Source organism: Carcharodon carcharias, chromosome 3 (assembly GCF_017639515.1).
Source record: "Carcharodon carcharias isolate sCarCar2 chromosome 3, sCarCar2.pri, whole genome shotgun sequence".
Taxonomy (NCBI): Eukaryota; Metazoa; Chordata; class Chondrichthyes; order Lamniformes; family Lamnidae; genus Carcharodon; species Carcharodon carcharias.
The window spans coordinates 132,097,239-132,169,327 of NC_054469.1; the positions used below are offsets into that span (position 1 = coordinate 132,097,239).

The 72,089-nt window shown below is 47.4% G+C and overlaps 1 protein-coding gene across 2 annotated transcripts; it reads right to left on the minus strand.

The window, feature by feature from the left end:
• Positions 1–10,872: 10,872 nt before the first annotated feature.
• Positions 10,873–40,423, minus strand: polr1f (RNA polymerase I subunit F). Of its 2 annotated transcripts, XM_041183091.1 has the most exons (5): positions 40,142–40,423; positions 31,092–31,169; positions 30,559–30,700; positions 28,761–28,963; positions 10,873–13,182 (listed from the first exon to the last, which is right to left on the minus strand). In XM_041183091.1, exons 1-5 carry the CDS (start codon positions 40,372–40,374, stop codon positions 12,789–12,791), a joined length of 1,050 nt encoding a protein of 349 aa, XP_041039025.1. In that variant the 5' UTR covers positions 40,375–40,423; the 3' UTR covers positions 10,873–12,788. The 2 variants fall into 2 exon arrangements, with proteins under 2 accessions (XP_041039025.1, XP_041039027.1); XM_041183093.1 differs by lacking the exon at positions 31,092–31,169 and having other exon boundaries at positions 40,142–40,422.
• Positions 40,424–72,089: the final 31,666 nt, after the last annotated feature.

A 72,089-nucleotide genomic window follows, 5' to 3' on the forward strand; every position in this document is an offset into this window, starting at 1 on the left:
GAGTGCACTTGCTTTTCCTGGATCGACATAAATATTAAAAAATTCCAATTACCTTTCAGCTGTTGTCTAGACTGGTCAAAATCCAGAAAACCTGAGGAGACCGATGCCTGTCATGGTAGTCCAAGTTGACAGAATGGCCCTTAACCAATCATTTGGCCTGTGTTAGCATATGCGAGGAGACTGAAACCTGTTTTAGCTGCACCCCTGATCCAGAAAAGTGATATTTTTTTTTCAGAAGTGTCCTTGGGTCCTGGCTATAAAATGGGCACAGCAAGGTTTGATTTCTAACCCCCCAGCTGAAAGGTGGCAGGCAACATTCACACCACTTAAGATCTTGAACAACAGGAGACCCAGCCACTTCTCTTTGACCACTCTCACCAACTCCACCACCATCAACATTTTGAGGCAAGCTGGGGGTGGGTGGAGCTGGGGGTTGTCGCCATTAAGCAGAAGTTTCACTGGGTCAGCCATATCAACACCATGGCTACTAGAGCAGGACAGGGACTGAGTATGCTGTGAAGAGTTGTTCACTACCTGACCCTCCAAAGCCTCTCCAACATCTATTTTCTCTACAAAGTAACTGAAAACGCCAGCAGATTTTCTATCTGAACCAATGCTCCATCTTGTGGCAGAAGTTAGAAATTATTTTAATATTAATTTATTTTCTTTTTAGGTTCCCATGAGAAAGGCAAAATAAGTAAGCCGTTTATCATAGAGTACCCAGTCTCTACTCTGCTCTTATAGCTATGATGACGTTCTGGTAGGTTCAGATCAGTTTCTGGTCAATGATTCTTTTTTTCACTCTTTCATATGATATGGGCATCTTGGGATGACTAGCATTTGTTGCCCATCCCAAGTTATCCTTGAGAGGGTTGTGGCAAGCCACTTTCTTGAACCGCTGCAGGCCATTTTGTAGAAATTTTGTACAACTGAGTGGCATGCTAGGCCATTTCTGAGGGCAGTTAAGAGTGAACAACATTGCTGTGGGTCTGGAGTCACATGTAGGCCAGATGAGTTAAGGACGGCAGATTTCCTTCCCTAAAGGACATTACTGAACTAGATGGGTTTTGATGAGTTCCAGGATGGTTATAAAGACAATAAATTCCAGAAATACTCAGCAGGTCAGGCAGCATCTGAGGTAAGGGAAAGAAACAGAGTTCGTGTTTCAGGCTGGTGGCCTTTGATGAAAGGCCATCTGTTTCTTTCTCCATGGATGTCTCTCTATGGTTGTCAATTACCTATTCGTTGTGGACCTGCTTAGTTCTGTTTGTAGCCTGCTAATTTTGATGATTGCAATGCAGGTAGCCCTGTATTGTGGTTTCATTAGATTTGTACGTTTTTCTAAGGTAGGCTTGCAGGTGTTGCTTTTGTAATGCTTTCTACTATAGTTAACAATTAATTCCCAAACCATTATTTTCAGCGTTCTGCCAAAGATGAAGTGCTGAAAGGCAAATGATAAAAGCAGAAAAGAAAAATCTTGTCAAAGTTTGCAAATGGTAGTTGAAGTTAGATGGAGGAAAAACTCATTCTGCATGAAACCAGAAAGGTAAATGCACTGTTAGCAGGATCTAGTGCTAAATTTTGGAAAGGATGTCAAACTATCCAAGTATCAGTTGATCACTGACAGAAGCAGTGTACTGGCTTAGATGTTATGCTGATAATTAGCTGGCTGGCAATTCAGAACCATTTCTGTTCTCAGACCTGATCCTTGCTCTCAGAGTTATTCCCACTGTAACACATGACTGACATCATCATTCACAACATTCTCCCAATTTCATACTCAAGCTGGCCCTTCACAGCTGTCACTGAACATGAGATGTTGTTACATGCATTCATAGAAATGCAAACATTCACAATTTACATTGTATAGTATTCTTGTCAAACACGTGCAGGATAGAATCACATTGTAAATAAGCCTGTCAGACAAATTGGCTGCATCCACACTCTAATGCAAAGATATTTGGGTAGATCTTGACTCTGTGCACTGGGATAAAATAGATTACAGCGAATTGACAGCCCGTTTTACATTTCTTCCATTTTTTAATTTCCATTGGAGTCAAGTATGCCAACATTTTAATGAGATTGTTACTTTGATGATTAATCTGTTTTGTTTGGTATGGACTAACCAGATCCCTATAAGAACACAAGAGACAACTTAATCATATTTCCTTTCATTTTTGGCTTTCTATTTTAATGCTCTCCATGTTTATTTTTCTTTTTACCTGCCTAACCATCTGTTAACCCATTCCTTCAATTTCTCTGATCTGTCCTATCTAAATTCTTCCTTGTCCATGAAAAATACTACAGGACATCAATTTGGATATTAGAATCCTCAATGAAATTATTATTGGTTTGCATCAAGGAATCCTAGTGAAACTGGAGTCAATAGGAATCAGGGGGAAAACTCTCCACTGGTTGGAGTCATACTTAGCACAAAGGAAGATGGTTGTGGTTGTTGGAGGTCAGTCAATCTCAGCTCCACGACATCACTGCAGGAATTCCTCAGGATAGTATTCTAGGCCCAACCCTCTTCAGCTGTTCATCTGGTTCATCAATGATCATCATTCCATCATAAGGTCAGAAGTGGGAAGTTTGCTGATGATTGCACAATGTTCAGCACCATTCACAGCTCCTTAGATACTGAAGCAATCTGTGTCCATGTGCAGCAAATCCTGGACAACATTCAGGATAGGGCTGATAAGTGGCAAGCAACATTTGTACCATACAAGTGCCAGGCAATCATCATCTCCAACAAGAGACATTCCAACCGTCTTCCATTGACATTCAATGGCATTACCATTGCTGAATCCCCCACTATCAACATCCTGGAGGGTTACCATTGAACAGAAACTGAACTAGACCAGCCATATAAATGCTATGGCTACAACAGCAGGTCAGGGGCTGGGAATTCTGCAGAGAGTAACTCACCTTCTGACTCCCCAAAGCCTGTCTAACATCTACAAGGCACAAGTCAGGAGTGTGATGGAACTTTCTACTTGCCTGCATGAGTGCAGCTCCAACAACACTCAAGAAGCTCGACACCATCCACGTCTCACCAGCTATGGCAGAAATTGGATAGGCTAGGGTTGTTTTCCTTGGAACAGAGGAGGCTAAAAGGTGACTTAATTGAGGGGCTTAGATAGGGTAGACAGGAAAGACTTGTTTCCCCTAGCTGAGGGCTCAATTACCAGGTGGCATGGATTTAAAGTGATTGGTCAAAGGATTAGAGGGGGCATGAGGAAAAACTTTTTCACCCAGAAGGTGGTGGGCTTCTGGAATTCACTGCCTAAATTGGTGGTTGAGGCTGAAATTCTTAACTCATTTAAAAGGTACCTGGATCTGCATCTGAAGTGCTATAAGCTGCAAGGCTACAGATCAGGTGCTGGAAAGTGGGATTAAAATGAGTAGCTAGTTTCTTTTTTCTCTTTTTGGCCAGCGCAGACATGATGGGCTGAATGGCCTCTTTCTGCACCGTAACTTTTCCATGGTTCTATGGTTCTAAAAGATAGTCGTTTGGGGGTACAGAACTTGAGTGTTGTTGAGAAAAGACATTTTGTTGAAGCTTTTCCTCTTGCACTCATCAGGACAATCGCAAGAATAACAAAATCAGAGGAAGCAACAACTTTATAGTATGAGAAGAGAGTGCTGATTGGTTGACAAGTGGATTCTGATTGGTAGAGGCATGGCATGGAGAAGGGCAAGGTATCTCAAAAATTTGAGCAACAGGTGAAGCTAGCTGTTCCATGCTGCTATTATGCAATAGCAACATGAGTGGTATTCACCACTAACTTGATGCTGCCATCAAGCCAAAAAGACATTTGGCCTACCTTACAAATGAGTAATGTGGTATATGAATTTCAGTGCCAGTGTGATGTTAGGTATGTAGCCCAAACGTCCAAAAGATTGGCAGATTGTTTCAAACAGCATGTCCCTTCCGGTGTTCGCAATGAGCAAGGTACAGACATTACCCAACCAGCATGTGCTTGCAAACTGCAAAACGCAGTATCCAACATTAGCTGTGATTGGACAACATTTGCTAAATAACCCTCAGTGTACTAAAAATTACAATGACAACCGATTTAGGATTGTCAGTCAGGCTCGCAATGCAGTGTATTTGTGTGTACTGGAGGCTACATATATTAATACACAGGCCCTGCTCTTTGCAGACAGGAAGAATATGTACAGAAATTGCACTTGTTGCAGCTAAACAGAATAAGTGCTAGCCACTCGCTGGTTCATTCCTCAGGCAATGCCTTGATCAATTAGAGTCAAGCTGCCTGGTTTAAATTTCAAACAATGCTTGGCAGTTAACTGTCAATCACAATTAACTGGTGCATTCTCCATGGCAATGCCTCTACCAATCAGAAACCATTTACCAACCAATCAGCACTCTCTTTTCATACAGTATAAAGTTGTTGCTTCCCCTGACATTGGTATTCTTGCAATTGTCCTGATGAGTGCAAGACAAAAAGCTTTGCCAAAATGTCCTTTTTCAGGAATACTAAAAGATAACAAAAAGGCAGAAAGCAGAGTATGAGAAAAGTGAGCTAATAATATAAAAACAGACAGTAAGAATTTCTACAAGTATTTGAAGAGGTAAAGAGTAACTAAAGCTAGTGTTGGTCCTCTAGAGAGTGGGGCTGGACAATTGAAAATGGAAAACAAAGAAATATCAGAAGCATTGAACAGATATTTTGTGTCTGTCTTCACGGTGGAAGACTTAGGAAACTCCCAAAGATTAATGAAAATCAAGAGTGATAAAGAGGGATGAATTTAAAACAATCACCATCAACAGGGAAAAGGTGCTAGGAAAACTATTAGAGCTAAAGGCCGACAAGTCCCTAGGACTGGATGGCCTGCATCCTAGGGTCTTAAAGAAAGAGTTAGCACAGATGGTAGATGTATTGGCTATAATGTTCCAAAATTCCTTAGATTCTGGAAGGGTCTCAGTGGACTGGAAAATAGTTAATATAATACCTTTATTCAAGAAAGGAGGGAGGCAGAAAGCAGGAAACTATAGGTCAGGTAACCTAACACCTGTCGCAGGGAAAGTGCTAGAATCCATTATTAAGGGGGTTATACCAGGATAATTAGAAAATCATAATGTGATCAGGCAGAACGACATGGCTTTTTGAAAGGAAAATTGTGTTTAATAGAGTTTTTTGATGGAGTAACATTCAACATAGGTAAAGGGGAACTGGTAGATGTGGTGTACTTGGATTTCTAAAAGGCATTTGATAAGGTGCCACATCAAAGATTACTACACAAGATAAGAGCACATGGTGTAGAGGATTAACATATTAGCATGGATAAAGAATTGATTAGTTAACAGGAGGTAGAGAGTAGGGATAAATGGATCTTTTTCAGATTGGCAAGCTGTAACTAGTAGATTGCCACAGGGATCAATGCTGGGTCCTCAACTTTTTACAATCCATAACAACTACTTGGATGAAGGCGCCTAATGAATGGTATTTATATTTTCTGATGACAACAAAGTAAGTAGGAAAGTAAGTTGTCAAGAAGAGACAGAAAGCCTGCAAAGGGAATGTAAAAAAGGAAATTTTACTGCAGCTGTACAGGGCCTTGGTGAGACCACATCTGGAGTAGTGTAGTTTTGGCCTCCTTATTTGAAAAAAAATATTTGCTTTAGAAGCAGTTCAGAAAAGGTTCATACAACTCATACCTGGGACCAAGGGCTTATTTTACAAAGGAAGGTTGAACAGATTAGGCCTGTACCCATTGAGGTTTAGAAGGTGACTTTATTGAAACACGTAAGATCTTGAGGGGACTGATAGGGTGGGTACCCAGAGGATGTTTCCTCTCATGAGAGAAATTAGAACTCGTGGACATAGTTTAAGAATAAGGTCTTTTAAAACGGAGATGAGAAGATTTTTTTTTCTCTCTCAGAGGGTCATTACGGTGTGGAATTCTATTGCCCAGCAGATAGTGCAGGCTGGGTCTTTAAATTTATTCAAGGCTGAGTTAGATAGATTTTTTAGACAAAGGAGTCAAGGGTTATCAGGGACAGATAGGAAAATGGAGCTGAGACCATAACCAGATCAGCCATGATCTTATTAAATGGTGGAGTAGGCTAAAAGGGCTGAATGGCCCACTCCAGCTCCTAAGTACCCCAAAATCTAATGCTATGACACTCACACTTGAGGAAAGTAAAGTTGAAGAGAATAGTACACGTTTACAAGCTACAAACAAAAGGAATAGTTCATAATTCATGTGATTGTCCTGTTCTGGAAAACATGAGCTGCAGGCTTGATGGAAAAGGCATCTTCACTCCTGAAGTGCCATTTAGTTAGGTTCAACAGCTGGAGTCATGTGCCAAAGTTATTTTCAGGGTTCTCTTGAAGGGATGTACTTTCTGCAGGTCACAAAATTAGTTGCTTGTAGTCACATCACCAGGAGGTCAGTTTGCTGTATTGGTGCGCCTGAAAAGGAACGAGCATGGTGACCTTGCAATATTAGTCTCTGGTTCTTAGGGCATAGATGTTATGGCTCTTACTACTCCCGTGTTTTTCTGCAGGCAGCACTTAAAAGTTTAAAAGGGAGACCAACATGACTGCCCTACCATATAGCTTCGCACAGTCCCCTTTTCCAAATATTGTGTTGGTCTTAGATTGGTTAACCACAAACTGGTTTATTATTTAAAGACTTCCATGATGAGGGGGATTGAGACAATCACTGTCTTTGTTTCAGGAAAACCCATTCAACTCAGGGATGTCTTTTGGATGGCGTCAGGGTATGGGTGGTTGACACCTCTTAGTTTGGAATGCATCCTTTTGTCCTTGTGAGATGGGGTATCAGTTTTTGAATTCACAGATCAGGTCAGATGACCATCTGTGGCCATCTTTTGTTGACATATTGTCCATTTTAAAAGAAAAGCTCATTCCAAAAGATTCCACACTGAGTAAAGTTCATGTTTTAAGAATTATGAATGTGACACGTCTTTACTGGGCATGACAACACAGATCATTAACATTAGAAATAGTGCACCAGAACACAGGCCTGTTTCAAAGCCTGTTAGCATTATTGGAAGAAATAATGACCATAAATCATCTATGTGCTGACTTAACACTAGAAGACCGCTTCACCTTCAGGAATTAACTTCACCACATGCAGAACATTGGAAATAGAATGTTATTTTATGCTAGGTTGATCCCAGCTAATTCCATGTTGTTATAATGCAAAAAGCATTGTTCTTGTTGCGCTTATAATTTAGGTTCTTTTGATTTATACTAGTGTACTACTTCATGCTATTTCAAAATTCATGATGGTACTAACTATAGTATACTAGAGCCAATTCAACACTGCATGTGTTAAAAGCACATCCCATGTTAGTCCTGGATGTATAAGATAAGCTAAGACACTTCTGACTATTGTCCTGCATTCTTACTGATTGACATAGTAGTTGGGACTTTACAATGTGTATTGCTTTCCAAAATGTATCATTGAGTCAAATTAGCCATCATATATAAAGCCTTTTGATGGAAGCAAACATCCTGATTTATTTGATGAAAACAAAATATTGCAGATATTGGAAACGCAGTTCCACAAGAAGTCATATTCAACTCGAAACGTTAACTCTGCTTCTCTTTCCACAGATGCTACCTGATCCGCTAAGTATTTCCAGCACTTTGTTTTTACCCTGATTTAGTTCTTTTATAAGCTATTAACTGCCATTCAATGAGTCCCAAATCTGGTATAGAAAGGTTTGAATATGTCAGCAGTTTTAGTAAATGCACCAGTAATTCATCTTGATTTAGAAAGGCATCTGACCTTGTTAATAGATAGAGTCAGAGTTATATAGCACAGAAACAGGCCATTTGGCCCATCGTGTCTTTGCCGGCCATCAAGTACCTATCTACTCTAATCCCATTTTTCAGCACATGGCCCATAGCCCTGTATGCTATAATGTTTCAAGTGCTCATCTAAATACTTCATAAATGTTGAGGGCTCCTGCCTCTATGATCCCCCTCAAGCAGTATGTTCCAGATTCCAACCACCCAGGTGTAGGAATACAAGATACCCTACCAAGAAATAGGGGACAATTGTGAAGGCAGATTTTTAGTCTGCTGTGGTGGTTGGATCCACTGAATCAAGCAGAAACCCCACCATACCTATCAAAGGATCCTTATGGATCCAAAAAACCATGTCCATATGAGCTTTACAGAAATATTTATTCATAAATATCAATTGATCTGTGTAGATTGGTGGAAAGATTCCCAATAGTCACTTGGAGAAAAGATATCCAAACAGTTATGGGCCAAATGCTTATGCATCATGGAGCTGCAGTGAAAGATCTGGGAAGCTTAAATCCATGGGCTGAATTTTACAGGCCAATCATGGGCAGAAAAATAGGCAGTTGGACCTGTAAATTAGGATGCTATGCCATCAGTGGCATACCCATGGCTAGTATACCCTCCTTGCCATGATTTTACAGGTGGCTGGGGAGGCATTGGGTGGTTGCTGATTTGTGGCCCAATTGAGGCACTAAGTGTGCAATTAATGCCCAATTAAGGGCCTCATCCCACCTCTGTTCTGATGTAATAGGCAGCAGAAGCGTATGCTTCTTTAACTTTGCAGGTTGCTGGCCAGCGAAAGGTGGGAGGGGGTGCCTGAGAGGTGAATTGGAGGCCCCCTCCCAATTTTGCATCCCCACATCCACCTGGCCCCTTGCCCTGTCCAAAATCCAACCATCTCTCCATGGGCCCAACGTCTTAGACTTACCTGGTTGCCTGGATCTATCACTGAATGCCACCTCCTTGACCTGCCTGTAGCACCAGCAGTGGCCACTGCTCCTGCTTAGCGCTGCAGCCTCCAATTGCCTGACAGCTCAATCAGGTGGGGCACCCTCTTGCAGATGAACAGAAGTCCTGCCTCATACTCATCAAAGGGCTGTCGCCTGAAAAATTAAAGCTGGGCGAGCCAGCTAAACGGAGGAGGCTCATTCCCAAAATTTATGCTGGTGTGCAGGGAGCCCACAGTGTAAAATCGAGCCCCATGTTTTTGTTAATCTTTAGATATCTCAAATTGCTTATATTAACTGCTCTAAATGTTTCCAACCCTTGAGTACAAATACAACAAACAGATCATGTGCAACTAGAATTCAGTTGTCCGGCCTTCAAAGGACAAATTATCGACATGCAAGGGCTGCACATAGCCCTAGTTACAGGATGGGATATCCTGATTTAAAGAATGTGTCAATGTTAAGCAATGACAAAGGTATATTTGATTTTTAAATAAGCACTCAAAATTGAATCTATGGTCATAAGTCAAAAGCATCACATTATTCAAGTAACTGAAGAGTAATGGGACTATATACCAGATGTGTGATTATAAGACACCTACCCTGGAAGACTTCCCACAAAATTACATTTATCAGCCAGACTTTTTCTCATTCTTACATTTTACAACACTCCCTCTCCATACAGCTACTCAAGCTTACATCCGAAAATCAATAATTATTTTTACACAAGATTGAAGCCACGAGAAGGATCTGTAGTTGCTCATTCTGCTTAGTTTTCTTCTTGAAATAGAGGCAAAATATTTTCCTCTTAACAATGATCCACTCCTAACATAAAAACAGAAAATGCTGGAAATACTCAGTAGGTCAGACATGATCTATGGAAAAAGAAAGTTAACATTTCAGGGATGACGACCTATCACCAGAACTGGAAAGAGATAAAGATGCTTCAGGCTTTTGCAAGCACAGAAACAGGGAAGTGGGTGGGGATTAGAACAAAATGGAAAGTCTGGCATTGAATGGAAAGCAGGAGAGATAAAATTGCAAGAGTTCTCAAGGAGGTCAAAAGGTACCAACAGAACAAGGAAAGAAACAAGAGGATCTAGACAAGGTGTAAATAGGAAAAGCAAAATCACCAGCAGCTCATGTCCAGAAAACATGGCGCAGAGGTTATGATCTGTAATTTGTTGAATTCAGTGACATGTCCAGAAGATTATAAAGTGCCTAATTGAAAGACGAGGTGCTACTCCTCAAGCTTATTTTGTGTTTTATTGGAATAGTGTAGAGGTCCGAGGGTGGAGGTAAGAGTGGGAGTAGGTTGGAGAACTTAATTAAATACATTGTTTTATCCCCTTATTTCATCCTTTTTCCCCCACCCCCAAAAGGCCATCTGTTACTTGTTCTATGTTATTCTTTCAGAGTGCTTACCCTTGTTCTATTAACACATTCTGCTTTCTTACATTGATGTCACTATCAGCACCTCCTTTAGTCTATACCACTACCATTAACACTCCCTTTGTCATTTCATCCATGACATCTTTATCAATCTCTCCTTAGCCCCCACCTATTGCTGGCCTTCTTTCTAGTTTCACCTGCTCCACCCCCTTAAACAGTATAAATTTCATCACATTTCTACCTCTCTTTAGCTTTGAAGGGTCACAGACTCAAAATGTTAACTGTTTTTCTCCCTGCAGATGCTGTCAGACTTGAGATTTTCCAGTATTTTGTTTTTATTTCAGATTTCTAGGATCCGCAGTATTTTGCTTTTACAGAGAATTTAATTGATGGGCAACCAAGTAGCTCAAAGTCACACTTGGGACTGCACAGATGTGTTCCACAAAGTGGTCACCCAATCTGCATTTGGTATCCCCAATGTAACGCAGCCTAAGTTGTGAACAACGAACTAAGATGTTATAGTAAATTGAAAGAAGTATTAATAAATTGCTGTTTCAACTGGAAGGAATGTTTTGAGACCTGGATCATGGGATATAAAAGGGCAAACATTCCATCTGCAGCACTGGCCGGTGTGTATAGCTTAACAATGGAAATTATGGGAGTTTCAGCAATGCACACATACTGATTACTGCCATTTCTCACAATTGAAAAGAAAATTACACTACAGATCAACAAAACTTTATTTAAGGTACATAGTACAATTTTCTTTTGTGGTCACTTGTCTCTTACAGCATGAGAAACAAAAGTTACAACTAAACTTTCTGCCTCAAGTACACTGGTAATTGCATTAAAATTTTTTGCAAACTTGAGATAGTTAGCATGTACATGTTTACACTGTATCCACATGCACTCTGATACCACACTATTATTGGTTATTTCCCCTTCCAAACTTCAGTTGTGTTTCAAACTTTTTGAGTACTATAAGAATTGGGTGAGGTAATGGTTATGGAGATGAAAGAATTTTTTTCTCAGAGGGTCATGAATCTTTGGAACACTTTCCCTGGAGAGCAGTGGAGACAAATTTTAAGGCAGAGGTAGATAGATTATTGACTAACAAGGGAGTCAAAGGTTATCGGGGATAGATGGAATATGGAGTTGAGGCCACAATCAGATCTTGTTGAATGGTGGAGCAGACTCAAAAGGCCGAATGGCCTACTCCTGTTCCTAATTTATATGTTTTTATGTTTGTCAGTGGTGGTGATGGGAGGCAATTTGGGACAAATTAAAAGAACCACAACACATTTAATACCATATAAAAATATACTGGCTACAATATAATTTTTCCTATAGCACATTAATTCCAATATGCTGGTACACACTGCAAATGCTTCTTGGTTTTGTTTTTGAGTAAAGAAAACTGCTTTACCTATGTACCTCATCCAAGTGTAATCAGATAGGAAATGACCATTCATTACATTTTCAAAATTAAAATCATCTTAGAAATATAAAAAGCTTGGAAAAATACACAATGTATGTAATTCTCCGATATGGTCCCATTGTAGATAATTTGTTTGTGGAAGGAACTCAGTAAAGAGCATTTTGTCAATGTAAGAGCAGACAAAAAATTACTAACTAAAATCTTAAAGCTTTAAGAGTAGGCAGAGAAAGAATACCAGTGTAAAAGGGGTCTCCAGTAGGCACATCATTTACAGGGAACACTGGTAATTCATTTTTCTATTACAAGTTAACTCAAAATACTGTGCTAACCTGGAAAGCACTGTGCCAGTTTTCCAAAATATTCAGATATTTTAAACATTGATAAAATGCTTTGTGAAATGTTATATAGTTGGCTCAGAATGACTGGATGGAACGACTGGGTAATAACTTTCTAGAAAACAGAAGCAACCTTAGAGACAATTTTCAAAGATGAAACTGTAAAGTATGGATAATTAACTACTTAAATGCTGTAAAATGCTAACCACAAATTTGCAATATTTAGAATATATAAATAGTGCAATTTGAAGAAGCACAAGGAGGTACATGCAGCTGCTTTTTAATAATTTTTCTTCAGTCAAAAACCAATAACTATAAAAATCACATCACTAGTTTATTTCCTTAACATCTGACCCCATCCTTGGAGCAGGAGCCAAATGCCCCTTTCCTTGAAATGCAAACATCACCAAAGCAAAAACATTCAATATTTTTTTGTAGAACAGTTAATACTTGTTTCAGCACATGTCCAACCTAGTGCAAGAGACTGATACAATGAGTGAATCTCAAAATAAAAATGCAGGGTTTGGGAATGTTCTGCAAGGCAATATTCAGTTTTCCAATTAAGCTCTCAACAGCCTTTGGTTCCCATATTTTGGTTTTTCGTGTTTGAAACATTGATAGTAGTAAGCAGGTGCATGGTATAAATGCTTCATATTAGGCCACTATAACTTGTAACATCGGTAGTAAGATGGTTCTGCAGCTGGAAATGTAATAAAAAGTTTTAATTTATCCAAGTACAATAATGAACAGCATTCCAGAGAGTCTGTTATCAGAATGAAATGGTCTTCCTTTTCTCACTCCAAGGAGGTGCTAAGGCATCCCTGCAGTAGTCTGATGAAGCAGTTTTTAAGTATATATTTTTAAATCACTTTATTTTTTTTAGTTTTGGTTCTTGTGCATAATCAGTGGGTTCTGAACCACCCTCAGACAATTTTCTTTTCTTTTTTTTAATTGCTTTGTCACTGTGGTAATCACTGTCTTCCCTCCCATGGATTTCAGAGTCTGCATTTAATTCCACAGTACTCCGCTTTCTCTTTTTGGATTTCTTACTGTCTAAAATTATTTCAGCATTTCCCATTCCATCTTTATGATGACTCTCGTCTGAAATCTCATAGCTCTCAGCCTCTTCAGCTGTCCCTTCTCCAATACATTTTTCAGCTTTCTGCTTTTTCTTTCTCTTCTTTCTTACGATATCATCTTGTTCTTCACTATTCTTTTCCAGCGGTTCTTCAGAATCCACACCATATGTTGCCTGCAAACTGGAATTTAATGCAACAAATCATTTCAGTATACACCAAATAAATCAATAAGAGAACATTTTTAGTTTTTGATCATAACTCAGTCACATGACAATAAGTAAACTTATCCATGTTTTTGAGCTCTCATTGGCTTTGTTCCATGGCTAGCCTGGGGCCCAGGCATGTGTTCAATATTCTAGAATTAAATAGCAGGCCTGGATACATCAACAATAATAGTTTCCATATGGTTAAACTGGTAACCAAATGAGCCAATAACAAACTCTATAGCATAATAGATTGAGTCTATTTTTAATCTTGGGTTATGAACTTGCTAGCATTCTGTTAAGAATCTTTTCTGCTCAGTTTATAACTTGCATTGTCCATATCCAAATCCTTCAGAATGCAACTTTTTCCACTGGCAATGAAATACATAAATTTGTTTCTTATTAAATTCATTCTCTGGAGGCATGACGTGCATTTATTGCCCCTCCTGATATGTACTGAGAAAGTAGGGGAGGTGGCATTGCTTCTCAAACGACTGAGTTAATAGCTCAGTGGTGGGAAAGCTTTTAGAAATAATAATTTGGGATAAAATTATCATTTGGAAAAGGGTGGACTGATTAAGGAAATCCAACATGGATTTGTTACAAGCAAAAATCATGTTTAACTAATTTGATTGAGTTTTTCTGATGAGGTAACAGAGGGTTGATGAGGGTAATGCGCTTGATGTGCTGTGCATGGACTTCCAAAAGGCATTTGATAAAGTGCCACAAAGAGCCTTGTCAGTTTATAGTTGAGTTAATAGTTGGTATAATTTCAGAGGGCAGTTAAGAGTCAACAACACAGGTGTGGATCATTAGTAAATCAATTGGGCTTTTATAACTACAACAGCTTCATGGTCACTGTTACTGATACGCTTTCAAAACAAAAGAACCAAATCACAACTGAATTAAAATTCTCAAACTATGATGGGATTTGAATTGGTGCTTCCTAATTAATAGTCCAGTGGTATAACCAATATAATAGCACAACCAACACCCTACCACCCACCCCCCTGCTTATCAGTGTACCTCAGAGCCATTAACGGTGCAATTTATACTTAACTTCAATTTCTATATTAATAACTTGAATGAAGGGACAGAGTGAAGCCAAATTAGCTGATGGTATAAAGATTGGTGGGAAAGCAATGTGTGGAAGATACAGTCTGCGAAAGGTTACAGGTAGGTTAAGCAAGTAGGCAAAAATTTGGCAGATGGAGTATCATGTGGGAAGTGAGGTTCTACATTCTGGTAGGAAGGCCAAAAAAGCAAAGTATCATATAAACGGAGAGAGACTACAGAATGCGGCAGCACAGAGGATGTGGATGTCCTTGTACACAAAATCCAAAAGGTTGGCTCTTTAAAGAGTAGATACTTCAGGTGTAGACATTCCCACGAGTGGGGGGGAAGGTAGGAGAAACAAGCCAGAGCTCCCTGGATGACAAAAGAGAAAAAGAATAAGATAGAGCAGAAAAGGGGTGCGTATGGCTCATGTCAGGTTGATAACACAAGTGAAAACCAAGCTAAATATAGAAAGTTAAAGAGTAAGTGGAAAAAAAATCAAGACTAACAAATAGAGACTGGCAGCAAACGTAAAAGGGAATCCAAAAGTCTTCTGTAGGCTTATAAACTAGTAAATGGGCGGTAAAAGCATGGCTGATTAGGGATCAAAAAGGGGACTTACACATGGAGGCAGAGGGGCATGGTTGAGGTACTAAATCAGTACTTTGCATCTACCTATACCAAGGAAGAAGTTGCTTCCCAGGTCATAGTGAAAGAGGAGGTAGTTCAAACACTGGATGAGCTAAAAGTTAATGAAGAGGCGATATTAGAAATGGTGGCTGTATTTAAAAATTAATAAGCCATCAGGACCAGATCGGATGTATCGGAGGATACGGAGGGAAGCAAGGATGAAAATTTTGCAGGCACTGGCCAAAATTTTCCAATCTTCCTCAGATATAGGGATGGTTCCAGAGGGCTGATGAATTGCAAGCATTATACCCTTTCTTGAACAAGGGTATAAAGTTAAACCCAGCAACTATAGGTCAGTCAGTTTAAGCTCAGTGGTGGGAAAGCTTTTAGAAATAATAATTTGGGATAAAATTATCATTTGGAAAAGGGTGGATTAAGGAAATCCAACATGGATTTGTTACGAGCAAAAATCATGTTTAACTAATTTGATTGAGTTTTTCTGATGAGGTAACAGAGGGTTGATATGGGTAACGCGCTTGATGTGCTGTGCATGGACTTCCAAAAGGCATTTGATAAAGTGCCACAAAGAGACTTGTCAGCAAAGTTGAAGCCCTTGGAATAAAAGAGACAGTGCAGTATGGATATGAAGTTGGCTGAGTGACAGGAAAAGGAATAGTGGTGAATGTTGTTTTTTCAACTGGTGGAAGATAATATAGTGAGGTTTCCAAGCGGTTGGCATTAGGACCCTGCTTTTCTTGATCTGTATCAATATCCTAGACTTGGATGTGTAGGACACAAACCTTGGAAGTATTGTGAATTGTAAGGAGGATAGTGATAAACTTCATGAGGACATAGACCAGTTGGTGGAATGGGCGGAAACTTGACAAATGAATAGTTTGCTCATTAGAACATGGAGAGAGAATATAAAATAAAGGGCAGAAGCAGAGAGACCTGAGGGTATATGTGCACAAGCATTAAAGATGGCAGGACAAGTTGAGAAAGCAGTTAATATAGAAAATGGAATTCTGGTCTTTATAAATAGTGGCATAGAATATAAAAACAAGGAAGTTTGGGTGAACCATGAAAAATTCTGGTTTGGCCTCAACTGGAGTACTGTGTCCAATTCTGGGCACTGGGCAGCTCACTTTAGGAAGGATGTGACAGTATTTGAGACAGTGAAGAACAGATTTACAAGGATGAAGTCTCTCATCCCCAGAACCAGTTAAATTGATACATTGGTGAAGCTGGAGCTGTTCCTCCTTATCGAAGAGAAGGTTGTGGGGAGATTAGATAGAGGGGTTCAAAATCATTAGTGGTCGGGATAGAGTAGATAAGGGGAAACAGTTCCCATTGGGAAGGTTCAAGAACCAGAGGATACTGTTACAAGATGACTGACAAAAGAGCCAGAGTTGACAGAAGGAAAAAAGGTTTTATGCGGCAAGTGATCAGGATCTGGAATGCACTGCCCGAGTGTGTGACGGTGGCAGATTCAATATTGGCTTTCAAAAGAAAATTGGATAATTGTTTGCAGTGAGAAAAATTGCAGAGCTATGGAGAAAAGGCTGAGAGTGGGACTAGCTGAGCTACTCTTACAGAGAACTGACAAGACACAACAGGCTGAATGACCTCTTTCCGTGATGTACTATTCTATGATTCTAGGCACAGCAAGTAATTAGGAAGGCAAATGGAATGTTAGCCTTTATTGCAAGGGGATGTGTTAAAAGTAGGGATGCCTTGCTCCAACTGTACAAGGCATTTGTGAAAAACACCTGAAGTACCATGCACACTTTTGGTCTCCTTACTTAATGAGAGATAACTTGCACTGGAGGCAGTACAAGGAAGGCTCATGAAATTGAATCCTGGGATGAAGAGGTTGTTTGATAAATTGAGCAGGTTAAGCCTATTCTCATTGGAGTTTAGAAGAATGAAAGGTGATCTTATTGATTTGGTACATAAGCTTCTGACGGGGCTTGACCGGACACATGCAGAGTGGACGTTTCCTCTCACAGGGGAATCTAGAACTTGGGACATAATTTCAGAACAAGGCATCGCTGATCTGAGGAAGAGATGAGGTGGAATTCCTTCGCCGAGGGTCATGAATCTTCGGAATTTTCTTTCCTAGAGAACTGTGGAGGCTGTGTCACTGAATATACTAAAAGTTGAGACAGACAGGAAGGGAGTCCATGGTTATGGGGAACAGGCAGGAAAATGAAGATGAAGCCAAGATCATTGACTATAATTTTATTGAATGGCAGAGCAGTTTTGAGGGACTGTACGGCTTACTCAACAACCTATATAATGTAGTGCCTTTTATATAACAAAACATCCCAAGGCACTTCTTAGAAGTATTATTAACAACATATGACAATAAGCCACATAAGGAGAAATTAGGTAAGATGACTAAATGCTTGGTCAAAGAGGTATGTTTTAAGAAGTGTCCTAAAGGAGGAATGCAAGATAGAGGGGCGTAGACTGGGAATTCTGGAGCTTGCGATCCAGGCAACTGAAGACGCAGCCGCCAAAGGTGGGGAAATTATGATTGGGAATGCACAAGAGGCCAAAATTAGAGGGGTGCAGGTATCTCAAAGAATTATGGGATTGGAGGAGATTACAGATCGAGGCAGAGTGAGGCAATGGGGGAATTTGAAAACAATGACGAGAATTTTAAAATCAAGACACTACTTAGTTGGGAGCCAATGTAGACCAGCGAGCAGAGAGGTGATAAGGGAACAGGGCTTGCCGCGAGTTAAGACAGAGGCAAGGTTTTGGATGACATCAAGATTATGGAGGGCAGAATGTGGGAGACTAAGCAGAAATGCATTGGGTTAGTCGAGTCTACTCCTGTCCCTGTTTATGTTCTTACTCTTGTCATATGATTTTTAATGGGCAAGAAATTCAGACTACGAGAACAAAATATCACCTAACATACTATTTCAATACAATTGTGATCAGGTAATGTCAAAGATAGCCCTCTTTTTCAAGAGCAGTAAACATAGAAACTAGGAGGAGTAGGCCATTCGACCCTTCGAGCCTGCTCTGCCATTCATTATGATCATGACTGATCATTCAACTCAATAGCCTGTTCCCGCTTTCTCCCCATATCCTTTGATTCCATTCGCCCCAAGAGGTATATCTAATTCCTTCTCAAAAACATCCAATGTTTTGGCCTCAATTACTTTCTATGGTAGCGAATTCCACAGGCTCACCACTCTCTGGGTGAAGAAATTTTCTCCTCATCTCAGTCCTAAATGGTCTATCCTATATCCTCAGACTGTGACCCCTGGTTCTGGACTCCCCACCATTGGGAACATCCTTCCTGCATCTACCCTGTCTAGTCCTGTTAGAACTTTATAGGTTTCTATGTGATCCCCCCCTCATTCTTCTGAACTCCAGCGAATATAATCTTAACCGACTCAACCTCTCCTCATTTGTCAATCCCGCCATCCCAGGAATCAGTTGGGTAAACCTTCACTGCACTGCCTCTATAGCAAGAACATCCCTCCTCAGATAAGGAGACGAAAACCGCACACAATATTCCAGGTGTGGTCTCACCAAGGCCTTGTATAATTGCAGCAAGACATCCCTGCTCTTGTACTCTAATCCTCTGGCTATGAAGGCCAACATATCATTTGCCTTCGTTACCGCCTGCTGCACCTGCATGCTTACATTCAGCGACTGGTGTACGAGGACATCCAGGTCTCGTTGTACATTCTCCTCTCTCAATTTATAGCCATTCAGATAATAATCTGCCTTCCTGTTTTGGCTACCAAAGTGAGTAACCTCACATTTATCCACATTATACTGCATCTGCCATGCATTTGCCCACTCACTCAGCTTGTCCACACTGAAGCATATCTGTATCCTCGTCACAGCTCACCCTCCTACCCAGCTTTGTGTCATCTGCAAATTTGGAGATATTACATTTCGCTCCCTCATCTAAATCATTAATATATATTGTGAATAGCTGGGGTCCCAGCACCGATCCCTGCGGTACCCCACTGGTCACTGCCTGCCATTCAGAAAAAGACCCGTTTATTCCTACTCTTTGTTCCGGTCTGCCAATCAGTTTTCTATCCATCTCAATATACTACCCCCAATCCCAAGAGCTTTAATTTTACACGCTAATTTCTTATGCGGGACTTTGTCGAAAGCCTTCCGAAAGTCCAAATAAGCCACATCCATTGTGAGCCCCCTCATCAACACTACTAGTTACATCCTCAAAAAATTCCAGTAAATTTGTCAAGCATGATTTCCGTTTTGTAAATCCATGTTGACTCTGTCCGATTCTGCCACTTTTTCCCAAATGCTCAGCTATTAAATCCATTATAATGGACTCTAGAATTTTCCCCACTACCGACATCAGGCTGACTGGTCTATAATTCCAAGATAAAAACAAAAAACTGATGCTGGAAATCCAAAACAAAAACAGAATTACCTGGAAAACTCAGCAGGTCTGGCAGCATCGGCGGAGAAGAACTCCGCCAATGCTGCCAGACCTGCTGAGTTTTTCCAGGTAATTCTGTTTTGGTCTATAATTCCGTTTTCTCTCTACCTCCCTTTTTAAATAGTGGGGTTACATTAGCTACCCTCCAATCTGTAGGAATAGCTCCAGAGTCTATAGAATCTCAGAAGATAACCACCAATGCAAATCCATTATTTCTAGGGCCACTTCCTTAAGTACTCTGGGATGTAGATTATCAGGCCCTGGGGATTTATCAGCCTTCAATCCCATCAATTTCCCTACTACTACTGATTTCTTTCAATTCATCCATCTCATTAAACCGTGTTCCCCAACATTTCTGGTATGTTATTTTGTCCTCCTTTGTGAAGAACCAAAGTGTGCCATTTCTTTGTCCCCCAGTATAACTTCCCCTGTTTCTGATTGTAAGGGACCTACATTTGTCTTCATCAACCTTTTTCTCTTCGCATACTTATATAAAATTTTAGTCAGTTTTTATGTTCCCCGCAAGCTTACTCTCGTACTCCATTTTCCCCTTCTTAATCAATCCCTTAGTCCTCCTTTGCTGAATTCTAAACTGCTCCCAGTCCTCACATCTGTTGTTTTTTTAGGTCAATTTGTATGCCTCTTCCTTGGATCTAATACTATCTCTAATTTCCCTTGTAAGCCATGCTTTGGCCACCTTTCCTGTTTTACTTTTGCGCCAGACAGGAATAAACATTGTTGCAGTTCACCCATAAACTCTTTGAATGTTTGCCATTGCCTATCCACTGTCATCCCTTTAAGTAACGTTTCCCAATCCATCATAGCCAACTCGCGCCTCATGCCATCATAGTTTCCTTTATTAAGATTCAGGACCTTAGTCTCAGAATCAACTACGTCACTCTCCAGCTTGATGAAGAATTCTATCATATTATGGTTGCTCATCCCCAAGGGGCCTCGCACAACTAAATTGCCAATTATTCCTTTCTCATTATGGCCTGTTCTCTAGTTGGTTCTTCAATGTATTGGTCCAGAAAACCATCCCGTATACACTCCAGGAATCCCTCCTCTACGGTATTGTTACTAATTTGATTTGCCCAATCTACATGCAGATTAAAGTCACCCATAATTGCAGATGTTTCTTTACTGCATGCCTCTCTAATTTCCTGTTTAATGCCATTCCCAACATCACCGCTACAGTTTGGGGGTCTATATACAACCCCACTAATGTTTTTTGCCCCTTAGTGTTTCTCAGCTCTACCAATACAGATTCCATATCGTCGGAGCTAATATCTTTCCTCACTCTGCAACTCCACGGCCTTTTCCTTTTTGTCTGTCCTTCCTAAATATGGAATACCCCTGGATGTTCAGTTCCCATCCATGGTCACCCTGCAGCCATATCTCCGTAATCCCGAATATAACATTCCTGTTTACATCTATTTGTGCGGTTAATTCATCTGCTTTATTGAGAATGCTCCTCGCGTTAAGGCACAAAGCCTTAAGGCTTGTCTTTTTAACATTACTTGTAATGTTTCCACTATTTTTCAGGAAGGCCCTGTTTGATTCTTGCCCTTGATTTCTCTGCCTATCACTTTTCTTATTCCCCTTTCTGTCTTTTGTTCTTGTCCTTGATTCCCCCACTCTGACTCCTTGCATAGGTTCCCACCCCCCTGCCATTTTAGTTTAAACCTTCCCCAACCACTCTAGAAAATATCCCCCCTAGGACATTAGTCCTAGTCCTGCACAGGTGTAACCTGTCCAGTTTGTAGTGGTCCCACCTCCCCCTGGACCGGTCCCTAATATTTATCATCCTTTGTTAAATTGGTAACAGATGGGTGTATGGAGGGAAAAAAAAGCTTGTTCAGTATAATATCAAAATTATTTTGGAAGGGTATCATTCCATATCATCTGAGGTGTACTGACAAATCACTTCATGATAAACAGCATATCACTTAGTCTTACACCTACAGAATGGTAATTTCAAAATGAATCAAGATACTAGCAACTGAACTGCATACTGTAAAAAAAAAAGGAAGACAGAAATTGATCTTTAAAAGCTTATATAGAATATACAATGAAGATTAATTTAACTGAATGGTCAATCATTCAATGTCATCTTGGTCTAATTCTCAGCTTTTTGGAAAAACTTATAGGTTATTACAGAACTACCTGTTTTTTTTTGCAACAATCCCTAGTCCTAGTGTACAATATTAACCAATAAAAGTAAAAATTTTCTAACGTAACCTTCTCTGATTAGTTATATGTGGTGGACATTGTGGCTAACTATAAACTCATCAAGATGACTGCAATATTATAACACAGCTGACATAAATGATCCCATGAGTTCTTCCCACAGTCCTGGTCAATATTATCTGTCGACCAAAATCACTTAAAACGGATCTCATTGCACTTTGAGAGATCTTGCAAGTTGGTTGCCTCCATTTCATACAATGCAAAAGTGCCTACACTTTAAAAGCACTTCATTGACTGTGAAGCACTTTGGGACATCTTATGGCCATGAAAGACCCTATCTAAATGCAGCATCTTTTATTTCATGCCACAGTCATTCTATTCACCTTAACAAGCTAAAACTGATCAAGGTGTCAACCTGTCAAAATTCTTCCATTATTACTATGTCAGATTATCTTCTGGTGTAGATGGGCAATAAATGTGGGCCTAGCCAGTGATGCCTACATTCCATAAATAATTCTTAAAAAGCCGACAGCTAAATCATCTACATATCCCTATAGTATCCAAGCTAACAAAGTGCTTTAAAAACAGAAAACGATAGAAATACTTTGTAGATCGGGGACCATTTGCTGGAGCGAAATAGTAAATAACAATTGAAAAGAAATACCTTCACCAGACCCATCTTTTATAAGTTGAACTGGCAGAATCATTACCAACACCTCTGGAAAAAATAGGGTCAGAGGTAATGATTTGAAATTGTTGAACTTAATGTTGAGCCCAAAAAGCTGCAAAGTGCCTATTAGGAAGACAAGTGCCATTCTTTGAAGTTAGGTTAACTTTTATTGGAACAGTGTAGGAGGCAGAGAATAGAGAGATAGATTCGAATTTTCAACCTTCCTATGGTCCATCGCCGACTGTTCCCTTCCTCTCCTCAGCTTCTGTCTCCATTTCTGGAGATAAACTATCAACTAATATAGTAATCCACAATAAGCCCAGGAATCCTGAGCAGAATTATGTATGCCCACTAGCAGCAGGCATGATGGGTGGAGTGAGCGGACAATATGGCGTGATCAGTTTCACAATGGTGAGAAGGCAGGTCACAATTGTCCACTCAGCCCGCCAACAGCGGGCCGGGTTTCCTGCCATCGGTCGTCAGGAAACTCATTGTAAAACATCAGCACATTAATCGGGCCACCCCTCCAGGATCTTCCACCCCAACTGGATCGTCCGTCCACGTCTGCAGGAAGGTATGCCAACATGTTTCACAACAGAGGCGACGTGCACTTTGGATGAACTGCAGGTGAGTGCACAGCAATGTTCTGCAGAGCTCGCCAGGGTGGCCCGCTGCTTTGCAGGCTTCGGGGGTGGGGGGGGGGGGGGGGGTGTTGGAATTAAGTGCCGCCCTGCCTCGGAGGCGACTTGTGAGGGCGAGGGGGAGGCAAGTGCAGCCTTGCTGTTGAGGTGACAGGTGGGGGGGATGGTGGGCAAGGGCAGCCCTGCCGTTGAATATAGCGCACAAGCATTCGGGTGGGAGCGGTAGGGTGGGTGCGGGAAGTAGCCACGCATCCAGGACAAATCTCTGGCCATCCATGTGGTGACCAGCACTTTCCAGGAAGCATTAAGGGGCCATCGCACTTAACCAGGGCAGGTTCTTACTACACCTATGCCAACCATGTGTTTCTCTCATCCTACAGGAGGACGACATGAGGATCATGGAGCCTGGTGAACTAGCTATATGCCTACTGGCCTACAGCGTACAAAGACAATGGAGGAGAGAGCAACTGAGGTTCCTGGCTGCGCAGAGGCAGGAACAGCAACCTCAAGAAGGGGTGGCTGGGGCTCCCACGCACGCTACCCAACAGCCACAGTGAGCCATCGCTGGTCGATGCCTAGTGACACCCAGGGTCTACAGGTGCTGCCTGTTATTGTTACAGATGACTGAGAACCGGTGTTGTCAAAGACTGCGAATGTCTAGGGAACTGATTGCTCACATCTGCCAGTTACTGCAGGATTGGCGCCACGGGGACATGGAGGGCATCCACTGCCAGTGGTTGTGAAAGTGACCGTCATGCTCAATTTATATGCCAGTGGCACCTTTCAGGGCCCCACAGGTGACCTCTGTGGGATCGCTCAAGCCTCCACCCACAAATGCATCCATGAGGTCATGGCTGACATCTTTGTGAGGGCACACAGGTTTGTGCATTTCTCCCGGGACCAGGACAGCCAGGGTACAAGAGCAACTGGATTCGCCCAGATCTCAGGTTTCCCACAGGTGCAGGGTGCGATTGACTGCACTCATGTGGTGCTCAGATCTCCATCACAACACACAGTGGTCTACATCAACCAGAAGGGATCCATTCACTGTATGTGCTGCAGGTGCAAGGAGTGTGTGTGATGTCTATATCCTCAATCGATCACAGATCCCTGGAGTCTTCCAGGGTTCACAGAAGCTGCAGGGATGGCTCCTCGGGGACAAGGGCTACCTGCAAAGGCAGTGGCTGATGACACCCATGCGACAGCCTCAGACTGTAGCAGAGCATCTGTATAATGAGGCTCATGCTGCAGCTCGCAACTTGGTGAAGCAGACCATCGGAATGTTGAAGATGAGGTTCCGGTGCCTGGACCGGTCTGGTGGGGCCCTGCAATACAGTCCGCAGAGGGTATCACGCATCGTCGACATCTGTTGCACCCATTACAACCTGGCGCTCCAACGGGGAGACGAGCTGGCTGAAGAGGAGCTGCATGTCTCCTCCAATGAGGACACCGCCAATGGGGATGAGGCTCAGGAGTCCTTGGAGGCGATGACAATAGGAATGAGGCCTTCACACTGGCCAGACGAGGCAGGGGCGCTCAGAAGGCTCCCATCGCTGCTAGATTTGTGGAGGATGATGACGACATGCAGTGAGGTGACCCCATAGTTCCTCACATCGCATTTGTGAATGTTTGACTCCAGTCTGAGAACGCTCCTGTCATGGAGATGCAGTGGAGGCCCTAATAGTCACTTGATTGCAGGAGGACGACGACGACATTCATTTAGGACACTCCATAAATCTTCTCTCAGCCTCTGAGAATATCTGAATCCTGTCATGCTGAGGGCAGCTCACTTGTGCTCCGAGATCAGGGTCATATCATAGAGATGGAATCATTAAACTTTAGAAGCATCCGATGCTTTGTCCACCTTCAGCAGCTTAGCCTTTCAGGAGCAGCATCAGTGGCAACAGATAGTTGGAGCCAGACCCACCTTAAAAGGTACTGAGAGCACATTGAGAGAATGAGAACACTCTGTGGCGCCTGCCCACTACATTCTGGCAGCAATAACTAGCACCGCCGAGATGCAGGCATCAGTATTGTTTCCAGGGAGGCCGGACCATCACTCTGGTGTGAAGGCTGCACAGAGCACAGGGAAGAGGCCCTGGAATGAGACAACTGCCTTTACCTTGCGCAGAAAGGTTTCATATCAGAGTGAAAGAACACTGCTTATCAGAACAAGGAGCCATAGGCAGGGAGACATTCTTGGCAGTTTATTGCCAATAGTGAACAGTATGTATAAGTGATCAACACCCGTGTCCAGGCTGTGTAACTAATTCTTCTTAACTGTCCTAACCCTGCGCTACGTCTTGGTGCTCCCCAAACACCAACAGCAGAGGTGGAGGCAGCCTGCTGACTGTGAGGCCGTGTGTGTGTTGACTTTGGCAGGCGTCTTCTGGAGGGCTGAGACTTGGAGGGCTCCAGCCTACCCCTAGGGTCCTGCTGTGTGGCAGTGGCACCCTCCTCGGCCTGTGGAGCTAGAGCTGCTGAGGTCACAGGAAGAGGGGGGTGGGATGGGCCGGACACTCTTGGAGTCACCTGGATGGATGGGCCCGGAGTGTGCATCTGCAGATCCACCTCCTTATGGGTGCCCAGGGGCTCCCAAGCTGACACCTTGAGGAGCAGGGGTAGATGGAGTGAGATCAACTGCCCGGCCCCCATCTTGCGTACATACTATTGGGGGCCAACTATGGCATCAATGATGGAGTTAAGCCAGCGCAGCAGTGCAGGAGCGAAATCCTGGACCAGGGTCGCAACGGCAGCCGCCATCCTACCAGTGTTGACTTCAGTGCATTGGCATGCCTGCACTGTCACCTCAGGCTGAAGGCCTCCATCGTGTCTTGCAATCTGAGTGCAGCGGACATCCCTTCTAGATGTCCTCAAGCTTGCCTTTGCAGCTCCAGCAACTGTGACGTGACCGAGTCTGGAGGTTCTTCACCTGACTTGGACTCCGCAGTCCTTCAGGTGCTGGATACCAGCGGCTTGGGAAGTCCCTCCCGCCACCTGCAGTGGATTAGACAGTGTGATGTACTCACCAGGTTGGGATCCCGAAGCTACTCTAAAGCTAGGTCCCACCGAGGTGTGTGTCTCTGCATTGGTGGAGGGTGAGGGTGAGCGCTGTGACGGGACTTCAGGGAGGGTGCCTCCAGATTGCTCTTGAGGTTTCTTTGGGGCTTGATTGGAGGCCTTGGGTCACGGACTCTGTCGGCTGTTTGGCAGATATGCCTACTAAAGCAGGAGAGATCATTAGTGCATGGCAGTGGCCTGTGAAAGAGGACACATCACTCACAGCATGGTTGTCTGATGGATGTTGCACTGCTGGATCCTCACTTGGAAGGGCAGCGCCAAACTCACTGTCAGCAAAGGACCAGTCCAGAGCCTCGCCGGCCAGCTGGATGGCTCTGCTTTCAAAGTTCCTGAGGGCCTCGAATTCAGGCATTCCTCCGCCGGTCTGCAACCTCTCTATCTTGTTGAGTGTCAGTTTGTCCTACATGGATAGAGATGGATAAAGTGTAAGTAGGACGCCTACTGGGCCAGATGATAAATGTGCCTGGCCTGTGCGGGTGGCGAGTGATCCCATGGACGGGATGAGGACAATGACGGTAAGTGTGAGAGAGTGAATAGTGATGTCCTATGAACTGGCAGTGAGTGAGGGCCCTGCGGATGTGCACCGGGTTTGTGAATGTGCCATTGAGAGTTAAAGAGAGTGACTTACCCTGGTGGAACAGAGGGCATCATTCATCCTCTTCCAGCACTGGGTGGCTGTCCTCTTCTGAAGGGCGTTGGCGCTGAACACTGCTGCCACCGCCTCCCAAGGCGGATTGGTCACGTTGCTGCCCATTCTGCGGCCAAAGCAGGGGTACAGGACATCCCGGCAGGCCTCCACAGCATCCAGCAGTCGCTCAAGGGACATGTTATTAAAACCAGGGGGCCACAGTCTTCTTACCTTTGAGGGCTATGTCTGCAACTGTGGTGAGCCGAAAGCAATGAGCTCTATGCTTGCGGGTGGCCTTTAAACATGGCGCCTGGCATGATGCAATGGTGGGGTGATGGCGGGTGGGCATATGAGGAGCCCGCCCGCCATGGAAACGGCGCGTTTCTTCGGAGTACATAAATAATGAGGCTTGCTCGGGATGATATGGCATGAAAGTTCACCATTTTCAAATGCGGGCAGCATGCCCGTTTTACCTGCTCACTACTGCATTAAAATTTGGGAAAATTTTGCCCCCAGGTTACTTTGCCTGTCCTCCCACTCACCACACGATCTACAAAGACTCTACTCCATTCCCCCAATTTCTCTGACGTGTTGTACTGATGATGTCAGCTTCCAAACCAGTGCTTCCACTATGTTTTCCTCTCTCCTCCAGAGGATTCCACTCCACTCTGGTTGGTGGAGCCCTCAATAGTGTCAGTTCCTTTTCATGCACTTCTGCTTTTACCTCTTCCCTTGCTTCTCAGAACCACAATAAGGTTCTTTTGGATTTCACCTCCCAACCAGTCAGCCCTCACATTCAATGGATCATCCTCCACCATCTCCAGTGTGATGTCACAACCAGTTCAAAGGGATCATCCCCTTTGTGACACCCTGGTCCACTCCTCAGTCACACCAACATTGCCTCTCTTCGCTTCCCTTCCCACGGAAGTACAGAAAGTGCAACATCTGCACTTTTGCTTCCTCCCTTAAGGATCCCCAAACACTCCTTCCAGGTGAAATTGTGATTAACTTGTTCTTCTCAATTTAGTGCACTGCATTGACTGCCCAGTATGCAGTTTTCTCTACATTGGGGTGACTGCTTTGCAGAACAGTTCTGTTCGGTCTGTAAGTATAGTCCTGAGCTTCAGGCTGCCTGTCAATTGAATTCTCCACCCCACTCCCAACTTTAAGCCCTGACTTGGCCAGCTATGTTGTTCTATTAAAGCTTAATGCAAACTTCAGCAACAGTACCTCATCTTTCAATTAGGCACTTTACAGCCTTCTGGAATCAACAATGAGATGAACAATTTCAGATCATAATCTCTGCTCTTGATTTTTTTGGATGACAGCTGTTGGTGATTATTTCCATTTACATTCTCTCTAGATCCATCTTTTGTTTCTTTTCTCATCCTATGACCACTTCCTTTTGCTTTGCATTATAATTTCAATTCTCCTGCCTTCCAACCTATAACGGACCTTCCCTGTTATTCTCCATTTCCCTGCCTCTGTATTTGCTTATAATCTGTTACATTTCCAACTGTTTCCAGTTTTGAAAAAAGGTAATCAACCTGAAATGTCAACTTTGCTTCTCTCTCTCTACAAATAATGCCTGACCTGCTGAGAATTTCTGGCATTTTCTATTCTTTCAGGTTTCCAGCTCTTGCAGTATTTTGCTTCTCATCAGCAAAGTGGCAACTGCTTTTGAATCCAAGTAACTTAGTGTGCGCAATGTTCTAACTGCCTTAAGAAGCTATTACAACATTGAACATAAATCCAAATAGAACTGACAGATATGCATGTGCCTTGTGGAGTGCAAATTACCACACAAGGCACAAATTAATTTTATTGACTTATATTTTTTATGCATTTATCAAATTTTGGATTTTGCATTCACACTGGCTATATATAAAGCTATGGGGTAGGTGAAATTATAATAATCCTTAACAGCAGTTGTATGGGAAGGTTGAAATTAAATGGCAAAAGAAACGACAAGAATACCTATTCTCTCTTCTTAATGACCAAACGAAATTGCAGAAAGCTGTGACTTTGAAAAGTGAAAATTTTATCAGGTCATTAATTATGGTGAAAAGGAGACATTCTCCCTGTTACAAGGTCCTATGTGTCAAATCTGATCAGCATTGAAAACACTGTCAAAAATTAATCTCAGCAGTATTAGCATACTCCCATTCAATACTCATACAATATTTAATCACTAATTAAGTGTAATTACCAGTACCTTTTACTCAACCGTCCTCGAATGCATAATACACCAGCAACATCAGCATCCAGTTGCAGAACTTTAAACTTCAGGCTATCTCCCACATTTACTGCAAAACCTGGCCAAGTTCCATTTGCTTGATGTGGCTTGGGTATTGAAGCATTGAAACACCCATGTACCAGGCAACCAAGATGACTTGGAGCAACTTTATTCACAATACCCTGAAAAAGTTCAGTACACAATGTGATTAACCTTTTGTCTTCGTGCATTTAAAATCATTGGTGAAAAAAATCAGTAAAGTATCAACTTGTGATGTTATGTCCCTTTTTAAAAGGTGCTAGCTGGCACTCACTGTATAATTAACAGTTTGGTAGTGCTTGTGACAGCCTGTGGACCAGATTATCCTCCCCTCTTGGCTGAAGATGGTGGTAGCTCCTTGAAAAAATAAAAAGCTATATCTACCTTAGAGCAAATCATTTTGTTTTAACTTTTTAAAACTTTAAGACAAGCACATTCAGATTTACAAACTGAACAAAAGTCATCTTCAGCCCCCATTACAAATTCTGCACCCTCACTAGCGACTCCATTCCCCCTCCCCAGCAACTCTCTCAAGCTGAAAAATGCTGTCAACAATCTTGGCATCCTTTTCAACCCCAAGCTTCTGATCCTATGCATTTGCCACCACAAATACCACCTTCTGGCATTTCCATAACATTGCCAGCCTCCCTGCCTGTCTCAGTCCTTCTGCAGCTGAAACTCTCATCCTTATTTTTGTCACCTCTAGACTTGACTATTCCAATCTTATGAAATCTGTATTCCATCAAAAGCTGTGCTATTTTCAGGTTAAGTCCCTATCCTGAAAAATCAGCAAGCCATAAAAATAATGCACATGATACAAGCCTGCCTTTTCCAAACAAACATTCTCTTTTACTCCACTGCAATTTTAAGCAACTTCTTTCCACCTTAAAAACGTTTTCTAGTTACATTCCAAAGTAGAAAGGAAGGCAGCAGACAAAGTTCCATATTTTTGCCTATGCTCTTAAACCAGCCACTAGGAAGTGAGTGAGATTAACAGAGCATTTGCCTCACACTTCGGTTCCTTTTAGATGAATAGGAGCTATTGAACTAATTACAAGTCAAAATACAGTCGGAAATCTCCTCTCTCTGGTTCAGAATCTTGGTGGACAAATATGCTGATCCACCAAACTGCAATCAAAATATTACAATACGCGTTTGATCAATGAGAAAAGCCCATTTGTCAAACAGCCACTGCTTTTAATGTACCAGATGCATGGTTATCCATTCTACTCAATGACTTCATCTCCTGATGGAGATAAATAATTTGAGCGATACAACTTCAAAATGATTATTCCACCTTAAACCTGCAGGCAGTTAAGCAAAAAAGCCTGGGTTTTCATTCTTGTATTATCTAATCCCAATAGGTCTCATTCTACAAATCATATTCCTTTACTCAGTACAGGACTGAAGCATCCTAAAAATCTTCAATCCTTCCAACAACCTTGTCTACTACTTGTGATCCTACGATACTTGTCTGACACACTAACATAGTTCTTTAACCAACATCTTTTTAGTATTAACTAATTTTGATGGCAGTCTATTCTTAAAACCTACTTTCTTGACAATATCTGGGCTCGCTCAAGCTTAAAATTTCAAGTGTTGTTCTCAAGAAATCCCCTGGTTCTAAACCAGAGATTTCTTTTAAAAATCTATACTACCTTAGTCTTTCTGCTTTGTCACTGCATGCAACTTATTCCCTTCTCAAGTTTTTCTTTCCCATCCCAATGAAACAACTTACCACCAGCTTCTGTCCAGTTTTAGGCCTGAAGATAACAAAGTCTGCTTCAATGTTGAGATGTATATACCCTTGGTCGTCATAGATGTCGCCTAATTCACCAATTAATCTGACTTTATTGTAAGCAATTGGGACACCCTGCAAACTAACAAACAGGTTGAGGTTATACAATCATTCCAACAGAACCTGGCATGAAAAAACTTAATACACAATTAATTAAATAACTGCAATGAGTGATTAGAAGCTAAATTGTAAAAAAAACTCATTTAAAATCTCAATCTGAACAAAAGTAGGCGTTTTATCCAAGTGGAAACTTCTGGAAATATTTTTTCCTGATTATTACTATATCATAAAATCATAAGGAGATGAGTGAAGGTGCAGCATACGTGATGGATTTTAAAGCTTAAACTCTCCAATTCCAACAATTACAAAACGTGCAGCCGAGACTAAAATTGCAAGCATGAAAGGCTAGCTTACAATGGACTCCACAAACGATGTAACTCCCAGTCTCAAAGTGATGTTTTCTCTCAGCTTACCCAAGAGAATCAGTTTCACCAATTTTGGCCGGATTGTCAAACACATCTTCTGGAACAAAAGAGCAGCATTGATGGGATCTGTGGAAGTAACCACAGGTCAGGATGTTGTGTCCAATTGAACAGCTTCTTTTCCAGAAAAAGATTTATTTTGTTCCTCCATTCTTCCTGAGAGCAAAGTACTGATTCCCAAAAATCAGTAGGCCTATGTTACTTCACCCAAGTGACCACTCATCATAAGGTGAGACAAAGAGCAGCTGCAAACTATGTACTATGAATGGCGTTAACAGGCTGATCTGTCATCTACATACTGGCCTTCTTCAGCATTTTTCCTATCCTGGTTACATGTGCTGGGCCAACTGTAACAACCCTTCTATTTGTTGCTGAAAGCAGTTAATTCAATACAGACTGGGAATCACACCTGGATCTTCTGTTTGATACAGTTTAATACTAAACCGGGTGGTGCCTTTATTCATTAAGCCACATCTAATTAAAAGTTGATGTGAATTATACAGTGAATAGTAGAACCATAGGTTTCCTTACAGGCAATCATTTCATTAAGGGTTCCAGATGAGATCAGAAACCACAAAATTGAAACTCATGATTTTGAATAATTATCTGAATCCAAGATAAAATTACTGCCTTTTAATTAACTTCATATATCTAATTATAACATATGCAGCACAGATTGCATGGGCAATTTCATGGCACTTTGGGTTTTTTCCCAGCTGCAGATATCCATGTGATGTCTACACCAAAAGGAAATCAAAATGTGAATCATTTATTTTTCCAACTGGAAAATCAACAGTTGATTTCCAAAATGTTAGAGAGAAAGAAAGAGTTTATATTTATCTAGTGCCTTCAAAGATCTCAAGATGAGTCCTTCAATCAGTGGAGTACTTTTGAATTGGAGCCACCGTCGTAATACAGGAAATGCATCAGCCAATTTGTGCACAAGGTCCCACTTTCAGCAATGAGATGAATGACCACATAATTTGCTTCAGTGATATTGGCTGTGGAATAAGTGTTGTTTTCTTCAAAAAGCACTGTAAGTTTTTACACATTAGATATGGCAGCCAGGACCTCCTTTGAATGGCTTATCTGAAGGCCTGCACCTCCCTCAGTGCTCTGGCAGTGTCAGCTAAATTATGTGACTTGACAAGGTCAGCTTGGAAAGGATATTTCCTCTTGTGGGTGAGTCCAGACCTAGGGAGGCACTGTTGTAAAATTAGGGGTCACCTTTTGGGGCAGAGATAAGGAGAATTTTTTTCTTTGAGGTTTGTATGACTTTGGAACACTGCCTCAGAAGGCGGTGGAGATGGGGTAATTGAACATTTTTAAGGCAGAGGTAGATGGATTCTTGTTAGGTAAGGGAATCAAAGGTTATTGGGAGTAGATAGAAACGTGGAATTTGAAACACAAGATTAGCCATGATCTTATTAAATGGCAGAACAGGCTTGAGGGGCCAATGGTCTACTTCTGTTCCTATTTCTTATGTGTCTTATGTAAGTCTATGGAATGGGGCCTGAACCCACAACCTTGCAATTCAGAGGCCAGAGTGCTACGATTAAAGCAAAGCTGACAACAAACAAAAATCAAATTAAGTATAATCTGCCCAGTTTTCACTCTATTGGGCTACATCATCTGAATAATCTCACGGTTGTAATATGGAATTAATTCATACATTTGATGTATCCTCCACATTTTTTTTATATATGGGATATGTGCATTGCTGGCAAGGCCAGCATTTGTTGCCTACCCAATTGCCCTAGAGGTCAACTCCTGCACATATTTCCTGTAGCTCCTCCAAGACTGGGTGTTAGATTCAATATTAGCAAATTAGACAACTAGATATTGAGCGGTTCTTTAAAAAATTGTAAACTCCAAGCTCACTGTTTAACAGATTTAAAACATACAATCAATGTTGGATTTCACCACCCCCACAAATGAATTCTACACCCAGCGTGTTTGTCGTGGAGTGAGTTTTGGGATCCAGGACTGAAAAGCTACTACCAGAAAAGTCAGTAATACCACAAATGCTCCACCACCCCTACTAACCCCATACCTCAACTCTCCCACTACCCCCACTCCCCCTCCCCATCTCATTCTCACTCTCCCCTCCACCCTGTACTAACCCCCCCCCCCACCCGCTTACAATCCCCTCCCATACCCGCTTGCCCCCTCATTTACAACCCCCTCCCCCACCCACTTACACCCTCCCCCCTCCCCCCACACCTCCCATACATCTTTACCCTACCCCCCCTCCTTCACACCCTACGGCCTTACCCTAACCCACTCCCTTACCCTCACCCCACCCCCTCTCGCCTCCCTCTCCCTCCCATCCCCCCCTCCCTCATCCCTCTTCGCCCCCTCCCCTCACCCTCTCCCCTTCCACACCCTCTCTTCGCCCCCTCCCCCTCTCCTCAGCCCCCTCCCCCCACCCACTCCTTGCCCTCCCACTGGCCCCCTCCCCCTCACGTCCCCCTCACCCTCTGCCCTCTCCTCCCTCCCCATCTCCTCCCCCTCACCTCGCTCCTCGCCCCCTCCTCCCCCTCGCGCTCCCCATCGCCCTCTCCTCACCCCCTCCTCCCCCTCGCCCTCACCTTGTGCCCCCCTCCTCCCCCTCGCCCTCTCTTCCCCCCTTGCCCTCTCTTCGCCCCCCTCCTCCGCTCTCCTAGCTCCCCTCCTCCCCCATGCCCTCTCTTCGCGCCCCCTCCCCGCTCGCCCTCTCCTCGCTCCCTCCTCCCCACTCGCTCTCTCCTCGCCCCCGCTTCCCCCTCTCCTCGCCCTCTCCTCACCCCAATCCTCCCCCTTGCCCTCTCCTCACTCCCCCCGCCTCCCCCATCGTCCCCCCCACCTCGCCCCCCTCCTCTTCCCTCATCCTCTCCTCGCCCCCTCCTCCCCACTCACCCTCTCCTCGCACCCCTCCCCTATTCTCCCCCCTCGCCCTCCCTCCTCGCCCCTTGCCCTCTCCTCGCCCTCCTCCTCCACCCTCTTCCTCTCCTCGCCCCTCTCCTCCCCTTGTCCTCCGCCCTCTTCTCGCCCCCCCTCCTCGCCCTCTCCTCATCCCCCTCCTCCCCTCGCCCCCTACACCCTCTCCTAGCACCCCCCTCCTCCCCCTCACCCTCTCCTCACCCCCCTCCTCCCACCTCGCCCTCTCGTCGCCCTCTCCTCCCCCCTCGCCCTCTCCTCGCTCCCCCTCTCCCTCGCCCCCCTCCCCCTCTCCTCACCCCCCCCGCCCTTGCCCTCTCCTCACCCCACCTCATTCCCTCCTCCCCTCATCCCCTTCCTCCCCCTATGCCCTCTCCTCGCACCCCCTCCTCCCCCCTCGCCCTCTCGTCACCCCCACTCCTCCCCCTCACCCTCTCCTCGCCCCCCCTTCTCCCTCGCCCCCCCCCTCCCCCTCGGCCACCCCTCCTCCCCCCTCGCACCCTTCTCCCCCCTCGCCCTCTCTTCGCCCCCTCCCCCCACTCTCCTCCCTCCTCACCTCACCCTCTCCTCCCCCCTCGCCCCCCTATTCCCCCTCCTCCCCCTCGCCCTCTCCTCGGCCCCTCCTCCTCCACCTCACCTCGCCCCCCCCCCACCCTCTCCTCACCACTCCTCCTCCCCCTCGCCCTCTCCTCCCCCCTCGCCCTCTCTTCCGCCCTCGCCCTCTCCTCACTACTCCTCCTCCCACTCTCCTCGCCCCCCCTCCTCCCACCTCGCCCTCTCGTCGCCCTCTCCTCCCCCCTCGCCCTCTCCTCGCTCCCCCTCTCCCTCGCCCCCCTCCCCCTCTCCTCACCCCCCCCGCCCTTGCCCTCTCCTCACCCCACCTCATTCCCTCCTCCCCTCATCCCCTTCCTCCCCCTATGCCCTCTCCTCGCACCCCCTCCTCCCCCCTCGCCCTCTCGTCACCCCCACTCCTCCCCCTCACCCTCTCCTCGCCCCCCCTTCTCCCTCGCCCCCCCCTCCCCCTCGGCCACCCCTCCTCCCCCCTCGCACCCTTCTCCCCCCTCGCCCTCTCTTCGCCCCCTCCCCCCACTCTCCTCCCTCCTCACCTCACCCTCTCCTCCCTCCTCACCTCACCCTCTCCTCCCCCCTCGCCCCCCTATTCCCCCTCCTCCCCCTCGCCCTCTCCTCGGCCCCTCCTCCTCCACCTCACCTCGCCCCCCCCCACCCTCTCCTCACCACTCCTCCTCCCCCTCGCCCTCTCCTCCCCCCTCGCCCTCTCTTCCGCCCTCGCCCTCTCCTCACTACTCCTCCTCCCACTCTCCTCGCCCCCCCCTCCTCACCCTCTCCTCGCCCCTCCCCCCTCCTCACCCTCGCCCTCTCCTCGCCCCCTCCTACCCCTCGCCCTCTCCTCGCTCCCCCTCCCCATCCGCCCCCTCGCCCTCTCCTCACCCCCTCCTCCCGCCTCGCCCTCCACTCGGCCTCTCCTCGCACCCACCCTCGCCCGTCCTCGCTCCCCCTCCTCCCCCTCTCCTCACACCCCCTCCTCCCCCTCTCCTCGCCCCTCTTCCCCCCTCCCCTCGCCCCCCCACCCCCTCCTCCCCTTGCCCTCTCCTCGCCCCCCCTCGCCCTCTTCTCGCCCCCCTCCTCCCCCTCTCCTCACCCCCCTCCTCCCCGTCCTCGCCCACAATCCTACCACTCGCCCTCTCCTCGCCCCCGCTCCTCCCCCTTGCACCCCTTCCTCCCCTCGTCCCCTTCCTCACCCCGCCCTCTCCTCCACCGCTTCCCGCTCGCCCTCCTCCTCACCCTCTCCTTACGCCCCCTCCTCCCCCTCTCCTCACCCCCCTCCTCCCCCTCTCCTCCCCCTTGACCCTCCCTCCTCTCCCTCTCCTCGCACTCTCCTCCCCCCTCGCCCTCTCTTCGCCCCCCCCTCTCCTAGCTGCCCTCCTCCCCCTCTCCTCACCCCCTCCCCCTCTCCTAGGCCCCCCTCCTCCCCGCTCTCCTCGCCCGTATTCCCCCTCGCCCTCCCTCCCCTCTTCCCCCCAACCTCTCCTCGCCCCTCCTCCCCCCCTCGCCCTCCCTCCTGCCCCATTCTCTCCTCCACGCCCTCTCTTCGCCCTCCATCCTGTTCCGCGCCACCCCTCCTCCCCCCTCCTCACCACCCCGCCTCCCACTCTCCTCGCCCCCTCCACCCCTCCTCACCACCCCTCCTCCCCTCTCGCCCCCTCCTCCCCCTCGCTTTCTCCTCGCCCCCTCCTCCCCCTCGCCCTCTCCTCGCCCCCACGCCCTCTCCTCGCCCCCCTCCGCCCTCATCCTCTCTACTCCCCCTCACCTCGTCCCCCCCTCGAGCCCCTCTTCCCCTCCTCCCTCCTGCCCCCTCGCCCACCCCCTCGCCCTCCCCTCACCCCCTCCTCCCCCTTGCCCGCTCCTCACCCCCTCCTCCCCCTCGCCCTCCCCTCACCCCCTCCTCCCCCTCGCCCTCTCCTCGGCCCCTCCTCCTCCCCCTCACCACGTCCCCCCCACCCTCTCCTCGCCCCCCCCACCCTCGCCCTCTCCTCGCCCCCCTCCTACCCCTCGCCCCCTCCTCCTCCCCCTCGCCCTCTCCTCCTCCCCCTCTCCCTCGCCTCGCCCCTCCTCCTCCCCCTCGCCTCGCCCCCCTCCTCTCCCTCGCCTCGCCCCCCTCCTCTCCCTCGCCTCGCCCCCCTCCTCTCCCTCGCCTCGCCCCCCTCCTCTCCCTCGCCTCGCCCCCCTCCTCTCCCTCGCCTCGCCCCCCTCCTCTCCCTCGCCTCGCCCCCCTCCTCTCCCTCGCCTCGCCCCCCTCCTCTCCCTCGCCTCGCCCCCCTCCTCTCCCTCGCCCCCCTCCTCTCCCTCGCCTCCCTCCTCTCCCTCGCCTCGCCCCCCTCCTCTCCCTCGCCTCGCCCCCCTCCTCTCCCTCGCCTCGCCCCCCTCCTCTCCCTCGCCTCGCCCCCCTCCTCTCCCTCGCCTCGCCCCCCTCCTCTCCCTCGCCTCGCCCCCCTCCTCTCCCTCGCCCCCTCCTCCCCCTCTCCTCACCCCCCCTCCTCCCCCTCTCCTCACCCCCCCTCCTCCCCCCACCCTCTCCTTGCCCCCTCAACCTCTCCTCACCACCCCTCCTCCCCCTCGCCCTCTCTTCCGCCCTCTCCTCACCACTCCTCCTCCCACTCTCCTCGCCCCCCTCCTACCCCTCACCCTCTCCTCGCTCCCCCTCCCCATCCTCCCCCTCTCCACCCCCTCCTCACCATCCCTCCTCCCCTCTCGCCCCCTCCTCCCCCTCGCTTTCTCCTCGCCCCCTCACCACTCCTCGCCCCCTCCTCCGCCTCGCCCTCTCCTCACCTCCTCCTCCCCCTCACCCTCTCCTCGCCCCCCTCATTCTCTCTACTCCCCCTCACCTCGTCCCCCCTCGAGCCCCTCTTCCCCTCCTTCCTCCTGCCCCCTCACCCACCCCCTCGCCCTCCCCTCACCCCCTCCTCCCCCTTGCCCGCTCCTCGCCCCCTCCTCCCCCTCACCCTCTCCTCGCCCCCCTCTCCACGCCCCCTCCTTGCCCTCTCCTCGCCCCCCTCCTCCTCCTCTCCTTGCCCCCCTCCTCCCCGACCCCCTCCTCCTCCTCCTCCTCTCCTTGCTCCCTCCTCCCCTTCTCCTCGCCCCCCCTCCTCCCCCTTCGATCTCTCTTCACCCACCCTCCTCCCCTCGCCCTCTCCTCGCCCCCCCTCCTCCCCCTCGCCACCCATCCTCCCCCCTTGCCCTCTCCTCGCCCCCTCACCCCCTTCCTCGCCTCCCCTCCCTTGCCCCTCACCCCCTCCTCCAACTCGCCTCGCCCCCCTGCTCCCCCCTCGCCCTCTCCTTGCTCCCCTCCTCCCCCTTGCCTTCTCCTCGCTCCCTCCTCCCCCTCTCCTTGCCCAACTCCTCTCACTCGCCCTCTCCTCCCCCTCCCCTCCCTCTCGCCTTCTCCTCCCCCTCCACCTCTCCTCCCCCTCCTCCCCCTCTCCTCGCGCCCCCTCCCCCTCTCCTCCCCCTTGCCCACTCCTCCCCCTCCCCCCTTGCCCTCTCCTCCCCCCCTCCCCCCCTCCCCCCTTGCCCTCACCTTCCCCCCTCCCCCCTTGCCCTCTCCTCCCCCCTCCTCCCCTTGCCCTCTCCTCGCTCCCCCTCCCCATCCTCCCCCTCACCCTCTCCTCGCCCCCTCCTACCCCTCGACCCTCCTCCTCCCTCTCCCCCCTTCCTCACCCCCCTCCCCCCTTCCTCACCCCCTCCCTTCGCCCCTCACCCCCTCCTCCAACTCGCCTCGCCCCCCCCTCCCCCTCTCCTCGCCCCCTCCTCCCCCTCTCCTCGCCCCCCTCCTCCCCCTCGCCCTCTCCTTCCCCCTCCCCCCTTGCCCTCTCCTCCCCCTCTCCTCGCTCCCCCTCCCCATCCTCCCCCTCGCCCCCTCCCCCTCCTCCCCCTCTCCTCGCCCCCCTCATACCCCTCGCCACCCATCCTCCCCCGTTGCCCTCTCCTCACCCCCTCACCCCCTTCCTCGCCTCCCCTCCCTTTGCCCCTCACCCCCTCCTCCAACTCGCCTCGCCCCCCTGCTCCCCCATCGTCCTCTCCTTGCTCCCCTCCTCCCCTTTGCCTTCTCCTCGCTCCCTCACCCTCTCCTTGCCCAACTCCTCTCACTCGCCCTCTCCTCCCCCTCTCCTCCCCCTTGCCCTCTCCTCACCCCCCTCCTCGCCACCCATCCTCCCCCTTGCCCTCTCCTCCCCCCTCCCCCCTTGCCCTCTCCTCCCCCTCCCCACCCCTCCCCCTCTCCTCCCCCTCCTCCCCCCTCCCCCTTGCCCTCTCCTCGCCCCCTCTTCCCCCCTCCCCCTCCTCCACCTTGCCCTTTCCTTGCCCCCCTCCTCCCCTTGCCTTCCCCTCGCTCCCTCCTCCCCCTTGCCCTCTCCTCACCCTCTCATTGCCCCTTCTCCCCTCACCCTCTGCTCGCCACACCTCCTCCCCCTCGCCCTCTCCTCGCCACGCCTCCTCCAAATCTCCTCGCCCCCCCCACCCCTCGCCCTCCTCCTCCCCCTCGTCTTCTCCTCGCCCCCTCCCCATCCTCCCCCTCTCCTTGCCCCCCTCGCTTTCTCCTCCTCCCCCTCCTCTCCTTGCCCCCCTCCTCCCCCTCTCCGATCTCTCCTCGCCCCCTCCTTCCCCTCGCACTCTCCTCGCCCCCTCCTTCCCCTCGCACTCTCCTCGCCCCCTCCTTCCCCTCGCACTCTCCTCGCCCCACCTCCTCCCCCCTCGCCACCCATCTTGCCCTCTCACCCTCTCCTTGCCCCCCTCCTCCCCCTCTCCTCGCCCCACCTCCTCCCCCCTCGCCACCCATCTTCCCTCCTCACCCTCTCCTCGCCCCCCCTCCCCGCCACTCCCCTCCTCGCCCCACCCCCCTCCTCCCCCCTCTCCTTGCCCACTTCCTCCCCCTCGCCCTCTCCTCGCCCCCCTCCCCCTCGCCCCCCCTACTCCCCCCTCGCCCCCCCCTCCTACCCCTCGCCCTCCTCCTCTCCTCCCTCCTCTCCTCGCCCCCTCCTCACCCCTCGCCCCCCCTCTTCCCCCTCTCCTCCCCCCTCGCCCTCTCCTCGCCCTTCGATCTCTCCTCGCCCCCATCCTCCCTCGCCCTCCCTCCTCCCCCTCACCCTCTCCCCCTTTGACCTCTCCTCGCCCCCTCCTCCCCCTCGCCCTCTCTCCTCCCCCTCGCACTCTCCTCGCCACCCATCTTCCCCCCTCGACACCCATCTACACCCCTCGCCCTCTCCTTGCCCCCTCCTCCCCTTCTCCTTGCCCCACCTCCTCCCCCTCGCCACCCATCTTGCCCCCTCGCCCTCTCCTCGCCCCACCCCCCTCCTCCCCCTCACCCTCTCCTCACCCCCTCCCCTCGCCCCCTCCTCCCCCTCGCCTCGCCCCACCTCCTCCCCCCTCGCCACCCATCTTCCCCCTCCCCTCCTCACCCCCCTTCTCCTCACCGCCCCTTTCCCCGCCCCTCACCCCCTCCTCCCACTCGCCTCATCCCCCTCCTCCCCCTTGCCCCCTTCCCCTCCCTCTACCCCTCTCCTTCTCCTCCCCCCCCCCATCCTCCCCGCCCCCTCGCGCCCCCTCACCTCTCCGAGAACCTGAGCAGTTCAGTCCGGAGCTGCCTCTCGATGCCGGATCTCTGCCGTTTCAGGTACAGGGGGGAGAGGGCGATGTGCCTCCTGCACGTGTCCAACACCAGGCACGAGTACGGGCTCTTTATGAGGGCACAGGCCTGTTGAAAGGAGAGCTGCTGACTGATCCCCGAGACTGGATCTGGATACGGAAACTCCATCCCCCCGACTCCCCCTGACTTCGCCATGCTGCAGAGCTGCCGTAAAGCTGTATGAAGTTAGCCGACAAGGTGCTGTCGCGAACTGTCGTTAATGGCGGTTTCCTATCGCCGGCGCCTCTGTAACGCGCCCTTGTGCCGCCAGGTGGCGCTGCCTCCATTGTGTTGTCAGGTTGCAATCAGCAGAGGCAGGGGGTGATTGAGAGAGGGCATTTCACTGCTTTTCCAAACCTGAGGATTCAATGGTGATCATTAGATAAATGTCAGAATTGTAAGTGGCTTTGAAAATATATCAATATCTATGAATAAAGACCTTACTTCTCTGTAAACTTAGAATCAAAGCGTGGTTACAGCACAGCAGGAGGCCATTCAGCCCTTCATGTCCTTTTGTCACCTCTGCAGATGCAGTTTAACTAGAGCTACTCCCCTATCTTTTCCAATTGCCCTGCACATTTTGCCTTTTCAGATAATGATCCAGTTCCATCTTGATTAAACCTGCCTTCACCATGCTCAGTGCATTCCAGATCCTAACCATTTGCTGCATGACAGTTTCTCCATGTGTCGTCATTTGCCTTAAACCTGTGCCCTCTCGTTCTTGATCCTTCCACCAATGGGAAGTTTCCTTCCATCTGCTCTGTCCAGACCCTTCATGATTTTGAACACCTCTATCAAATCTCCTCTCAACCTTCTCTTCTACAAGGAGAGAAGTCTAACTTCTCCAATATATCTATGTAACTGAAGCTCTTCATTCCTGCAACCATTCTCATTAATTTTTTCTGCACCCCCTCTAATGCCTTCAAATCCTTCCTAAAGCATGGTGACCAGGATAGACACAATACTCCAGTTCAGGTGAACCAGCATTTTATACGGGTTTTGCTTTTGTAGTCTATGCCCCTATTATAACACCCAGGATGTCGTATGCTTTATTAACCGTGCTGTCAATGGTTTATGCCCACATACACCCAGATCCCTCTGCTTCTGCACCCACTTTAGAAATGTATCCTTTAATTTATGTTGTCTCTACGTTCTTCCTACAAAGATGAATCACTTCACATTTCTCTACATTAAATTTTATCTGCCACTAGTCTGCCCACTCCACCAACCTGTTTATGGTCTTTTTGAAGTTTAACACTATACTCCTCACAGTTCACAATGCTTCCAACTTTGGTGTCATAAGCAAATATTGAAATTGTGCCCTGTATCCCAAGGTCTAGGTCATTAATATAAATCAGGAAGTGCAGGGTCCTAACACTGACCCCTGGGGAACTCCATAAACCTTCCTCCAGTTCAAAAACAACCGTTCATCACTACTGTTTCCCGTCATTCAGCAAACTTTGTATCCATGTTATCAGGGTGCACCATCATAAAGCTCATGAACCCTGCACCACTCAGCCATTCACATTTCAGGGGCACCAACAAGGAAGAGAGTCGGATTCTCACCTCATGTCTCACAAATCACAAGTGAGCAGGGACAGATGATGGAGACAGGGACAGCAGTGGGGGGGTTGGTGTTGGAGGGCACAGCACGCTCTGAGTTCTGCTCAGCTGGTTGCAGGTGCTGAATCTTGAGGGTCATCAATGAAGAGGATTAATCTGGAACATCAGCAAATAACATAGAGTGTTTCAATTGTATATCAGTTGAGGATTAATTGCATTCAGTTGGTGGGCATTAATTGAGAACTCACCTGCTTTACTATATTTATATTATATATAAATATATATATATATATAGATTGACTTAAAGTATGTTTGTTGGTTGCAGGTGCACAATATGCTTCACTGTAAATAAAATTTGTAGTGTATAAAAACTAAACTCCAGTTCTATTGCTCACTGCCTGTATACATTTGCAGAGTGATCGGAGGAGATCATCCATGAGTAATGTGGTCATGGGCCTTTCTGATGATGCCTTTATTCATAAAAAGAGTGGCCCCCTGGAGCATCAAACGTGCAATCACATGAGGGCATGCTGGTCATCACCAAGGGTTTGCACACAATGAATGCAAGCTTAACCAGGATGAATAGGCTTTGATATTCATTGTCCATGAAAGTGTTCTCCAGCTCATTGCTATCAGGGAAATGTGAAGGGATCATGAGGGAAATAATAGTGAAAGGGAACATAGAAGTGGGACTCTGCTCAATGTGCTTCCACTTCTCACCCATTGCTTCACCCCTTCCCCCTCACCCCTCAGTCAATACCATAAATGCTGCCTTGTGTTCCAGTGGCCAAGTTTGCTTCTGAGCAGGTTGAGGTGGGCCAATCTTTGGCGGGGTCTCACAGGTTCCAAAACCCCGGAGGATGTCAGCTAAGAGCATCTCCTGTGTCAGAGCAGGGATATGAGCAGCCAGCCTCTGCCTCTGCTGAAGTCACAGGGTTTGCAGCATGTAGAAGTGTTCGGAAGAGGAAGTGAAAAGATTTTAGTTGCACAAGGATGTGTGCATGGGTGTAATACACAAAGTTAGATTGATAAGTTTCTGTTTAATTTATGAGCTACATAAATATTATTTGTTTGCGCCACTTATCCGTCTTGCCCATTTTTAGCTGCTGCCTGATTGAGTGACCTCATTTGTGGTGAATGGTAAGATATGACAACACTGAGCAATGTAGGACAGTGAAAAGAACATATGGTTGAATTCAGAATTGTTTTGTGTTGGGAGAAGTGGGTTTAGTCTGTGTCAGTCTGATGGGTGGACCGGTACAACCGATTATGAGGGCATCCCAGGCAGCAATGTGCCCCTCACATCACATTACTTCTTCTCTTCTTCCTCTTCTGAAGATGATCTCTGCTCTGCACCTTACTTCTCCTGAAGTTCCAAACCTTGTTGCTGTACAATGTTGTGCAGAGCACAGCATATCATGACCATGCAAGAGACCTTGGCTGCTGAATACTGAAGGATATCTCCAGATTTGTTAAAGCACCTGGGGCAGAATTTTATGCCCCGCAGCGGGCACGGACCTGACCCGATCGAGCGTAGAATAGCGCGCGATGACGTCGGGCGAGCGTCGTAATGGCATCGCACACTTGCTCGATATTTCAGTCGAACCATGCGCATTAGAGTTGGCAATGTGCCCACCGACAATTAAGAGGCCTATTAAGGCCATTAGTGTATTAATTAAGAGCAATTGTTCACTGCCTGTCCAACCTTATGGTTGGCGGGCAGGCAAATTGGCCAGGTGGCCTTTGGATTTTTAATGAAACCTCATCCACGGACAGGATGAGGTTTGCAAGATTAATTTTAAAAAATGGAAATGTTTTGATGGAATTCTTATTATCTATATGTTCAGGTGAGTGAGTCCTATGTGGGGACATTTTCTTCTGCATTTCATAATCTTTATTTGTGTTTTTAAAATTCTTCAGCTGTCTGAGACAGCTCTTTCCCTTCAGGGATCTTACATCACGCACTCCCCCACGCCTGCACTGGCTTCAGCACTCGCCCTCCTACCAATGCCATACTGGTAGTGCTGAGCTTCTCAGCGTCGTTAATTGGTCAGCCAGCGTAAGATTAGGTTGGGGGGCCGATTGTGGGCGGCGGCTGTTTCCTGGCTGGCCCACGGCACCCGCCCAATGACCTGAAAATCCTGCCCCTGACGTACATATTCATTATGTCGATTGTTTGCTTAGTAACAGGTCTGGGTCTCGTGGCTTTTATTGCAGTGCTCCTGGTTGGTTCATTGCTTAGGTTCCTCATGGATATCATTAGCCAGGATTTAAGTTGTTTCCCTTGTCTCCAAATAGCCAGCCAATAATTCTGCTTCAACGTGAGAAGAGATCAGGGTGGTGGACTGGTGCACGACAAAAGCATCATGGCCGCTGACCAGGAGTTTTGCACACGACTGCATAATGATTCGTTTGTAGTTGCACAGCGGCTGTTCATTGATGGAGTGAAAGTCCTTGTGATTCCTAAACGTTCCTGGGTAATTTGCAGATGCCATAATTGCCACATGTGTGCAGTTAATGACACCTTGTGCCAGTGGGAAGCCTAGAAATGCAAACACAAGCACCCACTCATTCCGATTGGCATCATCAGTGCCAAAGTTTGTAAAATTGCGGCATTAATCACCTGTGTAATGTAATTATGGGTGGCTGACTTTGGAAGTGAGTAAGATGCCAGTGAAAGTGTGATGGCCTTGTGAGTGTGTGAGTTTAGAGTGATAAGATGGTTGCCTTACCCTGGCAGCATGGATGAGATTATTCATCCATTTTCTGCACCATCCTCTTGTGTGCAGCATTGGCAGTGACCACCTCTGCAACCACCTTCCAAGCCGGAGTGGTGAGACTGATGGGTCTCCTGTGACTAGAGCTGGGGTAGAGGACATCACGGCGGCCTCCACAGCACCCAGAAGGCGTCTCTGGGATGTGTCAGTGAATGGGGATTTGGGGGGGGTGGGGGGTGGGGGGGTGGCATTGCACCCTTCTTGGCTTTTGGGGCCATGTCTTCACCGGAGCAGTCCTGGGCTGCAAGCATTGAGAAGCATGTGCGCAGCTGCAGTTTAAATATGGCGTCCTGCATGAGGAAGCAATGAGGTAATGACGTGACGGGTAAATCGGAGGCTGCCTGCCAGCGAGATGGCACATTTCCTGTGGCAGGTATGGGATGATACGGTGCGAAAACCCGCCATTGTGTCTGGCAGGTAAAATGACTTTTTTCCCACCTGTTACTGCACTTTGTGCAAATTTGGGGTGATTCTGCCCACTAACACTGGTCAATATTTTATCTTCAGACTGCCCAATGTACATAATTGTAGATTCATTGACACTATTTCCTGTCCAACATGGTAACACTAGCGTCGCTTTTCAGCCTATCTAATATTGTCACTTTTTCGGCAAGTGTCATCACTTTTCTAGGATGTTTACTGCTTGGTTGAGATTTATTCATTCTTCAGTAATGGTGACTTAAAGATTGTCCAGATACTGTACTGTAGACATGAATGAAATTGTAACAACGATGAACATCCAAATGCAAATACTCAGTAAGCAACATGGCAGAAGGTGCATGTGCAGTGCACACCATCCAGTCCAGAAAATACCTCATGGACATCTTCCGCATCAATTTTTAAATATTCATTTAGATGCTTTTCCTATTTTGTGACATTTTCTCCAACTTTTCCTCTAGCTTTTTTCTCTGAAAACTGTGAATAAGTGAAAGTTGCACTGCAATCGGCAAAATGGTGTACATAATGGCCCGAATTTTACCCTCGGGGTGTGTCCGAAGTCAGCACGCCAAGAAGCGAATGTAAAACTCACTCCTGGCCAAGTTCATGCTGTGAACATGACCTTATGCTGGTCGGTCAATTAAGGCCTGCCCAGTGTGAAATGCGACCGCTGGATGTGTTTTCCGTGCGCGGGGGCGTCAGGCACCGGGTCCAATGGGGTGTTCAAAAACGGAAGAGGCAGCTCCCTGAAGGCTGCCAGGAGTTTTTGTGGAGAGTGAGGAAGCTGTCTGAAAGCTGTTCAAGAAGTGTCCTGGTGTACAGACATGGCCTCAGCACCTGGTGTTCATGGAAGGTGGGAGAGCAAGTCGGGTGGGCACTCTGCCCCCATTTCTCAGATGAGCATCTGGAAGTGCTGGTCGAGGGGGTCAGTGCCAGGTGGCATATCTTAATGCCCAAGGATGGCAAGAGAAGGCTTGGACACAGGTCGTTGCCCAGGTCAGTGGGCACGGTGTGGTGTGCCACACATGGCTTCAATACCACAAAAGATTCAATCATCTGCTGCGGTCAGCAAGAGTAAGTGCAGAGATGGTATAGACCTGTGCGAAGAACTTTAGTCGGATGACCATTGATTGGAACGTTTAGAGGTCTAAGAGTGTGTATGCCAACTGGCACTGAAGCCTGCTCTGCCAAGGCTGGGGTGTCAGCATGACTAGCCTCAGTACATTGTAGGGTGAGGTGTGCCACAGTGACACAACCCACCTAATGCCCGGGTGGGAGGACGGGCGGGAACCAGGAAAGGACCTTCAGGGAGATGGAGTAATAACGAGGCTATTTTTAGCTGTCAGGAGAAGAGGAGTCATCACTATGCGGAGCGCTGAAGAACAGGTAGAGGAGTACCAAATCTGTGCTTCCTCACTAAGCATGAAAGCAGTGCACTGGAGCTGGAATGCCACCAGCAAGCTCGCTCCTCCAGTCACGGTGGGGATGGGGTTCTCAGATGAAAGTAAGATTGCAGGTGACAGATTTGTGTGCAGTGGGTACTGGAAACATAAAGGGCTCCTCTCATCAGAAACTGAACTGTCCTAGTCAGAGAGCCCAGTGAAGCTCCAATGCAGTTGGCACCATGCAGCAGGTCTCCACTGTCTCCTCAGCCTGCCTAGCATGCATAGTGACTATGATGATTGAATGTACTGATCGTTTGCCTTCCTCCCTCAGATGCGCCACCCACAGGAGCCACCAGTGACCCCGAGGACACCCCCCCATTGAGCTTAGAGGAAGACATCACACCTGCACCGGTGTCACTCTGCCTCTCTGAACCAGGCGCTAGCACAGATACTCACACATCGGTGGGCATTAGGTATTCAGCACTGTGGGTAACGCACAGCGGTGAGGGTACATCACACTCGAATGAGGAGCTGGCAGAGGCAGAGTGGTCCTAGGGAGTCGACAGTGGGAGCCAGGACTATGCTGCTTCCTGGGTAGATGATGAGCCTCCATCAAGCGACAGATGCTGGATGTCCAGCCGGGATGTGCTGGGCGAACTGGCGGAGATCCATGAGGGTCTGCGTGTCATGGTCTTAACACCTAGCGGACAGCCTCCTCTATTGAAAGAGTGACGACTCTCATGGAAAGTAAGTTTCAGGAGCAGACTCAGGGGTTCATGGAGTAGCACTCGGACCTGCAAGTCCTTACACAGGCATGATCTCAGGAGGTCACTGCCATTGTGATAGATGGATGAGGCACCTCTTCTATTGGCTAGGCCCCCATCCATCAATGGTGAGCAGGGAAGTGCAAACGCACCTCACACTGGCACGCTGCCTGTTGTCTCTTTGGGCTTCTCTCAGGGCATTCTGGATGAGGGCACCAGCTCCTCCACCCCTCTGCCAGTGGCTGTTACATCTGATGATGCCAAGATGACTGAGGAATGCTCAGCTATGTGGCTGGATGCACCGTCCCAGGCAGAGCCTGCTCTGCTTCCAGCGGCTAGAGGATGACCACCAAGGTCATCAGGACCACCAGGACAGCAGAGTCAGCAGGCTGCCTCCAATGCCACTGACAGCATGGGTGGGGGGGGGGGGGGGGGGGGGTGGGTGGTGGTGGGTGGTGGGGGGGTGGTGGGGTGGGGTGGTGGAGGGCACCAATATGCAGCACCGCAGACATAAGTTGAAGGCACCTGGAGCACAGCAGGGACATGTCACAGGTGACATTTTTTGCATTAATTATTTTGATTCTTGTGTTAGGGATGGACACTTTGTTTGTTCTTTGTTTGTCCATGTGAAGCAACATAAATATTTTATATGACTTAATCAGGCTGAGTTGGCTGGATGGTGTGAATAGCTGCCAGATGCAGCACAGGCATGGAAACGCATGGCGTTGTGTGGTACTAGTGTAACATGTTGGGTTCTCATTTATTGATTGTTAACAAAGGAGATAGTGCCATTGGCTTCACAAGGCATCGATGCCTTGGATGCTTAGCAGAAGGTTCACTGGATCAAAGCATCCCTGGTGTCCCTGCCTCCATGAGGGTTCCTGTCCTCTGCTTTGAGTTCCTCACCCTGTGCCTCCCCAGGCTCTCCCCCTGAGCCATTACTTGAGTCATCCTCTTTAAGATGGTTGGGTCTAGGACACTACCCTCAGGAACTCCTGCAGTGATGTCCTGGAGCTGAGGAGACTGACCTCCAATAACCACAACTATCTTCCTTTGTGCTGGGTATGACTCCAACCAGTGGAGCTGCCTCACTTTCCTCAGTCTCCAATGGGTCCCCCCTTCCCAGAATCAGGTGGAGGGTGCAGCATGCGACAATTATAGGGGAGACGTGCTCTGGAGGATACTGTAATGCCCCACCTGACCGGTCCAGGCATCTTCAGCAGCCCAATGGTCCTCTCCATCACTGCCCTTGTGGAGGCATTACCCCAGTTGTATCTCTTTCAGCCTCAGTTCTTTAGTAACTGAGTGAGGTCATCAGCCAAATCTTCAGGTGATAACCCTTGTCACCCAAGAGCCATCCATCCACTCATCCAGGAGCCACAAACAGCCTTGGTACCTCTGAGTATCGCAAGATGTAAGCATTGTGTGAGCTCCCAGGCTAACGGGCACAAACTTGGAGAATCTGTGTCCTGTGATCACAGACGATCTGAACATTCATTGAGTGGAACCCCTTTCAGTTTATGAAAGCTCATCACTCACCTGCTGGTGCCTTGATGGCCTTGTGAGTATAATCTATTACACCCTGGACACAGGGGAACCCAGCCATCACAGCGAAGCCTCGTACTCTCTCTGCCTGGCTGGTCTCGCCTGTCCAGAAGTGGTTGAACATGCGGATGTGTCTAAAGAAAGCATCAGTCACGAGCTTGACACAACTGTGTGCAGCTGATTGAGAAACTCTGCACAGATCCCCCACTGAGCCCTGAAAAGAACTGGAAGCATAAAAGTTGAGGGCCACTGCACTGTGACCTTCAAAGCCATCGACATGGGGTCACCACCCACACAGTTGGTGGTGATTTCCAGGCCTATCTTTTTAAAAATTTATTCATAGGATGTGGGCTTCGTTGGCTGGGCCAGCATTTATTGCCCATCCCTAGTTGCCCTTGAGAAGGTGGTGGTGAGCTGCCTTCTTGAACCGCTGCGGTCCATGTGGTATAAGTACACCCACAGTGCTGCTAGGAAGAGAGTTCCAGGACTTTGACCCAGCAACAGTGAAGAAACAGCAAGATATTTCCAAGTCAGGATAGTGAGTGACTTGGAGGGAAAATTCCAGGTGGTGGTGTTCCCACACATTTGCTGCCTTTGTCCTTCTAGATGGTAATGGTCGTGGGTTTGGAAGGTGCTGTCTAAGGAGCTTTGGTGAATTTCTGCAGTGCATCTTGTAGATGGTACACACTGCTGCTACTGTGCGTTGGTGGTGGAGGGTGTGAATGTTTGTGGATGTGGTGCCAATCAAGCAGGCTGCTTTGTCCTGGATGGTGTCCAGCTTCTTCAGTGTTGTAGGAGCTGCACTCATCCAGGCAAGTGGGGAGTATTCCATCACAGTCCTAACTTGTGCCTTGTAGATGGTGGACAGGCTTTGGGGAGTCAGAAGATGAGTTACTCAACGCACGATCTCTAGTCTCTGACCTGCTCTTGTAGCCACAGTATTTATATGGCTCATCCAGTTCAGTTTCTGGTCAATGGTAACCCCCAGGATGTTGATAATGGGGGATTCAGTGATGGTAATGCCATTGAACATCAAGGGGCGATGGTTGGATTCTCTCTTGTTGGAGACGGTCATTGCCTAACACATGTGTGGCGTGAATGTTACTTGCCACTTGGCAGCCCAAGCCTGGATATCGTCCAGGTCTTGCTGCATTTGGACATGGACTGCTTCAGTATCTGTGGAGTCGCAAATGGTGCTTACCATTTTGCAATCATCAGTGAACATCCCCACTTCTGACCTTGTGATGGAGGGAAGGTCATTGATGAAGCAGCTTAAGATGGTTGGGCCTAGGACACTACCCTCAGGAATTCCTGCAGTGATGTCCTGGAGCTGAGGAGACTGACCTCCAACAACCACAACCATCTTCCTTTGTGCTAGGTATGAATCCAACCAGCGGACATCTTTCCCCCTGACTCCCATTAACTCCAATTTTACTAGGGCTCTTTGATGCCACACTCAGTCAAATGCTGCCTTGATGTCAAGGGCAGTCCTCTCTCACCTCACCTCGAGAGTTCAGCTCTTTTGTCCATGTTTGAACCAAGGCTGTAATGAGGTAAGGAGCTGAGAGGCCTTGGCAGCTCCCAAACTGGACATCGGTGAGTAGGTTATTGCTAAGCTAGTGCCACTTGATAGCACTGTGGATGACCCCTTCCCATTACTTTACTGATGATGGAGAGTACACTGATGGGGCGGTAATTGGCTGGGTTGGATTTGTCCTGTTCTTTGTGTACTGGATATACCTGGGCAAATTTCCACATTGCCAGGTAGATGCCAGTGTTGTAGTTGTACTGGAACAGCTTGGCAAGTTCTGGAGCACAGGTCTTCAGTACTATTGCCGGAATGTTGCAATATCCAGTGCCTTCAGCCATTTCTTGATATCACGTGGAGTGGATCGAATTGGCTGAAGACTGGCATCCGTGATGCTGGGGACTTCTGGAGGAGGCCAAGATGGATCATCCACTCAGCACTTCTGGTTGAAGATTGTTGCGAATGATTCAGCTTTATATTTTGCACTGCTGTGCTGGGCTCTTCCATCATTGAGGATGGGGATATTTGTGGAACCACCTTCTCCAGTGAGTTGTTTAATTGTCCATCACCATTCATGACCGGATGTGGCAGGACTGCAGAACTTAGATCTGATCTGTGGCTTGTGGGATCCCTTAGCTCTGTCTTTCGCTAGCTGCTTATGCTGTTTGGCACGCAAGTAATCCTGTGTTATAGCTTCACCTGGTTGACAACTCATTTTTAAGTATGCCTAGTGCTGCTCCTGGCATGCCCTCCTGCAGTCTTCATTAAATCAGGGTTGATCCCCTGGCTTGATGGTAATAGTAGAGTGGGGGATATGCCAGGCCATGAGGTTACAGATTTTGTTTGAGTACAATTCTGCTGCTGCTGATGGCTCACAGCGCCTCATGGATGTCCAGTCTTGAGTTGCTAAAACTTTTCGAAATATACCCCATTTAGCATGGTGGTAGTGCCACACAATACGATTGCGGGTATCCTCAATGTGAAAGCGGGACTTGGTCTCCACAATGACTGTGCGGTGGTCACTTCTGCTGATACTGTCATGGACTGATGTGTCTGCGACAGGCAGGTTGGTGAGGATGAGGTCAAGTATAGTTTTCCCTCTTCTTGGTTCCCTCACCACCTGCCGCAGACCCAGTTTAGCAGCTATGTCATTCAGGGCTCGGCCAGCTTGGTCAGTAGCTACCAAGCCACTCTTGGTGATGGGCATTGAAGTCCCCCAACCAGTGAACATTCTGCAATCTTGCCACTCTCAGTGCTTCCTCCAAGTGATGTTGAACTTGGAGGAGCACTGATTCATCATCTGAGGGAGGGCAGTACATGGTAATCAGCAGGAGGTTTCCTTGCCCATGTTTGACTGTTGCTTGACTAGTCTGTGAGACAGCTCTCCCAATTTTGGCACTAGCCCCCAGATGTTATTAAGGAGGACTTTGCAGAGTCGACAGGGCTGCGATTGCTGCTGTCATTTCTGGTGCCTAGGTCAATGCCAGGTGGTCCATCCGGTTTCATTCCATTTTTGTGTCTTTGTAGCAGTTTGTTACAACTGAGTGGCTTTCTTGGCCATTTCAGAGGGCATTTAAGGGTCAACTATATTGCTGTCATGTGACATATTACTGTCACTGTATCCCTAGAGAGGTGGAATCTCCTGCGGCACTCGACCTCGGACATCTGGAGGTAGTTGGAGCGCTGCCTGAACGCTGTAGATGCTGGGTAGTGGCATCTTCTGGGTGACCTCCTGGCTTGACCTCCCTGCTGGCCCTGCATCAACTGAGCCCATGTCTTTCCTCTTAAAGGTCTGTCTCTGGGGTGCTGCCTGCGCCCACCTGGCCTCCTCTCCCTCCTGCCCCTCTCTTCCTCTTCAGAGGAGATTCCACCAGTGGAATACACTATCCTCATTCGATGGGATGCAGAGGAGCAGTGCCTTGAAAATGAAGGAACACTGTGCTGGAATACTCAGCGGAACCTTCCAGGGAAGATGAGGACCTGAGATGCTGAAAGGCAGGCTTGACAATCAAACAAGATGCCAAGAGACACTGGGAGAACTCTGTACTCACACAGCAAAGGACTGGCAATGACAGAGAAAATCCCGGCCTTCGATGAGGAAATGATAAAAACATGAATTCCACCCACCCGTTTTGCCTGTGTGATGAGCTAAAAATCACATGGGCAACATAAAACCGCGGCCAATAGGCTTTTTAATGACCTTAATTGGCCCTTTAATTGTCTCCGACCCCTGCACGCGCCCGCTGACCTCAATATTGCAAGTGTTTATGATGACGTTGGGACGCACACCCGACTTCTTTTTGTGTAATTTTACGTGCATTCGGGTCAGGCATGCGCCCGACCTCGGAACGCAAAATTCAGGCCAATGTTTTGCACAGGTGAGCGAATTTGTGAATGGTGAAGACTTGAATGGCCCAATTTTACTGTTAGGATGGAATGGTGAATGCCCGTTTTGCACTCCCCATTTTACAAGACGAATTTCACCCCCACCCAACATGGTAAGTATTTACTAGAGGGGGTACATCAGGACGGGGCATTACGAAGCGGAGTGCCTCAGGCCTTACTACCGGGACCATTACATTCAGCCTCACACCTGTTATTTCCAAACACCGTTCATTCCACCAGTGCAGTAACTCTTATGAGTTAAAACGATTAAACTAAATTAATAAAATTAGGATAAATCAAGCACAGCCCCTAATTCAGGTCAGCTGTAAAACTAAGGACAAAATTTAAAGGAAACTTACAAACTTCAAACCAAAATGTGATTAAGGGGCACCACCAGTGCAGTATTGGGACAGCTCAGTAGAGCCAATTATTGCACTCAATTGAAGAAACATCCTCTGTATCTCCAAAAAACAGCTGAAAGTAGTCTTGTGTCAAGTAATCCTTCATATAAGACATCTGATGGATAGCCCCAGGAAGTTGCTTTGCGGAACATTAAGAGCGGTATTTTAACAGCTTATTTGTTAATCTTTATGATTCCTCATTCTTTATCTATTTTCCCACTGAAAAGGTCGCGGCGGGGAAAATTTTAATATGTGCTTGGAGCGAAAAATTGTCTAAAAAACATTAGTTTCTCAGGACAGCTATGGTTGTGGATCCACTGTCAGACAAGAGCAAATTAATATGCAAAATGAGAAGCTATTTCTCCCGGTTTTCTCTCAGGGCAATTCTTTAGCATTTCTGCTACTCAGAAAGACACCCCACATTTTGATATATGAAAAACCCTTTTGACTTGAGCAGATATTTGAAAGAGACATTTAAAAATCAGAACCCAGAAACGAAAAATGCAGTCAGCTAGTCAAGTACTGCAGAAATGTTGGAGTAGCCAGGAGCCTGAAGGGATGTCCAAGGGGTTTGCTCTAAGACTGTAGGACAGGACACATTTGGTTTATTCTGATTAAGTAAGGTGACCCAATTAAGTAAAATAGTGACCCATGTTCTTCATTTTGTAATATTTTGTGATTGTAAATTTTTGCCCAGTAAATTAAGCGACTCATATCAGAGAGATTGAATGAGTATGCTTTTTTAAATTCGTTCATGAGATGTAGGTGTTTGATGGCTGGAACATAGGGTAGAATTTTCCAAGCCCACTGCCTGCAGGTGTGAAAGGTGGCATGTGCAGAAAATATGGCACATGTTTCAAGGCAGTTTGAAGGCAGGTCATATACTAAAGTATATTTGTGACTCTTACAATGCACCTCATCTCAAAACCTTTGTTTTCCATGATTCTCCACAAAATGGGAGAACAAATTGGCTTTAACAACTTCTAGCTGTGCCTCCTGACTGATTGAATTGACTGCGATTGGCAGTTTCCAGAGCAAGAGTGAAACATTGGCAAGTTGACATATGGTTTGAAAAGCTGACTCTCAGCTTAGAAAGCTGATGGGTGGATTACATTATGCTTATAAGAATACACTGATATATTTGGCTTTTTTGCCATGATTGCAAAGTTCAAAAATTAATATTAAACAGGAAGATAAATTGAATTTTGGAAGCTTCAGAAGAAATTTGCAATGAAGTGCAATGTAGAAATAGGAACATAGGGTGGAGTTTTCCAAGCCCACTGCCTGCAAGTGTGATAGGTGGCGTGTGCAGAAAATATGGCACGACATGTTTCACGGCAGCGTGAAGGCAGGTCGTTGTTGTCCAACCAGTCCAGTGACGTTGGGCCATGTTTCCCGCCATTGGTCGGGGGGGAGCTAATTCTAATATATCAGCATATAATTAAAAGGCCATCCTGCCAGGCTCTTAATACCCTGACGTATCGTCCATCCACATCGACGTGTTTCACAACAGAACACAGGTGACGTGCACTTGGCGGCCTTCACTTTGGGGGAACTGAGGTGAATCAGTAGCAGCGTTCCCCACAGCTCACCCATTGTTTACAGGCCTCAGGGACGCTGGTGGAGTGACGGGTGCTGGGGCTAATTGATGCCTGGCCACGGAGGCAACTGCTGAATGGTGTTGGAGCGGTATCAGGGAGCAAGTGCTGACCAGCCTCGAAGGTGACTGCTGAGGGGGTGGGTGGTTGTCGGGGGGAAAGTACTGGTCAGCCTCATAGATGATAGATGTGGGTGGAGGGGGGGGGCGGGGGAGGGGCTGGTGGGGGGGTTGGGGTGGGTGGTTTTGGTGTGCCTGTCTGGGTGCAAGTGCTGGTGAGCCTCAGAGGCAACCATTGTCATTGCGGGGTCAAGTGCTGCCCTGGTGCTGCATCCTGCACACAGGAAATCGAGGTGGGGGTCAGGGTAAGTGAGGGAAATGGCCACGTATTAGGGGCACCTGTATAAACTGATCATGTCTCTGTAACTGAGACAGATCAGGTGCAGCCACAGTGATATGTTTGGGGTTGGGCTCCCAGCCTACCTGCCCACGCAAGCAACGTGGAGGCACCAAAGGGCCACCAAGTGCTCCATATCTTACCCTCGTCCTGCCCCCCACCCTCTCCGGCACAGACTTCGAGTCTGCCACCACTTTACTGGACCGCGGGAGCAATTGGACTGCACATGTTGTACAATCTCCTCGCCAACTCTGGCCATGTAGCAGTCACTGCTGGAGGCGCTCACAGCCCCTTGCAATCTCAGCATCCAGGTTTGGACCAGTGTCCTCCATGTCGCAGGTTGACAGGGCAGCCATGCAGCGCATTCATCTCTGGCCATCCGAGGGGTGACCAGCACTCTCCGGGAAGCATTAAGGGGTGGTCACACAGGCCAAGAAAGGTGCTAAGTGCAGCCATGATAACCACGTCTCTCTCTCTTTCATGCTGCAGGAGGACCACATCTGGATCATGGATCCTGGTGACCTAGCTGTATGCCTGATGGCCTACAGAGAGTGTAAAAGATGGAGGAGAGAGCAACTGAGGCTCCTGGTCGTGCAAAGGCAGGAGCAGCAACCTCATGAAGAAGGGGCATCAGGGGATCCCGCACATGCTGCCCAGGAACGATAGCGAGCCGTGGCTGGTTGGCACCTGCGACACCCAGGGTCAATAGACGTCCTGCAATTCCTGCAGATGACTGAGAACTAGTGTCGCTGATATCTGTGCATGTCTAGGGACCTGGTGGCTCACATCTGCCACTTACTGCAGGACTTGGCGCCAAGGGGACATGGAGGGCATCCACTGCCAGTGGCTGTGAAAGTGACCATGGCACTTAATTTCTATGCCAGTGGCTCCTTTCAGGGCTCCACAGGTGACCTCTGTGGGATTTCACAATCCGCCACCCAAAAATGCATCCATGAGGTCACAGATGCCATCTTCTCCATGGCACACAACCTTGTGCATTTCTCCCAGGACCAGGACAGCCAGGATGCAAGGGCCATTGGATTTGCCCTGATTTCAGGATTCCCACAGGTACAGGGTGCGATTGACTGCACTCGTGTGGTGCTCAGGTCTCTGTCGCTACACTTGGTGAACTTCATCAACCACAAGGGCTTCCACTCACTGAATGTGCAGCTGGTATGTGACCACGAAAATGCATCCTGCAGATGTGTGCACGGTTTCCAGGGAGTGTGCACGACGCCTACATCCTAAGTCACTCACAGATCCCTGCAGTCCTCCAGGGTCCACAGAGGCTGCAGGGTTGGTTCCTTGGGGACAAGGGCCACCCACAGAGGCCGTGGCTGATACCACCCATGCTGCAGCCTCAGACTGCAGTAGAGCGATGCTATAATGAGGGTCATGCAGCAGCTCGCACCTTGGTGGAGCAGACCATTGAGAGGCTGAAGATGTGGTTCCAGTGCCTGGACTGGTCTGGTGGCGCACTGCAATACAGTCCACAGAGGGTGTCAAGCATCATCATCATCTGCTGCACCCTTTACAACCTGGTGCTGCAACAGGGAGAGGAGCTGGCTGAGGAGGAGATGGAGGAGCTGGAGGTCTCTTCAGATGAGGAGGACGCTGACAGGGAAGAGGGTGAGGGGGTCCTTGGTGGTGGCGATGATGGGGTTGAAGCTCTCGCACTGGCTAGATGAGGCAGGCACACTCATGAGGCCCTCACAGAAGCCAGATTTGGGGAGGATGATGACGACATGCAGTATGATGTCCCCATAGATCATCACACCCCAGCTGTGAATGTTCGACTCCAGCCTGGCTTATGGCAGTTCCAATACCCTCTGTGAGAATGCTCCTGTCATGGAGATGTAGTGGAGGCCCTAATAGTCACTCGATCGCAGGAGGATGATGACAGCATGCAGTGATGTCACTACATAGATGTTCACATAGCCTCTGAGAATGTCTGACTCCTGTCTGACTGAGGGCAGCTCGCTTCTGCTTCACGATCAGGGCCATATCAGAGACGCAGCCTTGAGACTTTAGACGCACTTGATGCTGTGTCCACCTTCATCACCTTAGCCCTTCAGGAGCTGGTGTACAGCATCACTGGTCACAGATGCTGGTGTGATGGGGGCCAGCCCCACCTTAAAGATTCTGAGAGCACAGAAGAGAATGAGAGAAATCTGTGATGCCTGCCCACTACATTCTGGCAGCAATAACCAGAACTGCCGAGATGCAGGCATCAGTAATGTTTCCAGGGAGTGTGAGGCTGGACATCACTGTGGTCTGAAGGCTGCACAGAGATCAGGGAAGAGGCCCTGGACTGAGACACCTGCCTTTTATCTTGTGCAGAAAGATTACACATCTGAGCAACAAGCACATTGTTCAACAGAACAAGGAGCCACAGGCAGGGAGACATTCTTAGGAGATTATTGACAATAGTGAACAGTATGTACAAGTGATCAACGTCCGTGCCCAGGCTGTGCAACTACTTTTACTTAACTTTCCTAACCCTGTCGTGGTGCCCCCCAGACATCCACTGCAGAGGTAGGGGCAGCCTGCTGACTGTGACGCCCTGTCTGTGATAACTTTGGTGGGCATCCTCTGGAGGGCCGAGACTTGGGGACTCCTCCGTCTGCTTTCGAGGTCGTGCTGTGTGGCAGTGGCACCCTCCTCAGCCTGTGAAGCTGGAACTGGGGAGGGCACAGGACGAGGGGATTCGGATGGGCCAGACACTCCCAGGGTCACCTGAGTGGATGACCCCGGAGTGTGCACCTTCTGATCCTCCTCCCTGTGGGTGCCTGAGAGCCCCTGCCTCTCTGTGAGCAGAAGGAGTAGCTGGAGTGAGATCGAGCTGCCCAGCACCCCTCTCGCATACAAACTGTTGGAGGCCAACTATGGCATCAGTGATGGGTTCAGCCTGTGCAGCTTAGACATAATGACTGAGCTTCCATGGCCCTCTGAGGTAGAGATTTCCAAAGATTCAACCCTCTGAGTAAAGAAATTTCTCCTTATCTCAGTCCTAAGTGGCTTCTCCCTTATTTTCAAATTATGTCCACTGGTTCTGGACTCGCCATCCAGGGGAAACATCTTACCTGCATCTACCCTATCTATTCCTTTAATATTTTGTAAGTTTCAATGGGATCACCTCTCGTTCTTTGAAAGTCTAGAGAATACAGTCCCAGTTTCCCCAAACTCTCTTCATAAGACAGTCCCACCATCCCCAGAACAAGCCTGGTGAACCTTCCTTGCATCCCCTTTATGGCAATAATATCCTTTCTGAGGTAAGGGAACCAAAACTGCACATGGCACTCCAGATGCAGTCTAACCAAGCTTCTATACAATTGAAGCAAGACTTCACTACTCCTGTACTCAAATTCTCTTGTACTAAATGTTAACATCCCATTAGCCTTCCTAATTACCTGCTGCATCTGCATGTTAGCTTTCAGTGACTTATGGACAAGGACACCCAGGTCTCTTTGTATATTGACACTTTCTAATCTCTTACCATTTAGGAAACACTCTGCACATCTGTTCCTTCTACCAAAGTGGATAACCTCACATTTTTCCACATTATATTACATCTGCCATGTTTTTGCCCACTCATTAAGTCTGTCCAAATCCCCCTGTAGCCGTTTTACATCTTCCTCACAACGCACATTCCTGCCTAGCTTTGTATTTGTTCATCTATTAAAAAATAGATAACTGGATGCAATTATAGGAACTGCGGTAGACCATTCAGCCAAGCGAATCTCCACCATTCAATTAGGTACGCCTGATCTACACCTCAACTCCAATTAACCAGCTTTGTTCTATATCCCTCCATACCTCTACCTAACAAAATTTATCAAAATCAGTCTTGAAAATGTCAATTGACCCAACATCCACAGCCTTTTGGGAAGGGAGTTCCAGATTTTCATTGCTTTGGGGTAGAGTTTGTCTTTGGGCGATAGTGTGAAATGGATGATAGTGAATCATCAGCCTGTTTTACATCTCTCCCAAAGTTCATTTCTATTGATTTTGTAAGATTTTCTGGAAGTTGTGGGCACATTTTTATGTGTAGTAACCATCACTGATTGAACTGTTTAATGGTGATCACGTGGAAGCAGCCTAAAGACTAAAGCTTTCAGCACATGCTTGATTGCCACACTTACCTGTGGGTTTCAGTTGTGACTGGACAGCCTTGTATCTTAATTCTTCACATTAACTAAATCAAAGTACTTATGGGTCATTTGTCTAACAGCGCCATCTAGAGTCGGTGGTTTGTATGATACCAGGTAGCACAGAATATGTAGGCAGCTTTGAACCGTAGGAATCAATTGGAAAATGTAATAATATAATGTTGTAATTACTGAACTTTTAATTTTTGTTAAACTTCTGATCCTCCTCCTGTGCTATTGTCTCATTTTACCCATTTGGGCTCTTGTTCAACTAACTAACACAATAGGCGGAATTGTCCCAGATTTGCACTAAGTCCGGTAGTGGGCAGGTGAAACGTCGTTTTACCCGTCGGCCACAATGGTGGCTTTTCACACAGCATTGTCTCAAACCCACCACATTAATTATGCATTCCCGGGAAAAACGCCATTTCCATGCCGGTGGGCTCTCATTCGCCTGCTATACCATCACCTCGCCGGTTCAGCTGAGCGCCATATTTAAAGTCCAGCCACGTGCACACCTCTCAGTGCTTCCAGTCCATGACTGCTGCACAGAAGACATGGCCCTGAAAGGCAAAAGTACTGCAGCCCCCAGGTTCAATGACATGTCCTTCGAGCACCTTTTAGGCACAGTGGAGGCACGCCGAGATGTCCTCTACCCCTGCTTTGGCCGCAGAATGTGCAGCGACCTCACTAATCTGGCTTGGGAGGTGGTGGCAGCGGTGATCAGTGCCAACGCACTTCAAAAGAGAACAGCCACCCAGTGCTGAAGAGGATGAACGATCTCCTCAGTTCTGCCAGGGTAAGTCACTCTTCTCATCACTCTCAACTCACACACTCACAAACCCGTCACACATCCACAGGGATCTCACTCACTGCTGGCTCAAGGAACGTCACCATTCTCTCTTTTACACACACCTTCATTGTCCTCATCCCATCCATGGGACCACTCACCATTCACACAGGCCAGGCATACTTATCATCTGGCCTGGCAGGAGTCCTGCTTACACTCTCTCCATCTCTATTCATGCAGGACAAGCCGGCACACAACAACAGGGAGAGGTCGCAGACCAGAGGTGGAATGCCTGAAATCAAGTTCCTCATGGTCTTTGAAATCGGAGTCATCCAGCTGGCCGGCAAGGATCTGGGCTGGTCCTGTGCTGATGGTGAGGCTGGTTCTGCTCTACCAGGTGAGGATCCAGCAGTGCAACGTCCATCAGACAACCATGCCGTGAGTGATGTGTCCTCTTTCACAGGCCACTGCCATGGACAAATTATCTCCCTTTGCTTCCACAGGCACATCTGGAAAACAGCCGACAGAGTTCACAACCCAGGGCCTGCAATCATGCCTCAAATAAATTCTGAAGAAGAATCTGGAGGCACCTTCCTTGAAGCCCCCATCACAATGCTCACCCACACCCTCTGCAGAGGATGAGCACAGAGACACACACATCGGTGGGACCTAGCTTTACAGTAGCCTCGGGATCACAATCTGGTGGGTAGATCACACTGTCTGATCCACAGCAGGCGGAGGTAGGGACTCCCCAGATGTCCGGCACCTGGAGGACTGCTGGAGGCCAGGGATTTGCTGAGTCTGAGTCAGATGATGAGCCTCTGGACTCGGTCATGTCACAGTTGCTGGAGCTGCAAACGCAAGTTCGGGAACATCAGGAAAGGATGTCTGCTGCATTCCTCAGATTGAGGACTGAGGTAATAATGCCGGCATTGCAAAGCACCGAGGTCAACACTGGTAGGATGGCAGCTGCCATGGAGACTTTGGTCCAGGACGTCAGTCCTGCACTGCTACGCGGGCTTAACTACAGCACTGATGCCATAGTTGGCCTCCAACAGTGTGTATGTGAGAGGGGTGTGGGACAGCTCGATCTCACTCCAGCCACCCCTTCTCCTCAAGGAGTCAGCCAGGGGCCATTGGGCACCCATAGGGAGGAGAATCAGTAAGTTTATCCCCTGGGGCCATCCATCCATATGATTCAGGGGGTGTCCGCCTCATCCGAATCCCATCTTCCTGTAAACCCAGCAGCTCCAGCTCCACAGACTGAGGAAGGTGCCACTGCTACTCAGCAGGACCCTTAAAGAAGGCCGGGGCCCTCCAGGTCTCAGTCCTTCAGAGGACGCCCACCATGGCCACAGACAGGGTGAAGCAGTCAGCAGGCTGCCTCCACCTCCACTGTGGATGTCTGGGGAGCACCAAGACGTAGCAGCAGGGTTAGGAAAGTTAAGAAGATACAGTTGAACAGCCTGGGCACGGGTGTTAATCTCTTGTACATAATGTTCACTCATGTTAATAAACTCCCAAGAATGTTGCCCTGTCTATAGTTCCTTGTTCTGATAAACGGAGTTTCTGTCACTCAGATGTGAAACCTTTCTGCACAAGATAAAGGCAGGTGTCTCAGCCCAGAGCCTCTTCTCTGTGCTCTGTGCAGCCTTCAGACCAAAGTGATGGTCCGGCCTCACACTCCCACATTACTGACGCCTGCACCTCGGCGATGCTGGTCATTGCTGCCAGAATGTCGTGGGCAGGTGTCACAGAGTTCCGTCACTCTCTCTGTGTGGCTCTCAGCACTTTTAAGGTGGGGCTGGCTGACATCTCTTCAGCAGCTGTGACCAGTGACACTGTGCTGCTGAAGGGGTCAGATGCTGAAGGCGGACAAAGGATCAGATGCTTCTAAAGTTTCATGGCTGCGTCTCTAAACGACTCTGATCAGAGTGCAAGCGAGCTGCCCTTGGCCAGACAGGAGTCAGACATTCTCAGAGACAATGTGAAGATTTATGGACTGTCCTCACTGCATGTCATCATCATCCTCCCGCAATCGAGTGACTATTTGGACCTCCACTGCATCTCCATGACAGGAGCATTCTCACAGAGGGTATTTGTGCTGCCATAAGCCAGACTGGAGTCAAACATTCACAACTGTGATGTGAGGATCTATGGTGCCTCCTCACTGCATGTTGTCATCATCCACCACAAATATAGCAGCAATGAGGGCCTCCCGAGCATGTCTACCTCATCTGGCCACTGCAAGGGGCTCATCGCCATCATTATTGCTTCAAGGACCTCCTCACCCTCATCCCTGTTGGTGTCCTCCTAATTGGAAGAGACCTCCGGCTCTTCCATCTCCTCCTCAGCCAGCTCGTCTCCCCATTACAGCACCAAGTTGTAAAAGGAGCAGCAGAGGAGGACAATGCGTGACACCCTCCGTAGGCTGTATTGTAGAGCTCCACCAGACCGGTCCCAGCAACAGAGCCTCATTTTCAGTATCCCAATGGTTTGCTCCATCAAGTTGTGAGTTGCAGGATGAGACTTGTACCTTCATTCTGCTGCAGCCTGAGGCCTGCGTATGGGTGTCATCAGCTATGGCTCTACAGGTAGTCCTGCAGTTTCTGTAGACCCTGGAAGACTCCAGGGATCTGTGACCGACTGAGTAGGAGTCGTGGACGGTCCCTGGAAACCGTACACAGACCTGCAAAATGTGTTTGCGGTGGTCGCACACCAGCTGCACATTCAGCGAATGGAATCCCTTGCGGTTGACATAGTTGACCGTGTGTTGTGATGGAGATCTGAGCGCCATGTGAGTGCAGTTGATCGCACCCTGCGCCTATGGAAAACCTGAGATCTGGGCAAATCCAATCGCTCTTGCATCCTGGCTGTCCTGGTCCTGGACGAAATACACAAAGTTGTGTGCCCTCGCGAAGTTGGCATTCGTGACATCATGGATACATTTATGTGTGGAGGTTTGTGAGATCCCACAGAGGTCACCTGTGGAGCCCTGAGATGAGTCACTGGCGTAAAAATTAAGCGTCACTGTCACTTTCATGGCCACTGGCAGTTGAAGCTCTCCATGTCCCTGTGGCGTCAAATCCTACAGTAGCTGGCAGATGTGACTGACCGCTTCCCTAGACATGTGCAGTCTTCGGCCCCTCTGCCAGTGACCGTGGCATCTGATGAGGCTGCAATGACTGGGAAGATTCCAGCCGTGGCACTGGCTGCTCTCTTTCAGGCGGGGCTATCACAGGCTCCACTGGCGAGAGGACAACCGCCAAGGTCATCAAGCCCAACAAGACAGCAGAGTCAGCAGGCTGCCTCCAATGCCACTGCCTGGGAGGTGGGGCATCAAGACATAGCACTCGTAAATGTAAAATTAAGGCACCATGAGCACAAAAGGGACAGGTCACGGGTGATCTTCTGTTCTGTAATGTTTTGTTTATGTATACTGGTGTGAAAATTCACACCAGAGATGGTCAAGTTAATTTTTTTTGAATGTGAAAAGTACATACATTTTGTCTTTGTCGTAATGGCCTGAGTATGCTTCACTTTTTTTTCTGGGCATGCCAGTATGTAATGCTGGATGTGAATAGCTCTAAACTTTATTACACAGGCACTGAGTGGACTTTGGGTTCAAATGAAGGTTCATTTCAGACATCCTGGCTTTGGACAGCAGCCCTGGCATGAGGTGAAAGCAGATCTTTGGCAGCCTGGCTGAAGGAGCATAAAGGAGCTGCCCCCCTGAAGGATACAGAGGTCTGTCTCCACACCCTCAGTTTTCTCCTCACTGTGCTCCTCTTCTGACTCACCACTGAATTCATCCTCTGTGGCTTGTGGAGCTGCCTCAAGATCCTCTTCCTCCAATGGGTCCCCCCTTGCCAGTGCCAGATTGTGGAGAGCGCAGCATGCAACCACTATCAGTAACACCCGCTCTGGGGGGTATCGTAGTGTTCCCCCTGAATGGTCCAGGCATTGGGAGCGCATCTTCAGAAGACCTATGGTCTTCTCTATCACTGCCCTTGTGGAGGCATGACTCTTATTATAATGCTGCTCTGCCTCTGTTCTTGGGTGGCGGAGAGACTTCATGAGTCTCCTCTTCAACGGATAGGCCTTGTCACACAACAGCCATCCATCCAGTTGGGCTGAAGCACTGAAGAGCTTTGGCATCTGGGAGTGACTGAGGAGGTAAGTGTAATGGGAGCTGCCAGGGTATCTTGCACAGACTTGCAGAATCTGTGTCCTATGGTCACACACTATCTGTACGTTCATAAGTGGAATCCCTTCTTGTTGACAAAGGCACCGGGCTCACCTGCTGGCGCCTTGATGGCCACATGTGTGCAGTCTTTTGCACCCTGGATGCGAGGGAACCCAGCAATCGTTGCAAACCCTCTGGCTCGCTCAGTCTGGCTGGCCTTCCTGTATGGAAATGAATAAATGTCATTACCTGCCTGAACAGAGCTTCTGTCAGCAGCTTGACACAACTGTGGACAGCTGATTGGGAGACTCCACAAAAATCCCCCACTGACCCCTGAAAAGAGCCAGAGGCATAGAAGTTGAGGCCACTGTAACCTTCAGAGCCATGGGCATGGGGTGTCCACCCACACAATTTGAGCTGATATCAGGGCCTACAATCTGAAAAATGGAGGTCACAGTCTCCCTGGAGAGGCAGAGCCTCCTTCAGCATTGCACGTCAGACGTATTGGGGAGCTGATCACTGCCTGTAAACCCTGGCAGCAGGATGGTGGCATCTTCTGCGGTCCCTTCCGTCTTGGACTACCTGCTGGCCTTGCGTGCCTGATGCCTGCACCTCTCCTCCCACATGTCACTCCCCTGGAAGCTGCAATGGGACACCTGGCCTCCTCGCCCTTCTGCCCCTCTCTTCCTCCTCAGAGGAGGTGTCACCAGGGGAGAACACGATCCCCAATACCAGGCTTTCAGAAGGCTGTCTGATACCTGGAAGGGTCAACAAAGTCAAAATCCTCCTGGGGCTTTGGAGACACCAATGAGTCCTGAAACAAAGTCTAGAAATGCTAAGACTGAAGCTCAGAACAGAGATGAAACTGTCAACTTCAAATACGCAACCAGCAGCAAACTATCTCCTAAACTCATCAATTCGCATAATGGCAACACTGCTGAACATATTTATCCTGCCCTTGAACGAGGCTTTGAAAAATTTGGGTTGTCCGCCTGCCCATTTTGCCTGTGCAATGAGTGTGAAAATTGCACGGGCAACGTAAAATCTGGATCAATTGGCTTTTTAATGGCCTTAAATGGCTTTTTAATTGATGGTGGGCGCAGCTGCGAGGCATAAAATTCTGCCGCATGTTTAGTTGGGAGTGGGCATTAACAGGACCTACATGGTTCAAAATGGAAGATCATGTGCCAAATCACTGTTAGAGGCTGTTTTATGTCACAATGTGCTCACCCTCCATGCATCCATTGCATCTATGACATGCCTGTGCTATCTGATGCACTGTGCTGGCTGTGTTGGCCATACTGGAATAGGCTGGAAGCTCTGCAGCTGATATTTTTTGAGTTTTAGGCTTCCATAGTGCCAGCGTTAGTGACATAAGAGCCAAATTTTGCAGTTCTCATCTCTTAACATCCCATCTCCTCCCTCCACCATCAGTGGCTTTATAAACCATCTATATTACTCTCTTCCTATCTCCTTCTCCTTCTTTAAGATCCTTTTTAATCAAGCACTTTGATCAAGATTTTGGTTGGACCTGTTAGTATTTTGTCCTTTGTTTCAGTGTTCACTATTGCCTGATGATGCCTCTTTAAAATGCTCTGGGGATTTTTTTCATATATAGTTATGTGAACTAAATGCAACTTGTTGTAATTGTTATTGCTTTCCAGTTTTTTACCTGCCTGTGATTCTACCCCAGATTAGGCCATGTAAACTCAGGGAGCTCGCTCATCCATACTAGTCCCCTGGGTTCAAATTAAATGAGCATAAGTATAATCTGTAACATTGTGTATTGGCAGGTTGATCAATCATCGAGGGCATTGCAGCTCTACTTGATCCTGGACTCACTCGATGCCCAGATGGGTAGAATCTTTTCATCTTAGACCCAAGAGGTATGGTGGGAACATTTTTCAGGTCTGGAAACTGACTCTCTGAACAGCGCACCCCAGCAGTTGCTCTTAACCAGAGTAAACACAAATGAACATATGAACACGGAGCAGGAGGAATCCATTCAGCTGTTTGCGTCTGCTCCATTATTTAATAAGATCATGGCTGATCTGATTGTAACCTCAAATCTGCATCCCACCTACCCCCGATAACCTGTCACCCCTTTGCTTACCAAGAAACTATCCATCTCTGCTTTAAAAATATTCAAAGACTCTTCTTCCACCGCCTTTTCAGGAAGAGAGTTCCAAAGACTCCTGACCCTCTGAGAGAAAAAAAAAATCATCTTATCTCCATTTTAAATGGGTAACCTCTTATTTTTAAACAGCGACCCCTAGTTCTAGATTCTCCCACAAGAGGAAACATCCTCTCCACATCAACATTGTCAAGACCACTCAGGATCTTGTATGTTTCATTCAAATCACCTCTTACTCTTCTAAGCTCCAGTGGATACAAGCCTAGCCTGTCCAACCTTTCCTCATAAGACAACTCGCCTATTCCAGGTATTAGTCTGATAAACTTTCTTTGAACTGCTTCCAGTGCATTTACATCCTTCCTTAAATAAGCTGACCCATATTGTACATAGTACTCGAGATGAGGTCTCACTACTGCTCTGTATAACTGAAGCATAACCTCCCTATTTTTGTATTCAATTCCCCCCGCAATAAATAATAACATTCTATTAGCTTTCCTAATTACTTGATTTATCTGCATACTAGCCTTTTGCAATTCATGCACTGAGGCACCTAGATACTTCTGCATCTCAGAGCTCAGCAATCTCTCACTATTTAGATAATATGCTTCTCTTTTATTCTTCCTGCCAAAATGGATAATTTCACATTTTCTCACATTATACTCCATTTGCCAGATCTCTGCCCATTCACTTAACCTATCTGTTGTGGGGTGGCTGAGTTATGCTATTAATAAATTTATTTACAATATACTGAGCAGCAAGTACACATGTGCTTTCAACTCCAACTCTGCCGTGACACTGACTGTTGAGATAGGCCTGCACTACTCTCCTATTGGTTACTACAGATCATGTGATCTTCCTTAAGTGCTATTCTTAAGGGTGCATTGCACACAAATAAAACCATAATTACTACATTCTTCCCCATTTAACTCGACTATACATATTATATTTACAAGCATATATTTTTCAAGACAAAATAATATTTACACTGGGTAAGGAATTTACAAGTTCAGTCTTTCAGGTGGTTTCCTGTTACATGTTGAATGTCGCAGCTCCACAGCTTCAGATTCTTTGTCAGGAACCTCCTTTTCCGGAGTTGCCTGAACATCAGGTGCTTCGGTGGGCACTTGTAGTTCTGTATCCTCAACTCTTACAGGAGCATCAGACATGTCAGTCCTGGGTTGAGTATCCTCAACAGGAAACGCAGATCCGGTCATGATCACTGGTGGAACCAAATCTTGGTGATTTGTCTCTCTCTTCCTTAAATGTTCCACATGTTTATGGATGATCTGGCCTTCCACCTCCAAGTGGTAAGATAGAGGTCGAGTCACCACACTTATTTCACCTGATAGCCATTTTGGTCCTTCCCTGAAATTTTTCACATATACCGGCTCTTCCATGGTAAATTTCCTCTCAGGACTATACCAGTCGTGACTAGTTTTCTGGCTTCCCTGACTCCTTTCCACCTTCCTCTCTAAATTCGGAATTATTAAGCTTAATATCATCCTGAGATGATGCTTCAACAATAACTCTGCAGGTGTGACACCTGTTGTTGTGTGAGGGGTAGTCCTGTAATGAAAAAGAAAGTGTGCTAACTCAGTTGCCAAGGAATCGCCAGTTAGCTTTCTCATGCTTGCCTTGAATGTTTGAACTGCCCTTTCGGCCAGCCCGTTTGAGGAAGGTTGGTAAGGTGCAGTTTTCATATGAGTGATGCTGTTGAGGCTGATAAACCACTGAAACTCAGCACTCATAAATGCCATTCCAGTATCGGAAAAAGCTACTTCTGGTAGTCCGTGAATGGAAAACTCTGATGTAGTTTCTCAATTGTAGCAGCCGGCGTTGGTGACTTCACCTCAAGTACTTCCAACTATTTTGAATTGGGATCGACAATGAGCAGAAACATTGTTCCCAGGATAGGTCCAACGTAGTCAATGTCTAACCACACCCTGGGTCTACCTAGCCACTCCCATGTGTGTAACGGAGCTATCACTGGCAACTTCTGCACCCAGTGCTTTCCTAAACTCAATATTTTGTCATCCATCCCAGGCCACCATAGATATGTGCATGCTATGGTCTTCATTTGGGAAATTCCTGGATGGGCACCATGTAGTTCAATTAAAAGTGGCTCCCTTCCCTCTGGAGGAACTATCACTCATGCTCCCCACAATAAGATGCCATCCTGGCTGGTTATTTCATGTCTTCTTTTGAAGTATGGTTTCATTTCGTCAGGTAAGGGCTCCTGTGACCAACCATGTAGCACTTGCTCTCGAACTTGAGATAGGGCCGGGTCCCAACTTGCCCAGTCTCTGATCTGTCAAACACATACCGGTGAGGAATCTAAGAAATTTAACAGTAAAACAAGTTTCTGTGGAACTGGGAGGCACTCATCATTTTCTTGTGAAGGCAGCCAATAAGGCATTTGTGATTTGATTGCCAGGCCAATGTAGGAAAGTGTATTCGTATGCTCCCAGAATTAAAGTCCATTGTTGTTTTCTTGCTGAGGATATGGATTGTGAAGCCTTGTCCTCACTAAACAATCCTAGCAATGGTTTGTGGTCTGAAACAATTGTGAAATACATATACGGTATTATGGCTCACTCGGTAGCACTCTTGCCTCTGAATCAGAAGGTTCTGGGTTCAAAGTCCCACTCTAGTACTTGAGCACAGAAATCTGGGCTGTCACTCCAGCGCAGTCATGAGAGAGTGCTGCTTTGCCAGATGTGTTTTTCAGATGAAATGGTAAACTGAGACCTTGTCTGCTCTCTCAGCTAGACTTATAAGACCCCGCAGTGCTATTTAGGGAAAGTGATGGCATAGTGGTATTGTCACTAGACTAGTAATCCAAAGACCCACATAATGCTTCAGGGATGTGGGTTCAAATTCCTACTATAGCAAATGGTGGAATTTGAATTCAATTTAAAAAAAATCTGGAATTGAAAGTCTAATAATAAAACCGTTGTTGTAAAAACCCATCCAGTTCACTTGTTGATCCTCTAGAGAATGACAGTGGGGAGTTAATAGTAGATAATAAGGAAATTGTGGAATAAATGAACAAATACTTTGCTTCTGTGTTCACTATAGAGGATACAAAAAACATTCCAGTAATAGGTGCAAATCAGGAGGCGAACGTGAGAAATTGAAATCACTTAGGAAATGGTACTGAGCAAACTGATGGAGCTGCGGACTGGCAAGTCTCCGGGTCCCAATGGACTACATCCTAGGGTCTTAAAAGAGGTGGCTAATGAGGTTGTTGATGCACTGAGGTTAATTTTCCAAAATTCACTAGATTCTGGAAAGGTTCCATCAGATTGGAAAGTAATAAAAAAACTCCATTCAAGAAGGGAGGGAGGCAGAAAATAGGAAACTACGGGCCAGTTAGCTTGATGTCTGTCATGTGGAAGTTATTAGAATTGATCATTAAGGAGGTTATAGCTGCGCACTTAGAAGAGTTCAAGGCAATAGGGAAGAGTCAACGTGGTTTTGTGAAAAGAAAATGCCAATAAATTGGTTAAACAATTTCTTGGAGTTTTTGAAGGAGTAACATGCGTTACTGGATAAAGTAGATAAAGGGGGGCCTGTAGGTGTACTGTACTTGGATTTCCAGAAAGCATTAGATAAGATGCCACTTCAAAGATTATTGCAGAATATAAAAGCACATGGTGTAGTGGGTAACATATTAGCATGGATAGAAGATTTGCTGGTTGGAGAAAGTATGCATAATGGGTCTTTTTCTGATTGGCAGAATGTGACAAGTGGAGTCCCACAGGGATCTGTACTGTGGCCTCAATTTTTGACGATTTACATCAATGACTTAGATGAGGAGAGTGAAGACATGGTAGCTAAATTTGCAGATAACACAAAGATAGGTAGGAAAACATGTTGTGAAGAGGACATGAGGAGGTTGCAGATGGAAATAGATAGGCTGAAAGGCTGAATTAGTGGGCAAAGATCTGGCAAATGAAATTTAATGCAGGAAAATGTAAAGTTGTTCACTTTGGCAGGAAGAACAAAAAAGGAAAGTATTACTTAAACGGAGAACGGCTGCATAATTCTGAGGTGCAGAGGGAACTAGGTGTTCTATTACACGAGTCACAAAAAGTTAATCTGCAGGTACAGCAAGTAATTTAGAAGGCTAATGGAATGCTATCTTTTATTACGAGGGGGATTGAGCATAAAAGTAAGGATTTTATGCTTCATTTATACAGGACACTGGTGAGACCGTACCTTGAATACTGTGTGCAGTTTTAGTCTCCTTATTTAAGGAAGTATATAAATGCATTGGAGGCGATTCAAAGGAGGTTTACTAGATTGATACCTGGAATGAGTGGATTGTTTTATGTGAAAAGGCTGGACAAACTTGGCTTGTTTCCACTGGAGTTTAGAAGAGTGAGGGGTGATTTGATTAAAGTATACAAGGTCCTGAACTGCCTTGACAAGATGGACGTGGAAAGGATGTTTCCTCTTTTGGGTGAGTCCAGATCTAGGGGCACTGTTCTAAAATTAGGGCTCGCTCTGTTAGGACAGAGATGAGGAGAATTTTTTTCCCTCAGAGTGTTGTGCGACTTTGGAATTCTCTGCCGTCAAAGGTGTCCACCTCCACAGAGGGGGTCACTGAATATTTTTAAGGCAGAGGCATATAGATTTTTGTTAGGCAAGGGAATCAGAGGTTATTGAGGTTAGATGGGAATGTGGAATTTGAAACACAAGAAGATCAGTCACGATCTTATTGAATGACAGAGCAGGCTTGAGGGGCCAAATGGTCTACTCCAATTCCTATTTCTTATGTTCTTATATCTTAAAATGGCAGCCATGTATGTATTGGTGAAATTTCTTAACACCGAAGATGATGGACAGGCCTTCTTTTTCTATCTGCAAGTATCCTTCTTCTGCTGTGGTTAGCATTTTTGATATGTAACCTATTGGCCATTCTGTGCTGTCATCCATCTGGTGAGAGAGCACAGCTCCCACTCAGTAGGGAGATGCGTCACATGTCAACACCAATTCTTTCGTCTGGTCATAATGCACTAATAGATTGGACAAGTGCAACAATTGTTTCACCTTTCTGAAAGCTTCTTTCTGGGGCACCTCCCAAGACCAATGCTGGTTCTTTTTGAGTAGACAATGTAGGGGGGCCAGCACTGTAGACAAATTGGGAAAGAAACACACATTATGGTTGATCATTCTTAGGAATGATTTGAGCTCTGAGGCGTTCTTTGGTGCAGGTGCCTCTCTTATGGCTCTCACTTTTTCCTCAGCCGGGTGGAGGCCCTGTCAATCTACCCAGTGACCCAAATAGATTACCTCCCTCGCTTGAAGGATGCACTTTTATTAAACACACTCCAGCTCGCAAGAAACGTTTAAGTTTGCCAAATGCTCTTTTTCAGTGAATCCTGTCACCAATATATTGTCTAAATAGATTACACCCTGGGGCAGTCCCTGCAGTAAGCTTTCCATTGTTCTCTAAAAGATGTCATAAGCAGAGGAAACTCCAGTTCCATTCTAACAGGTTTGCCATTTACTTTCACCATTAGAAATATTGGTTCTGTCTTTCCAACTTTTAGATCAAAGAATAAGTAACTGTCTGAATTTGTTTCAGGCTCTCCTACATTGTAGATTTCATTGAGCTTCTTCTTTTGCTCACAAACCTGCCTGAATGTTTCCTTGCATTGCCTCATCATATGCCCATTTCTATGACAATAGGAGCATTCAATTTTTTAAAACTGCCAATTGCTAAAAGACTGATTGTTTCTATCTGTATTAAAATTATTCTTCAATTTTGCTGCTAAGTTATTCGTCTTTACTCTACAGCTAGTGGGGGCTGTTTCTCACTTCTTGA

Coding starts and splice junctions, on each gene's coding strand:
- polr1f (XM_041183091.1), bottom strand. CDS start 40,374: ATGGCGAAGTCAGGGGGAGTCGGGGGGATGGAGTTTCCGTATCCAGAT. Junction 31,170..40,141: donor CTGCTCAGGTTCTCGGAGAG/GTGAGGGGGCGC, acceptor TTACTTCCACAG/ATCCCATCAATGCTGCTCTT. Junction 28,964..30,558: donor AAACTGGACAGAAGCTGGTG/GTAAGTTGTTTC, acceptor GAACTTTTTCAG/GGTATTGTGAATAAAGTTGC.